Genomic DNA, 68,347 nt, shown 5'->3' with positions numbered 1-68,347 from the left:
GGCCAGCTGCTGCATACAACAAAACAAACCCAGAATGATTTTCACATGTCAGTTCGCGCTGCCTGCAATATGAAAGATTGACGTGGTGTCTTGTACGGTCGACCACGACTCATGTTGAGGAATAGCGGGACAATGTCTCTCCAGGTCACAATAAAAATGCATCCGCCATGATAATAATGTTGCTTTTCATGTTCATTTTCGTCTTCCCCGGGATCGGTAAACAGTCTCGAGTTTCGTTGGAAGTTTAGAGGCTCAACCCCCAACGAGAATGTCTGCTCTCTCAAGAATACGCATCAAACCCACTGCCTCAATGTGAACAGCAGCACGAAGACAATGCCACACGTATCAGAGCATTTGTAGCTCGAGGTGAGCAGCTATATCATGGGACCTTTCTGCCAGTATCAAAGCGTCAAAAATAAGATTAGGTTTTACCCTTTCTCGCAATATAACAGGTGTTAAGATAGTATTGGTTCTTTCGGTAAAGTCACGTAGAAGGGAAACAATAAAATAATCAAAATAATAAACAATATTTTTTATTATTTTATAAACAATATTTTTATTATTTTATTGTTTCCATTCTACGTCACTTTACCGAAAGAACCAAGAAGATGAATCCCTGCAGTCACGAAAGCTTTAAATAGAAATTTGGCTCCGCAAACTTAATGAAATCAACAAAGCCACTGCTCCAGCGGAACTCGTTTTAACCACGCCTCGATTATTTCTATATCAACCAAAGTTTTTTTTATCGGAAAAAAAGGTTATTCATATTATCCGACATGTCTTCATGCATAACTTTATACGAAAAATGTTCACGTAATCAACTTTATGAGAGTTACCATGCCCCAATTCAATTACAGCCGGACAGGACATAGCTGATGCACACCTACCACGTGCATCTCAATCGGCTCTTATCTGGTCATATAAATAATATAATACGCATGTTTTCATATTTTTTAGGGAAACATCTTGGTTAAAGATCATGAGAACGATCAGACTGGCTGACGTTGGAGGGGGTTTTAATGATGATTATGATGTGCCAGGTAAGATATACTTTATATACCTTTACACAAACTGTAGTACTGTTTCCCATATATATCTAAATCCTTAGCATTCAGAGACTCAAGTTGAATATAAATGTTCATTATTTCACAACCGCCCTTCATGACCCAGCAGCGATGCCCTTCTTTGGTCGGTTCCCAAAACTTGGCGCTACCCAAACGAAGGCTTTGTAGAATCACACACGGAGCCGTGCAGTGTCTGCTGCCATCTCGTGGCTACATATGGAATATAGACACATCGCACATCAGGACGAGGCTCATATCCCGATGCATTCCTAATATTGTTACCAATTGACCAAGTTTACAGAATTTTTTTTTAAGTGGCTGGCTGCAGGGTGATGTGCAGTAAACCGAAACTGAATTGTTTATTTTTTTTATCAGGTAAGGCCCACTGAACTACACAACTTGATTTCAGAAGCGACCTGACCACAAATGATAGCTCAACGAAGTGGCTTATCATCATGTGGAAATGTATAGCAGCCAAATACTCTAAACGCGTGCTGATTCTAAATGTGGAGGGAAAACCCTGAGGACCCGGAGAAAAATCCACGCAACCACGGGGAGAGAGAGACACGCAAACTCCAAATATACACCAGACGTCAGGGTCGGGATCAAGTCCACGACCTCCTGTTTTCCAGGCGAGGTGAAGGAAAATTGTCTTCTTATTTTTGCACACTTGATCACTGCTTTGGTACTCGTGGATGGATACACACGGGACCCAAGGCGTTTCTGGATCTCCCGTTTGGGATGGAGATGGGCACGGGGGTCTCTTGGCTGAGTCCTGGTAGAGTTTCCTACTGACAAGCGACTGCTCTCATGTCCCAGGGACATTCAGGTGATCGATAGCATCTGTGGCAAGATGTTAAGTACCTCTCCCGGTATGCAGGAGGTCGTGGATTTGTTCCCGACCATGACGTCTGTATATTTGGAGTTTGCATGTTCTCCCCAGGGTCGCTTGCATTTTTCTCTGGGTCCTCGGGTTTTCCCTACACATTTAGAAACATGCGACCAGAGTATTTGGCTGATATAAGCCACTTTGTTTAGATATAATTTGTGGCCAGGTCGCTTCTGAAAAAGAGTTATATAGCGCAGTGGGCCTTACCTGGTAACAAAAAAGATGGAGTAATAGTTTAGTTTAGTATCACGAAGGTCACGTTACGTTTCTAATAAGTCACTTGATTTAGCTGCTATGTATGTGGACATATCGGGATTTTGTGCTTGATGGTTTTTGCATCTGTAGTTCACCTGGTGACTCCGCTCATTTGTCGGCTGGTCCCGCCTCCCCAGTCCTCTCTCATGGCCCCGGCCCCTCCCCCCCTCTCTCTATTTAAGGCCTCGGCACAGATTCGTTTTCCTTCTGTTTGTCTTGGTGTGTCTCTCGCTCGGTGTGTCTTTGTGTGTGTCTCTCTCTGAATGTGTGTCTGCCTATGCTGTTCCAGTGTCTGTGTTTTCTCATTCATTCTTACCTGATGATGGTTGCTTGTGTTGCAACCGAAACGTCGTATTCTATTATTATTCGATTTTATTTTCTACGTGACTTTACAGAAAGAATCAAGAGTAATTCTTGCAGTCACGAAAGCTTCGAATCTAGTTTAAAAGTAACTTGTTTTCACCACGTGATTGGGCTTCTCCGGGTTTTCTCTCCACATTTAATCAACATGCATAAAGGTTATTTAGATTATTTTGCTGCTATAGATGTCCACATGATAAGCCACTTCAGTGGGCTTTTCCTGATGAAATGGGGATGGTTTCGTTGTATTGTGTGTTCTTGGGTGATTTATTTACCTTTCTTGTACTTTGCCCTGCTATCGTGTTTTTGTATTGTTTGTTGTTGTAACGATCTTACCCGCCCCACCTGGACCTCTGTGAAAAAGAGCTTTGTAGCTCATCGGATTCCTCCAGTAGAAATAAATAACCTGATTCTGATTCACATTTCATTATCCCATCTTGACCTTTCGTTTAAGTCGCGGTGCATAATGCGCGTGTTGTAGGCTGCTGCGGCTCGAATGCAGCATCCACCCTGGTTATTACTGTGGTGATATTAGTCGTAAAACTAAAATATATGCGTCGTCCGCTTCACAGTGGCCGCTCAAGTTCCCGTGACGTCATTCTCAACAGGCCACTGTGTGCTGGCATCCGGGTCCAAATTTGCCAAATTTAGGAAAAACAATACTCCAAAAAAATTACTATATTTATAGATAAAAAAAAACCTAACTTCTTTATAACTGCTTTTTGTGTGTTAGCTTGTTGTCCTTCCCCCGCACCTCCGATTAGCGCGGTTGGCCACGTACGGTGCGAAAGAAATCCAACACACGGTGCATATATGCGGATCAATCATGGGCCTCCGCTGCGAACACCTCGCGTTACTTGGCAGAAGCCCTCCTTGAAGAAACGGTCACGAAGCTGGGCATTGGAGTAGCAATACGGGAGGCGCTGATGTACACGTGGCCTACTGAGTAATCCCTGGCCGCAATAAGCGTGCAGGATTAATCACACGCAGCTATATTCACGAGGGCGCAAAGAGGCTTAGAGTCTGTGCTGCTGCTGTCCCTGCTGTCACTTGAGGCCCCATTAGACAAATTGCCCTCTGTGTACATCCACACGGCTTGCTGCTGCCCTGCCTTACTGGTTACATTCGAATATTCTTTAAAGAAATGTTTCCTTAGATGTATGACAGGTCGAGTTGTGTTTAATGGGTTTTTATTTCTAACAGCTGTTTGCTTTATTTTAAAATTTGTGACAATTTCTGTTTACGTGCATTTTCGATATTCGCAAACCTCGAGTGTTAGTCACGATTTACAAGTACATGGGAATGAGTGAACTTTTGAAGTAGCTTATACGACGAAAACCAGTCTTTGCTCGAATTCTAATGGATTTATCACTATTTTAAATGTTACGAACGTGTACGTGATAGTCACTTCAAGGTAATGAAACGGGAAAACAATCCGAGTTGAGACAAATATGGATAGGGTTTATGTAGGCCTCTCTGAAAGAGGGTGTTCTTGTGCAAGGGATCATGTATTTATCATCGAATCATCCATGTAGGTGAGTACAAAACTCCGTGTACAGCTGTGAGTGCTGAAGTCATCTTTAATCATTAAACAACGCTGCTGCAAATATTATTAATAAGCATCGATTTACTGCAGTAATAAGAGTACAGTCTTTATACCAAAGACTGATATATGAAGAATATTTGACATTTCCTTATCGAAAAGGTAAACAAAAATAGCGAATAAATAAATGTGCTGTACTAGATACTGTCAATAAATAGAATGTAAATAGATTATGGCTGCCGTGTTATGTAAACTACGAAAACGTGAACTTGGCAACACAACCCGCAGGAGCGATTTGGGCGTCTGTCCCTCTTGTAACGGTACATTCAGCCAATTTGTGACTTGGCTCTCTGTCAGTCAGTCAGTGCTCGTTGGTTGTAGTGCGCCGTGTCACTGGCAGGCGGTTCTCAAGTGTGGAGCATGCCAAGTTGTTTGCGTGTTTTTCTAGGTGAACTAACCGTGCCAGGTTTATTTTTCCTCTCTCTCCTCGAGTCGGGATTCGTTTGGGACTCGTTACGCCGCCGTGCCAGCGACAGCTCCTTCAGGTGTGAGTTGTGTCGAGGACTGGCCAAGACAAAGCCTCTCCCTCCCCGACGTTTCTCTTGTTGCTCTTAGTCGTTCCAGCTTTTCGGTGACTTCGAGCATGCTCTGTGAACGACAGCTGCCGCCGGTACAAAGTGCGACTCAATCACAGCTAAGCTAAGCTCGCTAGCTGTAGGTGATAGTCAAGCGTTGAGGCTCCCCCCCACCCCCATGTCACGGCAGAAATTGAGAGCCAGAAAAGCCAAAAGGAACCGGCCACTTGACCGCTGCAACATCATTTCTCTCCTAAGCCATTCGTCGATCCAGTTAGGACCAACACACTGGTCCACCATGGGCTGGAAGTGTTGACAGCCCGTTTACCCCAATCATCGGGTGGAGGTTGAGGGGGGGGGATCTGTGGCCGGGCCGGACCCACCAATTCCACCAATTCCACCCATCCCACCGGCCAAGATCTCGAGATGGCAGTGCTGGGTGTTCGCTTCACCAAGGAGAAGCGTGTGAAGCTGGCTCAGATCCTCTGGATCCTCAACTGGATCTCCGTGGTGTCAGGTCTGCTGCTCTTCAGCCTGGGCACCGTCCTGAAGGTTCGTGTCTCCGTCTGTCAGTACGTCTGTCTGTATGTCTGTATGTATGTCTGTCTGTATGTTTGTATATCTGTATGTATGTCAGTCTGTATGTCTGTATGTCTGTCTGTCTGTATGTCTGTATATATGTATGTCTGTATGTCTGTATGGCTATATGTATGTCTGTATGTCTGTATGTATGTCTGTCTGTATGTCTGTCTGTATGTCTGTCTGTCTGTATGTCTGTATGTATGTCTGTCTGTATGTATGTCTGGACGTTGAACTTCTTTCGCACCTGGACATAGCCAAGCGCGGAGGTGTGGGGAAAGGACAACAAACTAAACACAAAAAACAGTTATAGAGATGAGTTTTCAATTTAGTACAGCGGTGTCGTGTATAGTCGTGTATAGTGCAGTGCATAGTAGTGACATGATAGCGTAGTGTATGGTAGTGCATAAGGTGGTGTATAATAATGCATAGTGTAGTGTGTATGTATGTTGAACTTCTTTCGTACCTTATGTAGCCGTGCTGCTAATCGGCGGTGCGGGGGAAGGACAACAAACTAAACACAAAAAGCAGCTCTTAAGAGAAGAGTGTTTAATTTAGTAAAGTGGTGTAGTGTATAGTGTAGTGTAAGTGCAGTGTATAGTAGTGTATAGGAGTGTAATGTTAAGCGTAATGTGCGTAGTGTATAGTAGTGGATAATGTAGTGTGTATGTAGGTATTTTGAACTTATTTCTTCTTTCGCACGTAGCCAACCGTGCTGCTAATCGGAGGTGCGGAGGAAGAACAACAAACTAGACACGGCTGCCACTGCCGAATGCTGTGGATGAGGCACCCGGCTGGAAATACAGTGGAACGTCGCATATCCGCCTTGGCCAGTTAACCGGCCAGACCCAGTCCATTGTCTGTGCAAAGTGGTAACTTGTCATTGTGGATAGATGTTCGCATATCCGACCTTGTCACATATTCGAGTCCGATATGCGACGTTGTACCGCACTGATAACCTGATTTCAAAGTCAAACTTTAGTCGCCTGACATCAAATGAAACTCAACACATTGGGCATAACGTCTATTATTATAATTTGTATATATTTGTGTTTACAGTATCAAATTTGTGTTTCCTTTTAAGTCGGTGTTAATGAACGTGCTGAGTGTGTTTCTATTACTTGTGTTTGTGTGACCCCACTCCACTATATCATGGTGGCAGCCAGTGGCGGCTCCTGCAAAATCTCTCAGGGGGGGCAAATGTCTGGATGATTGATAAGGATAAGGTCCACCCATGCAATGGATAAATTAACAGCTTAAGCATGTAAAGGCAACTTCACTACTTTAATATGAATGAAAAATAAAGTGACTCTTACAATACATCTCCTTGTTTGTTTCTATACTCACTATTATTACAATCCACTCAGTTTCTTTTATTAAAGATTCCACTAGGTGGCGTCAAATAATATTGTTGACTGAAACGTGCTTACGTATGATGACGTAAGCACGTTAGTGCGAGCCCTCCCGGAAGCCATAGAGAATGCATTGGAGCGCCCGCCGATCGAAAAAAAACATCTTTGAATGTAAGTCTATGGGGCCACTCGGGGCGATTCTCAGCCGGAGTGAAATCGCCCAAAAAGAGGCGGTACTCCACAGACGTGGCATGACGCTGATTGGACTATATCCAGAGGCACAGTAACGGCTAGCATAACTCTGGTTGAATGAGATTTTGAATGTGATTGAAAAAGTCCCTTTCACACTTTGGTGGTGCGTCGCCCAATCGCCCTAATGAAGAAACCGCCCCTAGTGGCAGCAATTATGTCCCGGGAGCTAAATGACCAGCCAATGTCGGAAGTCCTGCTGGACACAACGAGAGGGCTTCGTGTCGTTTTGAATGTTCCTCAACAGTTGCAGGAGTGCAGATAGCAGCGGGTTTACCGTATGGTCAATAGATTGGGTTTGCGGCCGTCCATAAATGACGTCACACACCTAGGCGGGGGGGGGGGGGTCAGACATTTGTAACGATGTGTGACGAGGAGGGGGGGGGGGTGAGAAATGTGACGTCACATCAAAATGCGCAACTTTAAATAAATATAGACAACACGTTCTACTTAATTAAATATACTTTTGAATAAATGTTTTCAACATCAGAGTGCAGCGCCACATTAAATACGCACTACAATGACAATAGTTTAAAGCGATTTGAAGCATGTTTTATTTTTTGGGAGGGGATAGAGCTTTATGACGTCATATTTGAGGGGAGGTCTGACTTTTGTGACGCCGTGTGACTAGGGGGGAAGGGGGGTCAAAAATCGTCCGAAATCGCGTGACGTCATTTATGGACGGTCCCTTACATGCTAACAACACTCTGCCATACGTGAGAGCAGAACAGGAACGTCATACTTGCCCAACCCTACTGATTTACGTGGTATGCTGCCAATATTTACACCCTTTTTTAACCGCATATTAACTTTCAGAGATAATCATGGCGCTTAAAATGTCATTTTGTTGTTTCCCCTCCACTCCCTTACTTCCAATTAGCACGGTTGGCTGCATACTGTGCGAAAGAAGTTCAACATACATACGGACAAAAACAATTGTTGTACGTACGTATGGAAAATCGGTACGCGGGCACAAAGGGTCTAAACATTGGCAGCCCCTACCGTTTAACTCTCTGAGGCCTAGCCAAGTAGACGACAAAATACTGTAATCACCAGGGATGACATGCAGAATATAAGTAAGAACATGCTGTAGGTATATGTTGCGTGGACAGACAGATATATATGAAGGAGACACATCTGCTAATCTGTTTTGTTGCTTATCCTCTCCACGTCGACACGAATGTTCATTCTGTGTTGTGCGCTATACAACTTTGCGTAGAACTACATAGGACCAATATCATAATGAGAAGCGAACTTTCCTATAAACATCCTGGCATATTCATCAGCAAGCTTGACGTTGCTGGTAAAGACACTGTACATCAAAACCGGTCCAAAGTTTTGAATCAGTGACACTGATATGTACTCCCAGAGGGCCGTGGGGCTAATGAGCTAATGAGTTGTGCAAAATGTTTCACTTTAAATGTTTACGTGGAGAGACAGGTATATGAAGTGGACATTGTCTGCTTGTCTATTTTTTTATTGATGTTTAGGGTACCTAAATTAGTTTTCATGACTGACACGTGACGAAATCTCTCCGTAGAGGTGATTAAGACGTGCCATCATCCTGTATTGAATAATTATCGATTGTAATTGACATGGCCCAAGCGGTGAGCTTGGTGTCATGCTCCAGGGCCCCCATTTCCTGAGGTAGCCAAGGGAAGCTCTTCTGGTTACGTCTTGAGGACGATGTCCATCCGGGAGGACGCCGGGAGAGGATGAATGCACGCGTGGGTAGCTGAATCAAAGCGGCCGTGTAGCACCTAGATGCACTTCTGCAGTCGTCTGGAACGCTCTTCCTTCCGATATTAGGAAGTAACTTGAGCTATGCACTTTTAAATCTAGATTGACAAACTCATTTCTTTAGAACTGCTTTTTGTGTTGAGTGTGTCGTCCTTCTCCCGCACCTCTGATTAGCACGGTTGGTGACGTGCGGTGCTAAAGAAGTTCAACATACACACATACAACAGCAGTGGTAAATAGAGGCCGACCGAAACTGAATTTCTGGTTTCGGCCGAAACCGAAACCAGATCGAAAGTAAACAATTTACTTTCGGCCGAAACCGAACGTTTAACTACACTTTCGACCGAGACCGAAACAGAAAGGTATATAACCCAAGTTACCGAACACAAGATTTATGAAATATGTAATGATGCAATGCTACTTTAATTAAAAAGAAATCTAGAACTAATCATTCAAAGCCTGCAGTAAGAGTCGCTAAATATAAAATCTTTAGGTGTTACTTACTTAGTAATTATATCCAAACAAACGATTGTTGTAGTTAAGAAACAGTTTTTCCGCATTCAGCCAGACAGGCTGCCGTCTGTTGACCAGTCATATATGCATTAGCAGACCGTGGTTGCGGCTGTAACCTCACTCCCAAGCTGCTACTGCTACTGATGTGTGTGTGTTTGCAGCCTATCGCATAGGATTGCCTAGCGCCGACTGACCGGCCTATAGGCAGAGTGATAGACGTAGCACTAGCGTTATATTCTAAAAATAGATCTTCGGTTGACGAATGACGACCGAAAGTCAATATCAGTTTTGGCCGAAACCGAAACCAGACCGAAAGTTAAAAATGGACTTTCGGCCGAAACGGAAAGTAAACCGAAAGTAAAAAAATAACTTTCGGCCGAAACCGAAAGTATGCCGAAAGAGGCCATTTGCCAACTTTCGGCGCCAAAACCGAATTTCGGTTGGCCTCTATGCCTCGGGCCCCCTTAACGTCACTACACGTGGAAGGACAGATATGTGAAGGCAGTGTCATTGTCGCATATTGTATCACGGTAAAACGATTTGGTCACAATAAGTATTAAAATGTAACTAACTAACCTGTCTGTCAAGAATCTGTTGGTTGGGGAGTGAGACAGGGATGCTTGCTAACCCACATATAGTTTAACTTTGATTGGGGAAGCAGAGGTGAGGGAAGCGTGGATAGAACTGGATACATTTGTGAAGGTTTGCTGATGATAAAGCCCTGTGGGCCACTTCTGAAGTGGGGCTGCAGAAGCTGGTAGAAGGCCCGAACAAGCCTGCAAGGGACTTCGGAATGAGAACGAATACAGAAAACAAGAGTCATGTAATCACAGGCAGAGGTGGAAGTAGGAGCAGTGCCGGATTATCCTAGTAGCAAAAGTAGCATATGCTATGAGCCCTGCACTTTCAAGGGCCCCGTGCTAAATGCTTTCAAGCTATCAATTCCGGTACGGTAATTCTGCACTTGCTCTATTACTATAGTATTATACCGCCTTCAACTTTTATGAACGACTGGGTGTTTAAGGTTAGCAATTTGTCGTATTATCTAGCTGTATAGAAAATTAAAAAAATACAATTACTTTACTATGCAAGTTAAAAATGTGTTTTAATATTTGTGTTTTTTTTTATTTAGGTCCCCTTTATAACATATGCTACAAGCCCCGCACTAGCTTAATCCGGCACTGAGTTTGGAAGAATATCACAGTGGATGGACAGCGGCGAGAGCCAATGAGACAAATTTAAGCTTCTGAGTCGTTTTCTGACAGAAGATGGCAGATGCTTAAAGGGGATTTAAGGCCAGGATTGCCATGGGAAACGCAGCATTTGGCGAGAGAAATTCTGCTGACAAGACGAATGAGGAGAGAGTTGAAGGAAAGAGCCTCATGGAGGCCCTAGTAAAATTAGAAATTTTCCTTGCTTGTCTGTTTCACACTTAACTTCTAATTTAGCAATTTTTGGAAGAACGCAATCAACCAGGCTATGCGTTAACTGCTGTGTTAACCGACTCTCTGTGTTGCATTGCATTACACTTCCTAATTTTACTAAATTTTCTTTCTCAAACTTCCGATTTTCTTGCTCTAATTATTGCCGTGCTGGTTTGTTTATAGTCCATTGTCTCTCCTTCGGCCACTCTGGTCCGGAATTCCACACAACTCTCTCATTGTTCTCTACCCCAATCCTCCCCCTCTCTCTCTGCCCCAACCCCTCCCGGTCTCTCTATTAAGGCCTCGACACAGAGGCGTTGTTTTTCTGTTTGTCTTGGTGTGTGTCTCGCTCTGTGTGTCTTTGTGTGTGTGTCTCTATGCATGTGTGTTGGTCTATGTTGTCTCCGTGTCTATGTATTGTCTCTCTCTCAAATTTAGCATTATTTGGAAGAATGTAATCAACCAGGTGGGGTGTTGACTGTTGTGTTAGCCGACTCTCTGTGTTGTACAGTGGCGGCTCCTGCAAAATCTCTCAAGGGGGGGGCAAATATCTGGATGATTGATAAGGATAAAGTCCACCCATGCAATGGATAAATTAACAGCTTAAGCATGTAAAGGCAACTTCACTTCTTTAATATTAATGAAAAATAAAGTGACTCTTACAATACATCTTGTTTGTTTCTATACTCACTATTAATACAATCTACTCAAGTTTATTTTATTAAAGATTCCACTAGGTGGCGACAAATTATATTGTTGGATGAAACGTGCTTACGTATGATGACGTAAGCACGTTAGGGCGAGCCCTCCCGGAAGCCATAGAGAATGCATTGCAGCGCCCCCCGGTCGAAAAAAAACATCTTTGAATGTAAGTCTATGGGGCCACTCGGGGCGATTCTCAGCCGGAGTGAAATCGCCCAAAAAGAGGCGGTACTCCACAGAACGTGACATGACGCTGATTGGACTATATCCAGAGGCACAGTGACGGCTAGCGTGACTCTGTGGTTGAATGACATTGGTGGTGCGTCGCCCAATCGCCCTAATGAAGAAACCGCCCCTGGTGTTGTATTGCATTATATTTCTAAGATTACTAGGTTTGTTTTCTCATTCATTCTTACCTGATGATGGTTGCTTGTGTTGCAATCGAAACGTCGTATTCTATTATTATTTTATTTTATTTTCTACGTGACTTTACCGAAAGAACCAAAGAGTAACTTAAAGGAAGGTGGCCCTACAGTAACATGAAGAAGAAATGCCAACATCTGACATGATAGAGGGCGTTAAGCCAAGATCCTGCCATTGGGCACACGACTAAAGTCAGAACAGAGACGTGCCTATGTGATTATGGCATCTATGGTATATTGTGGCACAGCTGGCACAGTCGGGGGCACAGCTGGTGCATCTGCCAGTCACCTCAATCAGTCAACCCCATGGCACTCGCTGGGTCTATCCCGTGACCTCCTATCGGCGATCCTCCGACAACTTCACGTGGCCTCAAAGCGCACCGGGCCTGGCACAGGCGCCGTGGTGTTGTCACCGCCACTTAGTGGCGAATGGCGGTTGTTGGCATTGGTGTATTTTGCCTCAGGTGGAATTGCGCCGGCGTGCGGATTTAATGGTGGAGGGCGGCGCGGGACTTCACGGCCTCCCCAACCTCCTGCTGGGCGTGGGCCTCCTGGCCTGCGCCATCAATCTGCTCGGAGGCAAGATCTGCCACGACTTTGCGACGGCCGACTCGGCCAAGGTGTCCCGCTGGCGCCTCGTGCTGCTGCCCTACACGGTACGGCCACCAAAGTCGTCCTGCTGTGGCCGCGCGACGTTTTGTCCCATCGTGTGACAGTGGAGTTCATCAGCATGATAATTGTTGTCGGAGGGCGTCTCGCTTCACACGCGACAAAGCAACTTACTTCATAGCTCATCGAAAATAGTTCGAAGAGCACCTGCCTTCCCTCTCCATCGACAGCTGTCCCCTGTGCCGAGGCACTAGGTGAAAGCAACACCTGGTCGGTGTTAGTCGGCCGGTAGGGAAGGGTGGGGGTGGCGTTGATTTCTACTGCGAGTAATCCCAATTGAGTCATTTGCAAGCAGTTTTCGAATTTGGCTAATTTTGGCCGTGACGCCGGCACGCGGTGGCCTACCCGTCACGGGATTTCCAACGTCCACCTTGAAGCAGATGGTGCCTAGTAGTTAATCGTTTATACACAACCACAGTAATAACCAGGGTGGCCTGCCGGATTTGAACCGCTAACCTCCGCACAACGAGCGGCGAACCGTGCGTACAGTTGACAGACCTCTCAAGTAAACGGAGAAAAAAACGAGTGTTAATGTATCATAGGTCGTGTGAGATTTACTTATGGCAGCATGAGACCAGTGGGGGTGGGGGGAAATTTGGAAAGAGGAGGGGTTATCACTGTGATATTAAAAATGACAGATGATCAACGCGTGAGAAGCCACGCTGCTGCCTTGTGTGAGGTGAAGTCTGACGCTGAGTGCGGTGTGTGAAAGTCGAAAAGCTGAACATGAACTGATCTCATTGTTGCCATTCTGTCACTTGCCTTGTCCATCAGCCATCATCACCTCCTTGCGGTGCGTCCTACCCGATGTCACTTTTCTTCACAGTAAATGCGATGCCTCTGATTTGTATTTGTTTCTTGATACATGTGCTCCTCTTCCTTCCCGTCTTCTATATATATAAAATCGCAAATCTGTCTGTCTGTGTGTGTGTCTGTGGCGCCGGACCATACGCAGTTTCATTGGACGAAATGTGAAGGATTTGCGAGACACGATTGGTCCGGCGGTTGCCCCTGGCAACGGGTAGCGACGCATTCGCTGCAGGGTAATTCCCGTAAAAAATATGCGCACGCATTAACACGCGACTCTGAGGTAAATTCATCAAAGTTTCACGTCCTCTTCACTCCCCCCCCCCCCCCCACCACAATGTGTGCAATTACTATTATAGGGTCGGTAGATTATTAAATTATACCGATTAGACAGTATTATTGTAGCGCGGGGGGGGGGGGGGGGAACGGCACCCGTACCCAGCCTCAGCCGGGTGGGCAATTTAGGCGAGGCCGGAGGCTCTGCACGGTACTAGGCCTCGACACCCACCACGCGACTCTGAGGTAAATTCATCAAAGTTTCACGTCCTCTTCACTCCCCCCACACCCCAATGTGTGCTATTACTATTATAGGGTCGGTAGATAATAAAATTATAGCGATTAGACAGTATTATTGTAGCGCGGGGGGGGGGGGGGGTAACGACCCCGGTACCCAGCCTCAGCCGGGTGGCCAATTTAGGCGAGGCCGGAGGCTCTGCACGGTACTAGGCCTCGACACCCCACCACACTATAGGCCGTACATATTACTGCACAGCGGCCGAGGAGATCGTGGCTGGGGGGGGGGGGGGGGGCAGGGGTAGCAGCCCATCTGTGTATATATGTAAGGTTATTAAGAAATATATTTTTCACCCGGGCAACGCCGGGTACTTATGCTAGTGTAGTTTTACAAGAATGCCTTTTTCCACACCACTCCGTGCACGTTTTCAGCATTGCTTCCAGTTTCTTTGTCAATGTGCACGTGTCACTCGGAGGCAGTGTACACTGGTTGCAGAAGAACATTATTCGACATCACCGCGAGAGTGTAGGTCATCTATTCATACTCAAACCTGTGGCCAATTTGTGAATATTAGGAACAGGTTGAATTGTCCGTTCGTTTCTCAGGCCGCTCGTCCTGGTGAGGGTCGCGGCGGCAGCATGTTGAGGAGGTCGGCCCAGACCTCCCTTTCCCTGGCGACAGACTCCAGTACTACATTACTATACACAACTGCACTATACACTCCACTGCTATACACTACGTTACTATATACTGCTATACACTACGTTACTATACACTGCTATACACTACGTTACTATACACTGCTATACACTACGCTACTATACACTGCTATACACAGACTCTAGCTATTCCTGGGAAATTCCCAGGCGTTCCCATGCCAGCAGAGCGACATAGGTTGAATTCAAATTTTGCTGATTGAATTTGCATACATGTCAACACAATGGCATGTGTTTACAAAAACATGTTTTATGGACAATGGCATGCACGGCGAGGCTGTAACTGAAGACAAATTAAGACAACGCTAACAAGGAGTGTGTGTTCTCTTATCAGCAAACATACCGACCGCATGCCGTTTACAGATACAAGAGCAGGGGCGGTTTCTTCATTAGGGCGATTGGGCGACGCACCACCAATGTCATTGAACCACAGAGTCACGCTAGCCATCACTGCAGCCTCTGGATATAGTCCAATCAGCGTCATGTCACGTTCTGTGGAGTACCGCCTCTTTTTGGGCGATTTCACTCCGGCTGAGAATCGCCCCGAGTGGCCCCATAGACTTACATTCAAAGATGTTTTTTTTCGAACGGGGGGCGCTCCAATGCATTCTCTATGGCTTCCGGGAGGGCTCGCCCTAACGTGCTTACGTCATCATACGTAAGCACGTTTCATCCAACAATATCATTTATCGCCACCTAGTGGAATCTTCTTCTTGGTTCTTTCGGTAAAGTCACGTAGAAGGGAAGTAATAAAATAATAAAAATAAAACATAATAAAATTATTCTCACGACGTTTCGGCCACAACGCAAGTTATTCTCACGACGTTTCGGCCACAACGTTCCACTCACTGGCATGGTGCAGTGTGCAGAGTAATGTATGGTGTCGTAATTGTATAGTAAATATATAGCAGTGTGATACACATTAGGGTGGGTAGAATAATACATAGTGTTATATTAAAATGGATAAGGCAGCAACTGCAGCAACAGCAGCAACTGCAGCAGCAGCAGCAGCAACGGCAGCAGCAGCAGCAACTGCAGCTCCCTTTGATGCTGTTAATCCTGCATAATGCACATGCATATGCAGTACTAATCACATTCCTGCATTTCCCATAAATATGCTAAATTCCTCTTGATATGCAAATTCCTTTGTCAAGGCGCCCAGCTTATATATATGCTCCAAGCTCGTGTGCTGTTTCATTCAGACGCTGTCGCCTCGACGGACCTGGTTTTCACCTGAGGACGGCTGCTTGCGTTGTGGCCGAAACGTCGTGAGAATAATTTTATTATGTTTTATTTTTATTATTTTATTACTTCCCTTCTACGTTACTTTACCGAAAGAACCAAGAAGATGAATCCCTGCAGTCACGAAAGTTTTAAATCAAAATCTAGTGGAATCTTTAATAAAATAAACTTGAGTGGTTTGTTTTAATAGTGAGTATAGAAACAAACAAGATGTATTGTAAGAGTCACTTTATTTTTCATTAATATTAAAGAAGTGAAGTTGTCTTTACATGCTTAAGCTGTTAATTTATCCATTGCATGGGTGGACCTTATCCTTATCAATCATCCAGACATTTGCCCCCCCTGAGAGATTTTGCAGGAGCCGCCACTGTACAAGAGAACACCTGAATTGGTGTTTTGAGTTTTTTTATGGCACGTTTCATATATTTACACTTGTATACAAATATTTAAAAAATGTTGTACCATATGACCAAAAAGAGAACAATTCACTGTTTGAAAATAGCAATCGTAATGTAATTTATTCATCTGGGAAAGTTTCACCGAGTCTCGCGACTGGTGTTCTAGGAGGATCTTGCATTGGAATGTTTTGTTCAATTCCTTAACAAGTATTATTTCACGTTGGAAACAAAGGGATAACAGTGAAAGGTTCACATGCAATAATCAGTCATCACGAGCGGAGAATATAAGCACAGTGTAACATTTGCTTGTATTGAATTAATGCCCCTGAAATGACGCACTCCCAGAAGGCCGTGGGGCTGATGGGTTCCGTGACAATTACTCTAAATGTTTTTTTTTATGTGAAGAGACCGATCTGTGAAGATAATATATTGTCAGCTAAGGATTCACACAGATGTGTTTACAAACCCGCTGAATTGTACTACAATCTTTTTACCAGCTTGCAGCCCACTGGGTTTGGTAGTTTCACACATTTTGATAAAAAAAGTACAGTAGACTGGGTGTAATAATATAATTCTTCATTCTAGGTACAGTATTGGAATCTGCGAATGCTCACCATGCATGCAAAGAACCGTGGGCACGTAATAATCTTTTACCGTATTTCCAATTATGAATTATGTCTGTATCATTTATGTTGAACTTCTTTCGCACCATACGTAGCCCACCACGCTAATCGGAGGTGCAAGCAAATGACAACAAACTAAACATAAAAATCAGTTCTAAAGAAATGCGTTTCAAACTAGATGATTTAGCTCCAGTGGCTTCCTAATATCGGAAGGAAGGGCGTTTCAGCGCGCGATGCAGTGCCCGTCTTTGTTGCACGTGTTATAGGTTCCTTAAACCCTGCAAAACAAGAGGAAAAACAGAGGCAATTCACAACCCTGAATCATGCCAATTCATGACAATTCACCCAGCAGTGTAACTGCTTCCACCACGTGATTCCATCACCAGGTCGCACCGCGCTGGTGAGATGGTATCTCCCTCGCTGGGTACGCAAGAGGTGGTGGAGTTCTAAAATGTCCATTTTTTTTCTTTTACCACGTAAGACCCACTGAGCTATACAGCTCTTTTTCAGAAGCGACCTGGCCACACATGATAGCTCAATGAAGTGGCTAATCACGTGCACATTTATAACAGCCAAATACTCTTAAGTGCATGTTTCTAAATTTAGAGGGACAAACCGGAGGACCCAGAGAAAAATCCACGCGAACACGGGGAGAATATGCAAACTTCAAATATACAGGCGTCAGGGTCGGGATCGAATCCATGGCCTCCTGTATACCAGGCTAGGTAGTTAACATCTCGCCACAGTGGTCATATGGATTTATCTCCGGGTCTTCCAGTTTTGCCCCACTCTGCATTTATAAATGTGCGTTTAGATTATTTGGCTACCATAAATTCCCACATATGATAAGCTACCATCAGGTGTGGCCAGGTCACCTCTGAAAAATTGCTCATATCTCAATGGGTTTTCGCTGGTATATATTTCCCTCGCTTTATACGATTTCAAGTTTATACGATGTAGTTTGAATTCACTCAGATGCAGCTATGCGGCCGGACGTGGGACAACATTGTGTGTGCGTACTGTGTGTGCTCCTCGGCAGGCAGCTGTCTCCTCGTGCCGTTTTGCTTTGTGTGCCCTCCGTTTTGTGGAACGCATCTGCTACTACCGCATAAAGCGAGTGAAACCTGTAAAATAAAAGTTGTTTAATTAGCGTGCCGTGGGGTAAAGCGTGAATACTCCCACCTCTTCCAATTAGTCAGCGTTAAAAAGAGAAGACCAGTTAGCAGCTACACAATTGGTACCTCATTTGCCAGTAAAAAATATGATAATTGTTATTTTATCCTTTTATCTAGGCAACAAAACTGACACCTTTTTTACGAGGAGTCATGTTTGCATAGACCACAATACCTGCAGGCATAATGAAAACCAAAAACATAACTCTGATAATGTATGCACTGTTTGAATAATGAACATCAATATTTTAACCAATTATCCATTTTGTGAGGTATCCTAACTAGCTGCTAACTGATAATTGGTTTTTTACCCTTCTATCTGGCAACTAAACTGACATCTTTTTTACGAGGAGTCATGTTTGCATAGACCACAATACCTGCAGTAATAATGCAAACAAAAAACATAACTCTGATAATGTATGCACTGTCCTGATAATGTATGCACTGGACAGTGCATACATTAATTGGTTAAAATATTGATGTTCATTATTCAAACATTTATTTCTCAGAACAATATTGTGGTTAGGCAAGGGGGGTTACACGGATGAAACAAAATTCAACAAGGCGTTTCAGTCGCCAAAGTTTGAGAACCACTGCATACATACAAGATACGTGGTTCTAGGATTGGCCTCATGAGTCACCCACATCCTCACAAACTGTGACCACCGTCGCTGTCCACGGACGATCATCATACTCGACCTTGAGGGATCCCAGACGATGACGTACGTACGTTGAGCGAGCAGCATATCTGGCAACACCTTACCTGTGCCCGACCTTATTACAGACCAATTCAGATCTTATTGCTCACCCCGTGCCCTTATAAGTCTCAACGTTCACCCTACAAAGTCCCATCACAAGGGAGAAACACAAACAAATAGACAAAAAAATATAATACGGAGCTAACCGTGTGGGTTGACAGCTATACCTGCGCGGGGGGGGGGGGGGTCCGCTCTCGTTGTGCCACGGCCGCAGGTGTGCGCGCTCGTCTTCACCGCGTGCCTGCTCGCCGGGGGGCTCATGTGCTACGGGGCCCGCGGGGCCCTGGACGACGCCCTGCGGGCCGGCCTGCGCAACGCCATGCACTACTACCGCGACACGGACGTGCCGGGCCGCTGCTTCATCAAGCGCAGCATCGACCTCCTGCAGATGGAGTTCCACTGCTGCGGGAACAGCGGCTTCCGCGACTGGTTCGAGCTGCAGTGGATCAGCGTGCGCTACCTGGACATGGCCTCCAAGGACGTGCGCGAGTGAGCGGCACATCTCGCCTCGGTTTTGTTCAATCGCGTAGGAATACCGCAACGTGCTTTTTTTTCATGTGGAGCCTTATTCCAAGGCGCTTTGCGACAGTTATAAAATGGCACGTAAAGGCGACAGTGGTACGCAATAAGGAGTGTGGTTGTTGTTAAAAGTGGGTGTTGTAGTAATGGCGACAGGAGAACAGGTGGGAGACGTTAAGGAGGGCTTGGGGTAGGGATAGTGATAGTAATAGGGATAGTGATAGTTATAGGGGTTGGGGTAGTGGTAGCGGTAAGGGTAGTGGTAGCGGTAGGGGTATTGATAGCGGTAGGGGTAATGATAGCAGTGGGAGTAGTGCTAGGGGTCGTGATAGTGGTAAAATCAGTACCACTTTGTGGTACTGATCTTATATCGGCCCTGTATAGATAATGGGCTGAGTCAACCCTCAGCCAGATCTTGAACTTGCAACTTTCCGATCGCGAGCCGCTCCTCAGTCTAACGCTGAGTCACCCTGGCCAGACGTGGTATTTTATAGAAAGATAAAATGGAATTTTATATAAATGTCAAATTTTTGGATGATACAACAGACCCTCGTCTCTTTACTGTTTCCAACTCAAATTCCACCCCCTTCTGCCGGTCACCCACCAACCACTCTGCTTGCCTTCACCTCCCTTGCCTGTCATCCCTTTGCCCCTCGGCCCACGGTGCCCAAGCCGTCTCAAGAGCAACGTGGACGGCAAGTTCCTTGTGGACGGGGTCCCCTTCAGCTGCTGCAACCCCAACTCCCCACGCGCCTGCATCCAGCAGGGCATCACCAACAGCTCCGCGCACTACAACTATGACTACCTGAGCGAGGAGCTCAACCTGTGGATGCGAGGCTGCCGCGAGGCATTGCTCGAGCACTACACGGGCATCTTGGCGTACGTCGGGCTCACCGTGCTGCTCGTATGGCTCTTCGAGGTACGCGGCGGCGGCGGCTTTGTGGGTAAAAGCCGAGTCAAGCGCGTCTCGCGATATGTTGGGGACACTGGCTCCTTTTCCACTGCCGCATCTGAGATGAGTCAGAGCAGGGTCCCTCGCAATACTGGTGGGGTTTTTTTTTTAAATATCCACTGGCTGTTTGGCGTACCGAGCTGGAGCCAAGTCATTATATGCTGGTAATACCTCGCACCTCCAATTGGCACGGTTGGCTACGTACGGTGTGAACGAAGTTCAACATACAAAGCATTTGAATCTGGCTCGGGAACGAACGCCAGCGCGTCCCCCCCCCCCCCCATTCCCGTGCCCCATGCTGGCCTTCATAAGTGCTCATCAAGAGCGCTCGCTCCAAAAGTCTGTACGGCCACACGACCGACCGACCACTCTCCCTCCATGCGCATGTGACCCTACGCGCAGCTCTCCGTGCTCGTGGGCGTGCGCTACATGCAGACGGCCATGGAGAACGCGCTGCTGGCTGGAGATCCGGACTGCGAGTGCGAGGGCTGGCTCCTCGAGAGCGGTCTCGCTGAGACCGCACGCTCCAACTTCAACGTCATCAAGAGCCTGGGCAAGTCCAACCAGATCGACTCCGTCATGGGGAAGGAGGACCCCAACTTGGACGTTCCCGTGCCCCCCGTGCCCGCGCACTATGGGCCCAGGGATGGTGTGGCCGCCACTGGAAGACACATTCCCCTCGACAGCTGAATCACTTGTCTATGTCCCCCGGCTTCTCCCGCCTGTATACATGGTGCAGCCCTGATCTCTCCCGCTCTGCTCCTCCCAACCTCTTGGCTGACATTATCTTTGCAAATTACTCGAGGATGGAAGCATCACAGCCAGTTATGAGTTTACCTGGTTAATAACATCCTTCCAATTATTGCTTAGTTTGTACCAATCTTTTCGGATAAAATTGTGTCTGTGTCTATATATCTGGATGGCTTCATGAACAAATCTTTGTTGATAGCCAGTGGGTTTGCATAGTACCTTCATCTTGGAGATATCAATCTCATGTGTGCCCACAGCGTTAAAACAATTATCAGCCATGGCAAAGGTATTAGTCCTAGCCGTGTTTCAGATCCGCCTTGTGTTCACGAACTCGGTCTGAGACATGTCGCTTGGTTTCTCCAATGCAACTACTGCTGTGATGCCGATGTTAACAGTTAGTTCCGACTTTACATTAACAGGCTAAATGACTCACTAACATAGCCGCTGTTTCCCTTTTCCTCGATGTGGCGGTGGCTCTCGTTGTTTAATAGGCTGATTGTGTCTCATTAACACAGCCGCTGCTGCGGGAGCCATCTCACATTGACATGCTAATCTCTAATCTCTAGCAATACAATGGCTTCTTCAGCACCGTAGTCATGGAGTTACCTTAACAGATTGACATGGTAATCTCTAGCAATACAATGGCCGAGGTATATTACTGTAAATTCCATCTGTAGCCCCGCCCACTTACCCTTGGGTTGTACTCATCTCAAACCTATATAACCTCTTGCTGCAGTAGTTCTCTCGCTATATTTCTCCTGCCTCAGCAGTTTGCCTGCTGTATTTTTTTCACCTGAAGACGATTGCTTGTGTTGTGATCGAAACTTAGTGATTTATTTATATTTTTCTATCTACGTGACTTTACCGAAAGACCCAAAGAGTATGAATTTCTGCAGTAACGAAAGCTTTAAGTCAAGATTTATATATGATTTATTATAACGCGATTTTTCCATAACGCGGTGTTCTTCAGGAACGCAACTACCACCGCGATATAGGAGAACAAGACTGTACTCTGGATTCAGCCACGGATGCTCATGCCTTGGGGGCTTTGGTGAATGCGTAGGATAGTACTAATTCAGCATGCTATTCTATTCTGGATTTATAAAGCGCCTTCCACCAAGGCCCTTGACAATGCTTACCGACTCCGGGACAAAATGAGCAAAGCGCAGCTTGGCATTCGAGGCGGCGACGACTACTGGAAGATCCATTGTCCACTTTTATCGACACAATGATAAATATTTTTAATGAGTCGTGTGAAAAATGTTCAACGTGTTTGCAAGGCTTCGTTTGACATAAATAAGACGAAGCTATAAAAAATACGAAAATAGCATTTGCTCACATTAATGAATGTATGATAGGGTTAAGTAAAATAGTTTGATTTAAAAATTCATGTTTTCTCTTATTTGTAGGGAACACCTGTATGTTTTGAAAAGGTTAGATTATTTGAAAAATGTCATTCAGCTTAAACTGCAGAAAATAACTAATTCCTGTTTTTCCTTAACCTCCATGTAAATAGTGTTTATGTTTACATGTGTAAGGACAGTACGGGGCGATGTCGGGACAGTACGGCTCCCCGTGGCCATGGTTACTAATTAACGTAACGGTAACAGACAGGGTCACGTGAGGGTAATGTGGGACCTAAGTGGTGGCTAATAATGATTGATGCGACAAGCTTTGACAGGGTCTAGTGAGGAGAAACACGTGACCTAACGGTCGTAAATTGTAATAAGGGCAGAGACAGACAGGGCCAGGTGCAGTGAGAGAGGGTTCGGGAATAGGGGCGTGGCCGGGTCATGAGGGGGATAAGAGCCAGGCATGAACTGGGGCTCTGGGCTGCTGTTATGGGGGAACTGCCGTCGCCATCGTCACCTTGGAGCGGGTCGTCTTCGTCATCCTGGAGTGGGCACCTTGTAGTCCTGGAAGGCTAGAGTTATGGTGTCTCAGAATAGAGTTGCCTAAGTTACCCAAGTGTATATAGTCACTCGTGGTTACTCGTTAAGTTATCAGTGAGTCGGATTTGATTCATGATAAATATACATATAACTGAACAAGAAGGTGTCTCTGAAAGCTACATATTACACATTTTTATGCAAGTATGTCAATAAGTACTGACCATGTATGGCCAAGGTGCAACACAATTGGAAGAGCAGCAGAGCTCCCAGTTATGAGCTTAAATCCTGGCCAGGGTCAATCCATCCCCATCATCACCGTCATCACCCTCATCACCATTATCATCGCCGCCATCGACATCCCAATCGTCATTTTAACCACAACTTCTTGGATTTTTCTTAAACCAAGACTCCACCAGACGTGTCTGTAAACTAAACAGTTTGCGAGAGTAGTTGTCTTATGTGAAGATTGGTCTCAACCATAGGTATGTGAAATTTCCATGAATGACATGATCGCCTTTGCCGATAAGCATTTCCCAATACTCACTCGAGCAAACAAAGGGCCATTTAATTAGTTTTTAGCATACACACCACGTGTACGTGCATATCAGGAATCGGATTTTAAATCAAAGTTTCAGTTTTTTCAAGTGTTTTGTCTTTGCTTGTTTATGTTGGGAGACAATTTATTTCTTATTGTAATTGTTACCAGTAGTGTTCATAATGCGGACTGCATACAGCAGAGCAATGCTTAAGGCATGCTTGTTTAAATGCTTGTATCACACGTTTAACAATGCATCTATATTATTACATTATTAAAAATATAAATCTATAAACACTCTTGTTTATGCGTTCATTGTTGTTATTTTTCAATATCGCATATACATGTATGGTCCAAGTCCGTAGCCATGGAGTCAACATTGGTGGAGACCAAATCTTCCAGGGGGTCTGGGGGTCCCCCCCCAGAAAAAAAATCTTAATTTGAAAATAATTTCCTGCCATTTCCTGCCTAAAATATAAAAAAAATTCACTAACACATAGGATTGACTTTTTTTTTTACAATGTCTAACAGTGTATTGTATTACATTGCTCTGTATCTTCTTTTTTAAATCTTTTTTTGTTTCATTGTATGTAATGGCATGATTAGGGATTAATAAAGTACAACCATAACTACAATCATATAAACAGAAATCTATTTTATAGCGATATATTGGGGGGGGGGGGGACCTTTTGAGCATATTTGAATATTGGGGGGGGGGGGGGGGGTGATTCGGCCTAAAATAAGTTTTTTTAAATTGTGTTAGCCGAGGACAGCAATTTTTTTAAGAGGGGGGGGGGGGGGGTGATGTAAAGACAGTACGGAGTGATAGAGGGACAGTATGGTTCCCCGGGACCATGGTTACTAATGGACGTGCTAATGATGATTTATGGGACAAGTGTTGACAGGGTAACATGAGGGGGAGCACGGGATCCAATGGCGGGAAAGTGTAATAAGGGCGGATATTTACAGAGACAGGTGCGGTGAGGAGAATTCGAGAATAGAGGCGTGGCCGGATCAGGCGAGGCATAAGAGCCGGCGCGAAACGGACCTGGGGGCTGTTGGTGTGGGGAATCGCCATCGTCATCGTCACCTTGGAACGGGTCGTCTCCATCGTCTGCAATATGTCTTGAGACCAGAAGCTATGTTGTCTCAGAATAGAGTCGTCTAACTACCCAAGTGTATATAGTCACCCGTGGTTACTCGTTGTCAGTGGATTTTATTCATAATAAATATACAGAACGACAAGAGGGTGTCTCTACACATTCACGCACGCAGATTCCGTGGTGGTAGAGACAGGTGAGTGGGGAGGGGAGCGCCACTGCGCCATGAACCCGGTGACCTCTGAGCTTAATTCCCAGCCCACGGCCAACATCAGTGACGAGAGACATCTGGTAATTATTATTTGAAGGGTCAGCGGCCTGCCCCCCCCCCCCTTCCGTAAATCTATCACCCCAACCATTGGGAAAGAACCAAGTACGCAAGCTGAACATTAGGAGAGAGGCGTACTTTACTACCACGCGTCGCCGTACTCATTGACATTTTTTTCTCTAACCCCTCCCTCTCTCTGCCCCCGCCCCCCTCTGTCTATTTAAGGCCTCGAAACAGAGACGATCTCCCTCTCTGTGCCTGTGTTACTCTCTCTCTATGTATCTTGGTGATATCTGTCTGCTTATATGTCTGTCTATAGTTTTCTGGTTAGATTTTTTGTTGCTATTTCATTTATACCTGATGATGATTGGTTGTGTTGCAATCGAAACGTCATATGCTATTATTTAATTTATTATTTTATCATTATACGTGACTTTACCGAAAAAACCAAAGAGTAATTCCTGCAGTCACGAAAGCTCTCAAATTAAGATTGAACCACTTCTACGGTGAAGTTCCAAGTTTATCTTTTTCTCTCTCTCTGGGTTTTTTGTTTTCTCTCTCTGCCTGTGTATTTAGTGTACTTTTTCTGTCTCCACTCGTTTGTTGTCGTTCTTATGTTCTGCTGTCTGTGCGTCTCCGTTCCTCTTGTTTTATGTTTTGTCTTTCTTTGGAATTTTCACACTTAAATTCTAACTTAGCAATCTTTGAAATACGTAATCGACCAGGCTATGCGTTAATTGTGTGTTGACCGACTCTCTGTGTTGTATTACATAACATTTCGATATTTTGCTAGGTTATTTAATTTAGTGTGTTCTTTCTTCCTCTCTCCTAATGTTCAGCTTGTGTACTTTACTACCACGCGTCGCCGTACTCATTGACATGTGAATTTTTTTTTCTCTAACCCCTCCCTCTCTCTGCCCCCGCCCCCCTCTGTCTATTTAAAGCCTCGCCACAGAGACGATCTCCCTCTCTGTGCCTGTGTTACTCTCTCTCTATGTATCTTGGTGATATCTGTCTGCTTATACTGGTAGGAACGAAGTGAACCAGCCTACAATAGATTATATCGTCCATCCGTCCGATGTCCGATTAGGTGTAGCAACATCGCCCCCTACTGCAAATACTTGGCAGGACCCTACAAAAACCTTTAGACTCAGTGACGCTTTCCTGGCTAAACAAGTGTAACATTCCCTTATAATTCCCTGAGATAGCTTTTAATTACAACATTTTTCCTGGCTAAACAAGTGTAACATTCCCTTATAATTCCCTGAGATAGCTTTTAATTAAAACTTTTACATTAAAAATTAGCTCACAGCGGCCTAAAGCCTACAGCTAGGCCTAAAGCCTAGAACTAGGCCTCAAACTCTCCCTTCGTATCGTCCGATTAGGTGTAGCAACATCGCCCCCTACTGCAAACACTTGGCAGGACCCTACAAAAACCTTTAGACTCAGTGGGGCTTTCCTGGCTAAACAAGTGTAATAATACATTATGTTTATATTCTTTGGTTATTCGTTCCTACCAGCCCACCCCGCAGGGTCCTGTTATGTCTGTCTATAGTTTTCTGGTAAGATTTTTTGTTGCTATTTCATTTATACCTGATGATGGTTGCTTGTGTTGCAATTGAAACGTCGTATGCTATTATTTAATTTATTATATTATCTTTATACGTGACTTTACCGAAAGAACCAAAGAGTAATTCCTGCAGTCACGAAAGCTCTCAAATTAAGAATGTATATATTTTTTGCACGGCAAGTGAGCTGTGACGTTAAACCTGTCACGTGACCCGCGCATGTGAAAGCGTAACGCATTGTAGTGTCGTGGTCAGCACGCTGCGCTACGAACCCGGCGACCCGAGTTCGATTCCCGCTCCGGTCCTGGGCCTCCCCTAAGTCGACTCAGTCTCAAACGAGTAACTGGTGTGTGAACATAGCCACTGGGGAGACAAAGGCGGTCGGGCGTGGTGAATCCAAGTCCCGGGCGAAGCCGGGTAGTAAAGCTAGTTATTAATAATCATGAGCGGAACATTATTTTCGATTAAATATTTCAGATTTACTGCAATACACCCACGTCCAAATTCCTCTATGGGCCTAAAATATGAACATCATTAATTAATTCTGTTGGAGATTATTGTTTATGCTGCATATTCCGGAAGAGGTTTTGGGGCTTTTACCAAAAAACCCACCATCAAAGACAAATATCCCCCGTGTAGTCTTGACAGACTGTTGGGGCAAGTGCAGTTCGTGAGCAACTATGAAGGCCAGCACGACACACAAGGGGAGTGGGTGACCACCACCACGCCCGGCCGCCTTTGTCTCCCCAGTGGCAATGTTTTTACCACCGCAAGTCAAGTTCAAGTTCAAGTTCATTTATTAGGTATAGCCCTGTGAGCCATTCAGCTCTTGAATCGGGTGCAACCGCAACAAACAAAAAACAAAACATGAACAAAAAAACATCTTAAAGTGAATATGTGACTAAGTGCAAACAGAAAATCCAAGAAAAGACAGCAAAAATATTGCAGAAAAAACACCGTACACCAACGCTGTGTGCAAAAATCCCAGTGGGATGCAAGTCAAACAACAACAACAACCACAAGACAACTTAGATTAAGGCCATCAGTCTAACTCTGTACTACAACAACACAAACATGGCTAAACCAATACACTTTTCGAAATCACCAAAATAAAGCCATGAAGGCAATGAAAAAGCAATCATAGGAACTGACGGAATTTTCACAATAAATGGCATAAACAACATGTACTACCAAAACCCTGCAGCCATAGCTGGCTGCATGAGTCACTCCACAACAGCAGGAGCATCAATCGGAGTATTGTAATTTTTCAATGCACCTTTAAGATCAGCACACTAAATCAAAACACAGGTCATACTTTGTAGCGATCATCCGGAGCGAAACATTTTATTTTAGGTCACTGAATAGCACTGGCAGCTAGGGGTGTACAACTCCTCTAAAGCAGTTTTGAGTGAAGATCTCATAGGTAGTGACTCAAGTTTCAATTTATTTGCAACAGCATTCCAGACCCTGGGGGCATCAATAGCAAAGGCCCTTCCTCCAGTATATGTACGGCAATAGGGAATATTAAGCTGGTAAATGAGTGTAGACCTTAGGTCAAATTTGTTCTTTGAAACAGAGACGAGTCGACCTAGGGAAGGCGCAGGGAAGGTGCAGGGCAGGTTCAGATAATCGTCACTGGTGGTGTTGTTGGCTGGCCGTGAGCGGGAATCGAACTCGGGTCACCGGGTTCGTAGCGCAGCGCGCTAACCGCTGCACCACCGCTCCCCACCGCTTCCACGTGCGGTCCACGTGCGCGCCGCCGTGCTGAGTATCGCGCGCTCCGATTGGCTGAGGCGTCGCTCGAATCACGCGCTCCGATTGGCTGAGGCGTCGCTCGAATCACGCGCGGCCTTCTTGGACAGGGGGGGGGGCCTCGTTAAACTCCCGTGGTGTTTTTTTTGCGCGTGAACTTCCGACGCGGTTTAAGCTTTAAGAGTATCTCTTGATTTATTGTTGTCGTTGTATATCCGTGTGAAGAATTAGAAAGAAAAACAATCGCCATGGCTTGCGTTTGAAAGGTTCCTGCCGACCGGACGCTCTGTGTAAGTTGCGTGCGAGTGTGAACTCGTGGAGCTTGTTGAGTGTTGTGTGGGCTAGGCCTCGCCATGCGACGGAGCGTATCGCGACAACAGCGCGGCGTTCGCGATAAGGGGACATTCATTAGTCCGTGCACGCAGAAATCTGTCAACTTGATCCCTTTCCTCCCCTCCTCCCTGTACGCACGCGGACTTTGTACACCCCCCCCGAATCCTATAGAACGGCCGATATTTAATCCACGCAGAAACGATCAAGGATATTGATAATATTAACGCGTTTCAGCAAACAGATATTCCACTGCCGCCTGCATTAAATAAATCAGTCGCCTACCTTGTCCACTGATGTTACTGAGCTGCGTGATAGCTGCAGTCAGAGGGGCACGGTGGCACACGAAGTGACGCCTCTTCCACAGTCCCACCGCTCCCTGTGGGACTTGTCTGACAGCTGGAGACGCTGAACTGTGGCTCATTTGAAGGCCAATGTAGACAAATTATTATCAGTAGACCCCCCATACGCACGTGTATGCATTTGGGTTACCCCCTCCATGCGTACGCACTAAATGGATGGCCCCTAACTCTAACTCCCTATAGCACCGCGGCGTTGGCTGTGGTGGATATACTCAGTGGGGCCTTACCTGGTGAAATAAAGCAAATAGTTTAAGAGCTTTCAGGTTTGAACATCTCGTGGTTGAAGTAGATTGTTGCCATACATCTGTCTCTCTGCTGCATACACAAGTAAAGTATTTCTTACACAACCCATCAGCCGGCATGCGAGTCCACAGTGTCTGGAGCGTTGTTTTAGGACGAGCAAATTCTGGACCGGTTTCGACATGCGGCGTCTCATCAGCAGTCGGGCTTGCTTCAGTCGGTGCTGGTGAACTGCCGAGCTCACGATGTGGGTCCAAGTTGTACGCAAAGTTATATAGTGACTCAATAATGATTTGAGTCGTGAATATATAAATAACTAAATGGTTTGCACAGCAGGCGTTGAACAAACTTATTGGTAACCAGGAGCAGCAGGAATACTCGCCAAGTGACAGGAAGCAGATGAGTAAAATAGTTATTGACAGCTGCACATTGCCGTCCGCAGTGAAGAGAGACCTCGAGTTATTGGAAATGGATATTGGTGTGGATCTGAAGTTTTTGAGATAATTTTCCTTGATTTTTTATTATGTTATTCCAGATTGCTTTTGACTTGGAGGATTTCAAGTTTCCCTGAACGCCCCACAACTGCCATGGCCACGCAAGTCGTGGCACCGAAGAAGGCGCTTGCGCCAACGGTGGCGCAGATCAATGCGGAGTACATCACCCAGGTATGTCAGGCCGATTCATTGTACAGTTTGCATGGATTTCCTTTAGGTGCATGTAGTTGTCATAACGCGAATTGGATGAACGTATGAGGGACAATTTTTTTTCATAACGTGGATGCGAATTGGGTATATAACGCAATCGAGTGAACGGAACTACGTCGCGCGAGTAGGAATAAGCAGTCGTACAGCGGCCTCGGCGTAGCATCACACAAGACGGGATGCTGCTGGATGCTTTTAGATGATGCCTACGCGCCTCAGTCTTTGGTCAGCCTGCGTACGCACCTTATGTGTTATCGCGGACTGTGCCTTACCTCTGCATTATTTATTATAATACGATTGGTCCACAACGCCGTGTTCTTAAGGAACGCAACTACTACCGCGTTACAGGAGAATAGACTGGAATGTGAAATAACCCCACTGCAACTCTTGCCTGATAGGAGGGCACTAGAGCTGGTCAACCCAATTATTTTAGTAATTGATTACTGCAACGATTATTGGTTTGGTTTCTCGACTAATCGGATAATACGAAAATAGTTGGTGGAGAAAAATCACACCTGGGAACCTCTGTTCCCACGCATGCTGCTGGACGGAAGGTAATGGGCAAGGCACGGTGAGGTCATCCGTGATCATCGGCCATGAGACGCTGGGCCGTAGCTTGTAGGGGTTTCCTGCCTTCGTGAAGCAGGACGTCGGGCTGCTCTCATTTTTAAAGGGGTCTTAGCAATCGACCACAAACAATACTGCATACCTGTCAACCCCTTATCAGTGCCTACCTTATTACAGGCCAATTCAGACCTTATTGGTCACTCCGTGCCCTTATAAATCTCAACGTTCATCCTACACAGTCCCATCACAAGGGAGAACAAACAAATGAACCTTATAGTGGTACCCCGCGGTACCAAAGTACCCCGGCTCTCGCATAATGTCCGTGATGCAGTCATTTTTAGTCTGTTGATGGTCGGGGATGCGGCAATCGACTCGTCTTGACGAGCTGTACACGATGCACTATGGTGCATACGAACGTTCAGGGTTTTAGCGCAATCGTCTTCGCTGCGTTTTGTATTATTTTGTACCCCGGCGTACCGCCATAAGGATGAAATAGACAAGCAAAGAAATGCCCGTATTGAAACGGCTGTACGCCATGTGGACCTGGAAACGAAATTTCTCTATACAAGAATACGGGTAACCTTATGGGTTGACAGGTATGCAATAGTCATTTGCATTATTTGGCCTATTAATTCATCCATCTTCCCAGCTCTAAAAAGCTTCCTCTTCTGCTATAATCTAACGGCTCCTTTTGTATCATGTCCAGGCTTAAGACTCCTCTTCTCCACCTACATCTAAAAGAAGATGTAAACACTGAAAGATGAGTGGTTGAAATGATTTAACTGTGTCCCCTCTGTTGTATGCCTGTAGCTCTCAAACCAGTACTGGGCACCACACATCAAGAAGAAATTACCCTTCAACCCAAAGGTAAACAGGATTGGAACATTAAATGAGACTCGCACTACTGCATAGGATGGGAAATGCCTTTTGACAGAAGAATATCCTCATCCCATTGTTAACGTGCATTTTGTAGGAGAAAATGATTGCCGTCAACCCGAATCCTAACCAGCCATGATGTAATGGTTTGTTACATCCACTGAAATAGATTTTTATGCTCTGTGACAATTAATCATTTTTATATCAGAGGCGAATATTTAGATCCTTAACCAGCCAGAATGACTCCTACCTAATTGACATTGGAAGATGTATTTAGAAAAAATATTTATGCACATGGTTGATGTTATAAATATAGTAGAGGCATATTGTACTTAAAAATTTTTTTTAACTTGATGAACTTTAATGCAAGGCCTTATTTTGAGTGGCCACTGAGTTCCATATTCAGATAGCCACTACGCTGTTGTGAGCCACTGAACATAGTTTCCATACTTAAACTTGCCGTGTAATACTGTACACATTTTATGAGTTTTCTTTTCATTGTTATCTTTTTGACAGGTGATCGAAGACATTTATGAGAGAGAAATGTTGAAGACAAAGTAAGTGTACACTTTGCACTGTTTGGTTTTGCTCACGTTGGTTCAGCAACTAAATTGTGAAATGTTTGGGCTTTTAACCAGGTAAATAATTGAAAATTGGAGTTAAAGGGAAGGTGAATGATGTTGTACGTAGCCAATCATGCTAATCGGAGGTTCCGGAAATGTTGGTTGAGGTACTGATACCATTCATATGCTAAACATGTGTAGTGGAATACAATTTACATAAAATGAATAAAGGAATACTTTTCATTTGCCTCCGTTAAAATTAATATCACACCTATATTCTCTCCCAGTTGAATTAATTTTGTGCTCTGTCGTGTTACTTAATATGACGAGGTATCGCTGTGGTTTGAATGCCCAACTCGCAATCACTTTGTGAGTTCATTCGGACAATCAGCTCATTCAGTTAATTCAGCCTACCATGCGCTTGAGGTCGATATATGAAGAAAAAATACAAAGACCCCCCATATAGCCTTAACAGACTGTTGGGACAAGACCTGTTCGCGAGCACCTATGAAGGCCGGCACGGCACACGACGGGGTGGGTGGCCAGCACCACACCCGCACCAGGTACTCATATGAGGCTGAGTCGACCTAGGGAAGGCCCAGGACTGGTTCAAATAATCGTCACTGGTGTTGGCTGTGAGTGGGATTCAAACTCGAGTCACCAGGATCGTAACGCAGCGTGCTGACCGCTGCGCTACCGCTCCCCACTACGAGCAGTCCCCAAATTACAAACGGGTTCCGTTCCTGAGACCTGTTCGTAAGTAGGAACTGTTCGTAAATTGAGGACTGCCTGTACCACTTCACAGAAAGTCAACAGTAGTCATCGTTTGGAAATACTGGCTCCTGCCACGGGAACTTGGAATGTATGCCATTGCCACGGCCACTGACAGATGTGAGTGCAGACAGATCCTTTGTTCCCCAGAGAAGAAATCCTGCTGTGAATTTGCAAGTGCAGGCACCGTGTAAATCCTTGCGTGTAGATGGTGCAGCCATCTGAGTTGTTTGGCTCAACGCTGAGCAGTAATGGTTGCTGTAGATGGGTCGCTGTATTATTTATGTTCTCTTTCAGGTTTGCCATCAGAAAAATCATGCTCTTGGAGTTCAGGTAAGAATATCTGAAGTATTTATTTGTATATGAATGTCAGCCAGTTTTTTATGTTGACGAAAAATGTTGCATTTGTGATGTTGAATGTGGAATCTCTTGTTTTTGCGCCTGCCATGAAAGAAGCCATCAATTAAATCATTGACGTTATTTTATGACATCCAACTTCAAATTCTGTCCTGCAAACAAAAGCACACATTCATGAACACAAGCCCTTCTTTCTCATTGTGCGTTGGTGAACAAATCGAGAGGCTGATGATAATCTTGACCCCTATTTGCCCAATCCCTTTAAGACTGATCCACCCGACCACATCACAGTACCTCGTTTGTAACGGGTGGGCTCAGCTCCTGCATGCACGCAGTGGCCCGGAAGCCGTGAGAGGCCGCTTTACCCGTGCTCACCTTTCGTCTCGCCCCCGTGTCGGATTGGCAGCCAGTACCTGGAGAACTATCTGTGGCCAAACTACACGGCGCAGACGAGCAGCAAGGCGCACCTGCTGTCCATCTGCTGCATGCTCAACGAGAAGTTTCGCGAGAACGTGTCGGCGTGGGAGGCAAGTCTCGAGGCTCTCTGATGCAGGTGTTAAGATGTTAAAACACCAAACTGAAACCTTTTACAAGGAATCATGTCAGAATATGCTTTTTGTTTGCATGTTTACTACAAGTATGTGTGGTTAATGCAGACATGATTCCTTGTAAACGGTTTCAGTTTGGTGTTTTAACATCTTAACTCCTGTTTTGTTGCCAGAAAAAAGGGGAAACCTATTTTCATATTTCGGTACTGTCAAAGGAGGTCCCATGATGTAGCTGCTCAAACCCGAGCTCTCATTACTCTGGTGTTTGTCTTTGTGCTGTACGCCGTTTGGCATCCTCTGGTCTAAAACCTTTTGAGACTAGGTTCCAAAGAAAGCTGTCTCTGTTGTGGACCAATCCGTTTCAAAGACAATGCATATACTATAAGAGTATGTTTTTTTGATTGCATTCTGACCACAAGTATTGGGGTTAATGCAGACATGATTTCTTGTCAAAGGTTTCAGTTTGGTGTTTTAACATCTTAACACCTGTTTTGTTGCCAGAAAAAAGGGGAAAACCTTTTCTCAATGAATTAACTATTTGTACAGCAGACTAGTTTCCAGATGAGTTGATGAGAAGTAGTACGTGAATTTGATGATGCATGATGATGATGATGCATTCCTCCATCATTCATCGACGATTGTCGCAGCTCAACAGCAGTCGCGTTGGCTCACAAATATCAGATACCGAGCGAGCGCAGGTGGGGAGGTGGGACCGGAAAGGAAGAAACATTGAAGCAACCCAGAACACGTTCTGCTCTCCCATGCCACACGCGCATGCACACCACGCACAGGCCTTCAAGTTGCGCCCGCAGCACGTGCCAGCGTTCTTCCAGCGCGTGCTGGCCACCTCGCTGTCAGAGGAGGGCTCGGCGGTGACACTGCGGGAGCAGACGCTGCTGCTCGTCTTCCTCGACCACTGCTTCAACAGCCTGGTGAGCCATGCGGCATCGGAGCAGCACTGCACAGTGGTTGATTTAATAATAATTTAGTACATTTGGTATTAAAACTAAACTATACTAAACTGTTTTTTTATTTTACCAGATGAGGCCCACTGAGCTGTGTAGCTCTTTTGCAGAAGCGTCCTGGCCATCGCAAATGATAGCCCAACGAGAAGTGGCTTAGCATGTGGATATTGATAGCAGCCAAATACTCTTAAATGTATGAAGCTAAAAAAGAGGAGGACCCGGAGAAAAATCCACGCGACCACGGGGAGAACATGCAAACTCCAAATATGCAGCAGGCATCGGGGTCAGGATCGAACCCACGACCTCCTGTATACCAGGCGAGGTCGTTAACATCTCGCCACCGCGGTGCCCACATATTTGTGCCATTGTTATGGAGTGTAGTTGTCAAGACGGCGCTTTATTTCACAGTCCTATATAGTCTGACAGTCGGGAGCAGCATTGGCACGTAGGAATCCCGATTGAATGGTTTGCCGGTATTTAAAAAAAATTGGCAAATCTGGACCATTACACGTGTCACGCGATAACCCACTCGTTTCAAGTGACGTCGAGGGGGTCTTTAACGTCCACTTTGAATTAGGCGATGTGTATTTGTGATTGGTTAATACACACCCGCAAGTAATAGCGAGGGGGGCCTGCTGGATTAGAACCATGAACCTCCCCAAATATATCAAGTTTATGCTCACAATGTGCCGTCGAATCATGTGAAAGAAGGTCATTGCTGATACACATCTGACAGATCACCGCCTGGTTTAGACAAGGAATTTCAAACCGGTCCAGAGTTTGCTGTTATTAAAATAATGCTGCTGTAACAAAATCAGTCCCAGCGGGTCATGTGGCCGTTGGGACGCGTAGCAAATACTTTTATTTATGTTTGAGGTACAGATATCGGAAGGTTACGTATTATCTGCTTATTTAATTTGTTACTTATATTCTCCACAATGCTGCTCATGATTGTTTTTTTTATATATAAATTATATGTTAGGTTTACCTTTAGGTTAACAAGACGGCACCCTCCCGCTGGGTTTTATCTCGCACCAACACGTTTACGCGCCGGTTGCCAATTTGGGTTCTTGTTTACGATCCACTGAGTGTCAGACGACAGTTTGGTTGTGCATTATAGCAAGGGGAGCCACCGTGGTGAGATGTTAACTACTTCACCTGGTATACAAGAGGTTGTGGGTTCCATCCCAACCGTGACCTCCGCTGTATATTTGGAGTTTGCGTGTTTGTCTCCCCGTGGACGTGTGGATTTTTCTCTGCGTCCTCCGGTTTTTCCCTCCACGTTTAGAATTAATGCTTTTGATTATTTGGCTGCTATACATTTCCACATGATAAGCCGCTTCGTTGAGCTATCATTTGTGGCCAGGTCGCTTCTGAAAAAGAGCTATATAGCTCAGTGGGCCTTACCTGGTAAAATTAAAATTGTAAAAAAATGTGGATAGTAAGTCCTTTCTTAAAAGATTTTAACACAGGACGTTTTCACTATAAGACAGTTCTGCTGGTAGGAACGCGCCCGTTATAACGCGGGCCGTTATAACACGATTTATGAGCGGTCGACGACGAACAACTTTCTTGAGCTCCGTGGCTGAGCGCTTTGGGAATTCTGGGTATACGCATAGAATGGTACGGTATGCCGCAGACCCTCATCTTAGTTCTTTATCTCGCCATATTCCAGAAATTCCTCACTTAACGCGGTGCTTTTCAGGAACGCGTCTACCGTGTTAGACGAGGAATTCTGTACATGGGAATTTAGCATCCTGCATCGCAAACTGTCACACCGCACATTATTGCTTTCTTTTGAAAGAAAGCTGTCGATCAATTTCAAGGACAATGCATATATTATCAGAGTGTTTTTTGTTTGCATTCTGACCACAAAGATTGTGGTTAATGCAGACATGATTCCTTGTAAAAGGTTTCAGTTTGGTGTTTTAACATCTTAACACCTGCCAGAAAAAAGGGGAAAAACCTATTATCAAGCGTAATCATGAATAACAATAAAACGCTGCTGCTGTCTGCACGTGCTGCTGTTGTCCAAATGATGGGCCACATTGTTGAGCTGTCGTTTGTGGCCGAGTCGCTTCTGAAATTAAGTTAATACCTCAGTGGGCTTTGCTTGGTAGGATGGGGGATGGTTTAGTTGTGTATGTGTTTGGGTGATTTGTTTACCTTTCTTATTCTTTGTACTACTATCGTGCTTTTGTACTGTTTGTTGTAACGTTCTTACCCACCCCTCCTGGACATCTCTGAAAAAGAGCTTCATAGCTCATTGGATTCCTCCTCCAGTATGAATATTCTGATTGTTGTTGTTGCTGCTGCGGCCGTTGTTCGATGTTGCGGCCGGATAGGAAGTGGACGTGATTCGCGAGCAGGTGCAGCGTCTCATCTCCCTGCCTACCTGGGTGTGCCTGCTGCCGGTGAGCTTACACGGACACAGCTCGCGGAAAACATTTAGTAGAAACGTAGGATTGTACTTATTCATTTTTACTGCACAGTGTCGCGTATACGACCGTCGCGTGTCCGCCCTGACCAATTAACCGCCCATATCCAGTGCCCCCTTTGTGCACGGTAGAGCTGCCTTTACATAGAGATGTTCGCTAATCTGATGTTTTCGCGTTCACTAATGCTTTCTTAGTCACGCATTCATCCGCTTACTCCTGAAAGTACAGGTGGGATGGTCCAGAGTGTGTGACTTAACACACGTTGGCACGTGTCCCTTAGTCTCGTCTGGAGCAAGAGCTCAGGAAGACGCCCAAGCTGAAGAAGTTCTGGAATCTGATCAAGAAGAGCGACGAAAAGCTGGAGCCAAAAGCAAAGGAGCAGTAAGACTCGAGAAACACACTCGCACGCACGCAGGCACCCTCGCACGCAGGCAGGCACACTCACACGCACGCAGGCAGGCACACTCGCACGCTGGCAGGCACACTCGCACGCAGAAACACGAGAGCTGCCGTTCGCCACTAGGTAACGATGATGTCACTGCAGCTTGCATGCTAGGCTAGGTACACTTTAAGGCCAAATGAAGTGTCAAAGGCTCGCTTGCAGGAGTTTTCAGGACAGACCCAGAGGTCATGGGTTAACGGACTGAGATGACTGGTAGATGCGCAAATACACGGACATGCATACCGACACACATTTTCACACTCATAAAAGACAAAGATCCCCCGTATAGCCTTAACACTGTTGAGGCAAGTACTGTTAGCGAGCACATTTGAAGGCTTGCACAGCACATAAGGGGGAGGTGTGGCCAGTACTACGCCCGGCTGCCTTTGTCTCCCTAGTGGTGATGCTTACACATAGCACCAAGTACTCATTTGAGGCTGAGTCAACTAGGGAAGGCCCAGGATTGGTTCAGATAACTCTCATAGATGTTGGCCGTGAGTGGGAATCGAACTCTGGTTCATAGCACAGTATGCTAACCACTACACTACTGTTCCCCACATCCACGCATTCACACAAACAGACACTCGCACACAAAGCAGATAGGTGTCAGTATCATAGAGAAAATGCTTTGACGTGGAGTAGCGAACAGAGGATGGATGATAATGATGAAGATTTAATGATGATGCTTGCCTGACTCTTTCAGGGCTGATTATGAGCGCCGGTTCCTTTCAAGGCTCATCCAGAAGTTTGTGTCCGTCCTCAACTCTATTCCCGCAAAAGGTGGGTGCAACAAGGGCACTTTGTGGCAGGAACAGAATCCTGGTAATCATGGTTTTGTGTTATAACAGCAATCGTGTCATTCATGTACACAGGGAACTTTTGTCGGAGAGGACCTTGAATTGCAATGTTGTGCCAATACCATTAATGGGTGATTTGGTTATGGTTATCGCCTCCTCCACATGGTGGTGCTACTGGGTTTACAGTTATATATTTGCCGCTCAAACAGAAAGAGGAGTTGAAAGGAGAGAGTTCGTCTTTTCCTCAAATTAGTTTATTTGAATGTGGGTGGAAATGTAGAGTTCATGTAAACAATCCAGTCATGCGAGAGTGCCGGGGATTTTCGTATGCGCCGTTGTGCCTGTGGAATGTAAAAAAAGAAAATGTATAACATTAATTAATTAATGTTCATGAACTAATTACATAGATATGCGATGCGTGTGCGATGCGGTGGAGAGTGAGATTAATCGGCGTTCTTGCCGTGGCTGTTTACTGCGGGCGTGCAGGGGATGTGAGTGCTGACAAGGTGCATTACTGCGAGCGTTTCATTGAGCTGATGATCGACTTGGAGGTGAGTGACCCGGAAAATGTCAATTCGATCGTGTATATTGCTCCGTTCGGCTCCATAACGGTTGCACAATTATTGTGTGCGCTGCGGCGTTGCGTTGTGATTTTACCGCACCCGTCGCATTATATTCGGTTGCATTTGCAGTGAGTTCAAATGAGTCGTAGACGTGCTCTTTGGAGGCAACACATTTATTGATACCAACACAAAGGGGTAACTGCCCTATGGTGGTGGACCACCAGGCTAACTACACTAGTTACACTCGGAGTAGCTACAATGGATAGGACCCCAGCTTGGGTCCAGTCCACGTGTTGGTGACTCTACTCAGACATAGAACGTAGATTCTTCAGGATAACCACAGCAGCCGGTCCCTCTCGGGGACCCGGCTTATATCCACTGTGACGTGGCTGGCTCCGCCCTTAGCCACGACCACCTTCGAGAACCCTCGAGCACGATCTCGGCCCGGACACGTGACCACCCCGAGCCCCCACTCGGGGGCCCTGTTTAGACTTTACCGGTCACGTGTCCTTCGGGGTCAACCAGAGTGCCATGGCCCTTAGTAACCCCAATCCCATGGCCGGCACTCTCACACCCTACCCTGTAGGGGTCGGCACTGCACGTAGAGCGTGGTGCCATCCAGCACTCCCAGTCAGTGCTCACCGAGCCCCTCTAGGGCCGGTACTGCACCCACATACACGTGGTGCCCGTGATGTCAATACATCGCACGCCGTGCCTCTCTAGGACCGGCATTACACAGTGACATTTGTAACATTTGCTTTAAAAAAAAAATGACAAAACATCTCACGGTTGTTCTACACTTAAACTTCACCCGGTGGCCACTCGTGGGTTTTCTCAGGCCCTGCTGCCCACACGCCGCTGGTTCAACACGCTGCTGGACGACTCGCACCTGGTGGTGCTGAGCCACCTGTCCGAGCTGGCGCAGCGCCCCAAGGAAGGGAAGCTGTTCATACAGGTGAGCAGCGGCCGTCCGCTTGTGAACAAGTTTTTACCCCCCACCAGCCCCTGTGCCACCAAAACCGCATGGCGTACGTATATACAGTAGAACCCCTCTTAACGACCACCGCTGTTAACGACTAATCGCTTAACGATGTGCCTCCATAGAGCCTAGTGTGTAGTGTATAGTGTAGTGCCTCAGTGTAGTGTAGAGTGTATAGTAGTCTAGTGTATAATCGGGTAGAGGAGAACCCCTCTTAACGACCAACGCTGTTAACGACTAATCGCTTAACGATGTGCCTCCATAGAGCCCAGTGTCTTCGCTTGCCGACTATTCCCCTGTTAACGATGAGCTGTTGTAAGTACAATAAATATTTATTAATGCATTTGCAGTGACATCGCGGACGTCACTGTGTAATGCCGGCCCTCGAGAGGCACGGCGTGCGATGTACTCACATCGCGGACACCCCGTATATGTGGGTGTAGTGCCGGCCTTGAAGGGGCTCAGTGAGCGCTGATGGGTAGCGCTGAGTGGCACCACGTTCGGCGTGTAGTGCCGACCCCTACAGGATGGGGTGTGGGAGTGTCAGCCATGGAATGGGGTTACTATAGGTCGTGGCACTCTGGTTGACCCCGGAGGACACGTGACTGACTAGTAAAGTCTACACAGGGCCGCCAAGTGGGGGGCTAGGGGTGGTCACGTGTCGGGGGGAGATCCTGCTGGAGGATTCGAGAAGGTGGTCGTGGCCAAGGGCGGAGCCAGCCACGGCCAGTGAGGATATAGGCCGGGTCCCCAGAGGGACCGGGGTTCAGCGTTGCTGTTGTCATCCTGAAGAATCTACATTCGACGTCCGAGAAGATGATTCATTACGAATTAAGCTGTAGTGTAAAAGTTTTGTTGCCATTCGGGACTTATCCTGTAGAAAACTGGCCTAATTGATCGGCGCGGAAGAGTAGGTCCATTACCGCTAGATGAGCCTAATGGATCACATTAAATAATGTTTCTCATTCTGTATTTTTCTTTCCGTGATTATAATTTGCGGGCAGTTTTCACAACTCTGAAAAAATGAATTCTTACGCAAATAATGTTTGTCCATCTGATTGTATTGCACGTGGGGTTGCCTGGTCCATTTGCTTACAGCTGTTGGAGATGCTGCAGTTTTACTCTGGCTTTGAGATCAATGACCAGTCCGGAAACGCCCTGACCGACCATGACATGACCAACATGCACTACGACCGCCTCACCTCTCTACAGGTATGCACATGCCTCCCATATGCAGATACTCGCCTCCCTAAAGTTCAAAATTAGAATATATAGACTGCAGGAGGAATCCAGTGAGCTCTGAAGCTTTTTTTTTACAGATGTCCAGTAGGGGCACGGGGTCAGCAAGTTACAGCGGTGTGGAGACGCCTTCATCTAGCAGTGGGTAGACGGTGGTTCGTGACGGTGACGACAGTGAGTAATGTTATAGACCAGAGACCCGCACAAGTTTTGACCCTGACTGAAGTCCCGTCGGCAAAGTGCGACATGTTAATCCGCCGTCGCTTGGTGCCTCGATATTGCACAACAGCAGCCTTGCCTAGGATTCAACTTGCTCGGTCATTGTCGGCAAGATCCAACCCCCATTATACCGTGGCCATTGGTCGCACTTGTATTATGACCGGGAGTCTTGTACAAGGTACTTATCTTTATCAGCAAAGATTCTGCCTCTTTAAACCAATGTGGAAATATGTTGCCCTGTACGCAAGTTAGTCAACCAGCAGGTCGCGCGTGGGGGTCGAGTGCAGGTCGTTGGATCTCTTTCACCGTGAACGAGTCGGCCAGTGCTCCCTATGCTGGAGGCGATTTCTGGCAGCGGTGGCCTGAGTGAGCAAGTGCAGGGCTGCAGCTTTACGCCGATGCAGTCGGCGACATCAGCCTTCGATGGTGCCTTTGGATCGCTACAGAGTGTCACGCGTGTGTCGTATGTGCAGCGCGTCGCGTTCGCCAACTTCCCGGAGCTGCGCGACTTTGCGCTGTCCAACGTTGCCTCCATCGACACGAGGGACTCCCTGCTGAAGCACTTCGGAGAGCTCTCGTGAGATGCACATCCCCACCCGCACCATGCCAGCGAGCAAACCTACCTATGCTCACACTTTTTAAATGTGTATGTGTATGTCTGCGTAGGGAGTGGTAGTGTAGCGGTTAGCGCGCTCGCTAGCGACCCGGCGGCCCGAGTTCGATTCCCACTCACGGCCAACACCAGTGACGATTATCTAAACCGGTCCTGGGCCTCCACTAGGTCGACTCAGCCTCAAATGAGTACCCGGTGCGGTATGTAAACATCGCCACTAGGGAGAGAAAGGCGGCCGGGCGTGGTGCTGGCCACTCACCCCCTCGTGTGCCGTCCCGCCCTTCATTGGTGCTCGCTAACAGCACTTGCCCCAACAGTCTGTTCAGGCTATACTGGGAAGCTTTGTCTTTTTAGGGAGTGGTAGTGTAGCGGTTAGCGCGCTGCGCGACGAACCCGGTGACCCGAGTTCGACGACCAACACCAGTAACAGTGATCTGAACTGGTCCTGGGCCTCCCCGAGGTGTTGTGTGTAATGGTTGCCACTTCGTGAGACAAAGGTGTGGTGCTGGCCAATCCCCTGTATTGGTGCTCGCTCACAGCACTTGCCCCAAAAGTCTGTTGAGGCAATATGGGGGATCTTTGTCATTGTATTTAAAAGATATTTAAATTTACAATTGTGCCCTTGGGCGTCATGTCACGGGAGGCACCGCAGTTTTTAAATGACAGAGGGAGTTGGTGTCTGTTGTTTACAATCAATTTATTTATTTAATTAGCAGTTTTCTATTTTAATTAAAGATATCTATTTTAGAAAAAAAAAATGTCAGTCATCACAATATACTGGTAGGAACCTCCTGGTTACACCAGCCCACAGGGGATTATTGTGTCCATCCGTCGTGCAGGGAGGGGCTGGGTGGGGAGGTAGGAGGGGCTGGGTGGGGAGGTGCTGGGTGGAGGGTGGGAGGGGTGGGGCTGGGTGGGGAGGGGCTGGTCACCCCGTGGTGCCCTTATAAAACTCAACGTTTAACCTACTCACGCCGGCTTGTGCCCGCCCTCACAGTCGGGCATATTTGCAGAATACACCACGCCGCCGTTGACCCTGGCCATTGACCGAGCAACCCAATGTTCCTACCACCTCCCTCCGCAGGAATGTGTTACCGCACACATGTCTGTCATCTGTTGGTGTGAGCAGGCTGTAGTGTCGTGCTCAAATGATGTGGTGCGTTAACTTTTTTTAAACGAAACAACATGTGACACTGTAAACTAGGTACGTATCATAGGCTGACTTAATGTGCTGTGGCCCCCGTCGGTTTCTCCTCCTCGGTGTGTTCCCAACGTCACTAGCACGGAGCTTCTGCACCGGATGGCGGCACGGCTCAACTTACTGCCGCCTCTGTCGGATGGAGAGAGCAGCTCCTACAGCAAGGAATTCCTCGTTGAGATGATGGTGCGTGCGTGCGTCCGCCTGCGTGCGTACCCTGTAGTGGAGAGCGGTGGTGCAGTGGTTGGCGCACTGCGCTACGAACCCGGCTTCCCGAGTTCGATTCCCGCTCACGGCCTACACCGGTGACGATTATCTGAACCTGTCATGGGCCTCCGCTAGGTCGACTTGGCCTCAAATGAGGAGCTGGTGCAGTGTTTAGCGAACATTGCTGCTGGGGAGACAAAGGCGGTCTGGTGTTGTGCTGGCCACCCACCCCCTCGTGTGTCATGCCGCCCTCAATTTAGATGCTCGTTAACAGCACTAGCCTCAAACAAAGTCTGTAAGGCTGTACGGGGGAATCGTTGTCCTTGTAGGATGTTAGAGGGGTTTCTCTATAGCTCCCTCTTGTGGAGGCACTGCCACCAGCAGCGGTGTGAGCAAGCAGTTGCAGGGCTGCAACCTTAACTCATGGTGAACACAGTTCTAATGTAAACTACACATCCTTACGTTGCACCCATGGGAAGAAAACAAGCATACTTCACATGGTAGCTAAAACTAAACTACTAAACTATTTGTTTTTTACCAGGCAAGGCCAACTAACCTCTGTAGCTCTTTTTCAGAAGCCACCTAACAATCGCAAATGATAGCTCAACGAAGTGGCTTTATCACCGTGTGGAAATTTATAGCAGCCAAAGACTCTGAACACATGATGATGATTCTAAAGTAGCATCCGAGCGTTGTCCCGAGTGGTGTGCTCCGGTCCAGTCTCGGCCGTGTTGGGAGTCCACGCCAAGTCTCTCCCATTTGTTGCTCGTGTGCCCAGGTCTCGCGTCACGAACGCCGCATCTCACAGATCCAGGCGCTCAACGAGATGCCCCTCTACCCCACGGAGAAGATCATCTGGAACGAGAACATCGTGCCCACCGAGTACTTCTCGGGCGACGGTAGTGGCCGCTTTATCCTTCTCCTCCTCTTCCTCCTCCCATTGTCCACGTTCACGGAAGCGCTTGTCCAGAGCCAGCTTTGTGTGGTTGTTCGCTCATGAACTTCTCCCATTGGCCAGAAAACGTGTTTGAATCGTGTGAGGGCGGGCGTGTCGATGGCTGGCTGCTGGCTGGGCTCCTCTCTCTACCACAACAATAACTAAATTGTTAGTGGCCGTTGGGCAGTTGCCACCGAAAACTAGCTGGGTAACTGGCTACATGGGATTGTAACAAATAAACGTTGGGTTGAATTAAAATGGCAGAACAAGATTAGAAGCCGTTTAACAATAGCGGCACCAAAGAGGTGGGAGTAACCAATACAGAAGAATGACACGAATCATTTAAAATCGTGTTAACTTTTCAATTTGTGCTCCCAGTAATGACATACTTTTAGGAGAATTTTCTTTAAATCCTAGCGTTTATAAAAAAAAAACCTACATATTAGCTTGGCATTTTTGTTACAAAAAAAGCAGATTACTCTTCGTGCTCAGAGCACAGGAGCGATGTGAAACGAATGTGAACATGACAGCTGTCTCTTATTTTTCGTTGAGAACGACTGGTTCTCTACTCGTTCGTATAAACAAAACCTTATATTTGTATATTGAACTTTAAACGCGCCATACGTTGCCATACGTGCTCATCGGAATGCATGAGCAGCAGTAGTTTACACGGACAAATAAAAGTAAACTCCGATTTAAAGCTTTCGTGACTGCAGGGATCCATCTTCTTGGTTCTTTCGGTAAAGTCACGTAGGGAAGTAATAAAATAATAAAAATAAAACATAATAAAATAAAATAATTCTCACGACGTTTCGGCTACAACGCACCTGAAGACGGCTGCTTGCGTTGTAGCCGAAACGTCGTGAGAATTATTTTATTTTATTATGTTTTATTTTTATTATTTTATTACTTCCCTACATGACTTTACCGAAAGAACCAAGAAGAAAAGTAAACTCATTCCATCATCCGTAACACTATTCAGAGCAGAGAGAGACAGCATGACGATTGGCTGATCCTGCCATTAGAGGTTGTACTTTGCACATGTGGTGCCTTGGAAACGCCGTGAAATTTGAGAAAAGTCTACATTAAACTTATTAACATTGTTTCAACATTGCAAGTTCTTCTGATTTCCTCGTGTGTGTTTAAGGCACTGCACTAGACAACCTTGTCAAAGTATAAGTCCCGTCTACTGTGACGAAGGGCTTTTGCCCCCACCCCCGCATAAAAGCCTACTTTATATTTCCCTTTCATAACACGGGGTTAATGTTGATGACGGTGGCGAGTATTTTATTTGTTTGTATGTTGAACTTCTTTCGCACCGTAAGTAACCAGCCGTGGCTAATTGGAGATGCAGGGGGAAGGACAAGTAAATGCGTGGACAGACCTTGCCCCTGGCCTGTGCTCTTGACAGCAATTGGTGCCCGTATTGTTTTGCAGGCTGCCTGGCGCTGCCCAAGCTGAACCTGCAGTTCCTGACGCTGCACGACTACCTCCTGCGGAACTTCAACCTCTTCCGGCTCGAGTCGACGTACGAGATCCGGCAGGACGTGGAGGATGCCGTCAGCCGCATGAAGCCCTGGTGAGCGTCAGCGCCGATATCTCTATCGATGGCCCGCGGTGCCATCCCGGACTGCGATTGGGACACCGGACTGTGGAATAAAAATGAGGGCCATTATGGTTAAATAAGAGGATGTGAAATAATGAATCGCAATCGGTTCTCAATCGTCAACAGCCACGCGTTCTCGCATGCCCCCCCATGTACAATCGGTCTGTATGTTCGCGTTTATCGACGTGTACGTACTTGTCCGTCCGTGTGGGTGGGCTGGTGCGTGCAGGCGTGTGGAGGATGGCACCACGATGTTTGGCGGCTGGGCGCGCATGGCTCAGACCATCGGGGCCTTCTCCGTGGTGGAGGTGGCCAAGCCGCACATCGGCGAGAACCACCCGTCGCGCGTGCGAGCCGACATCACGCTGCACCTTAACATGCGGCAGCACATCAAGGCCGAGTGGGAGGGTACGATCGCACGCGCACACGCACACACGCTCGCGCACGCACTCGCGCACCCACCCACACATGCTTGTACATACTCGCATGCACGCACACCAATACCAATATCCGCCATTCGCCACTAAGTGGTGGTGACGTCACCATGGCGCCTGTGCCAGGCCACGTGTACTTGGAGGCCACGTGCAGTGTCGAAGGCTCGCTGACAGGAGGTCACGGGATAGACCCAGGTGCCATGGGTTGGCTGACGCACACACACATGCTCGCACACAAAGACAAAAATGCCCCCCCCCTCAATAGCCTTAACAGACTTTAGGGCAAGTGCTGTTAATGAGCACCTATGATGGCCGGCACGGCACACGAGGGGATTGATCGGCCATAGTATAGTGGGAATCGAACTCGGGTCGCCGGGTTTTGTAGCGCACCACGCGAGCCACTACACTGCCGCTCCCCACGTATGCAGCCACCGCCATTCGCAGCTATTTTGCGGAGCTCGTACCAGGTTTGGGGTGCTTCAAAGCCACGTGATGTACCGAAGGCTCACTGGCAGGAGGTCACAGGACAAGAGCCCAGGTGTTATCGGTTAAATGACCGAGTTGACTGCCAAGATGACTGCCAGTTGTTATAGAGACAGTAGTTTTGAGTTGATTTAATAAAGGTAAAATACTCTCTACACATCACGATTATCATTCGTCAATGATCTATTTAGTGCCGGGTGAAGGCCTCCCGAAACCATTGCCATCAATCACGTTCTCGCCCTTACGCACGAGTCGATCATTCATCGCTCCACATTCTATCCAAATCTCAAAGTTGCTCATCCTGCTCTGCCTTACACGCCGCGGTCACTGCTGCTAAGTCATTTGGCTTTAGCCCTTTCCCCCCTGCGCTGCACGATCTCACAACACGAACGACAACTTGGACCGTGCGAGAGGCACTGTTGTGACGGCGACGCGAGGGGGCGAAGTTTAACGCGGCGTGCGCCAATGTTCCCCCCTCACCTCCCGCTGCCCGCAGGCCTGCGCAAGCACGACGTGTGCTTCCTGGTGACGGTGCGCGGCACGCAGCCCTGGGGCACGCGCTACACCCCGGCGCGGCCCTTCCTGGAGCAGCTGGACCTGGCGTGCGTGCGCGGCTGCGAGGTGCAGGGCCTGCTGGATGACAAGGGTCGCGTCATAGAGGACGGTGCGTTGCCGGCACCCACCGCTTGCTCCCTCCTCCAACACCTCCTCCCCGCTGCACCCTCCCGGTCCACCCTTCCCCACCAACCCCCTCCTGGATCCTTACCAGGCTTGTTTGGCAAGATGGGCACCGTGGTGACGATTCTGATAATCGATTCTGATAATCGTCACTGGTGTTTACCATGAGCGGCACGCTTATCGCGAGACTGCTGCTCCCTCACGCACAACCACACACAGGTCCCGAGCCTCGGCCACAGCTCAAGGGAGACACGCGCACGATCCGCGTGTGGCTCGACCCCAACCAGTACCAGCAGGACATGGCGGCCGTGATCCAGCACCACGCCGACGACGTCTACGAGAACTTCAACCTCCTGCTGCGCCGCAAGCCCAAGGAGAACAACTTCAAGGTGACGTGAACAATGACCCCCCCACCACCTCACTGGTGGCGCCAAGTTGGCACCACTGAGCGCTCATCGGTTGATTCTTGGTGCCCGCGATCCAAAACGTCAGGGTTGTTCGATCGTGAAGGACATTGGGGGGACGCTGTTATGCGGTCTGGCGGGAGCGGGGTTTTTGCCGCTTGTGCGGCGGTTTGCAGTTCGAATCCGGCAGGCCGCCCTGGTTATCACTGCGAGTGTATTCGCCGTAAAATGCTACGCGGCCCACAATGGACCTGCTCCCCTTGCCATCCGAACACCGCTCACTTATATACTCGCCATCTCTTATGTTTACACCGATGACACAATTTGTTTTAATGTATGTTTTTGTGTACGTATCTTTCTCCGGTTGCGTGCCCTTGTAGTGTGCTTTGCATTTTAATGTTAAATAAAATATTGCTTTGGCTAAAAAATATAGATATATTTCAAACTGCACGCCGTCTGCTTCACAGCTGACGTTTAAGATTCGCTGACGTCATCTGAAACGAGAAGGCCATTGTGTGCTGGTGTCACGGTCCAAATTTGACCAAATTCTAATAATTACCTGAAAATTACTCAATTGGGATAGCAACGTCGCCCCTACTGTGAAACTACCGCACGCCAAAACGTAGCTCCTTCGCGATAGTCTTGCGCTATAACAGTGCCGCACTTATAACACAAAGTGCTTGTCACTAATGAGCCACAGTGCCTTGCTGATCTCGTCAAGGAGCATAAACCATCACGCAAACTCCAGTCATCCTCGCAGCGGCTTTTAGCTAGCCATCAAACAAATACGATCACTGCATCGGGCGCTTTCACATGCGCTTCTGCGGCCATCTGAAACGTTCTTCCGATGTGCGGAAGCCACTAGAGCTAAGCACTTTTAAATCATTTATTTTAAACTGCTTTTTGTGTTTAGTTTCTTGTCCTTCCCCCGCACCTCTGATTAACACGCTTGGCTACGTACGGTGCGAAAGAAGTTCAACATACATACACAAACGGTAATTGTACTGTTACTTGGTTATTATCGGTTATCATTCATTGACGTGTACGTGGTTGGCACTTCCCAGGCCGTGCTGGAGACGATCCGTGACCTCATGAACACGGAGTGCGTGGTGCCCGACTGGCTGCACGACATCATCCTGGGCTATGGCGACCCGGGCAGCGCCCACTACTCGAAGATGCCCAACCAGATCCGCACGCTCAACTTCAACGACACCTTCCTCAGCATGGAACACCTGAAGGCCGGCTTCCCCGGCCACACCGTGCGTGTCGTGGGCGACCACCCGCCACCACACAAACCGCCCTTCAGGTGGGTGGGGGGTGCGTCGTGCCGCTCAAAAGAGACGCAACGCCGTTGGGCGACTCGGTCGTGTTCAAGTTTAATTTATTAGGTATAGCCCTGTGAGCCATGCGGCTCTTGAATCGGGTACAACCGCAACAAACAAAATATGAACAGAGAACATCTTAAAGCGACGACGCCCAACAGAAACATCCTGGAATAAACCAGCAAATATTCCAAAATAAAGTATTAAAACGCTGTGCAAAAATTACTGGTGCAAGCCAACAATAACAACCATAAGACAATTTAGTGTTGGGGGGAGGGGGAGAGATCATTATGGCCGTGTTTGGTAACTGAGCAGGCGCCGCTAAGTGTTACTGTGTTTATTATTGGCCACTCATTTATACCAAATTGTATAATGGAGTCAACTGTAAGTACGTATAAACAAACAAAAATGCTCAATAGCGAGTTCAGAGCAGGATTGCTGTGAGACTGAGGACAAAGCAGGCAGCTAAGTCTTCGCAGACCGTTTGAAATGTAGCAACATTCTGCGCGTACCTCTCTAGTGTCGGTGGTCTGGCACTACGTAGCGCGCTCGTAAACGCTCTAGTCCGGCGGGTAGCAAATAGGGAATTAGTAGACATTTAGTAACTTGCGAAACTCGCGAATCCAGAACTCGCGTGTAGTGAGGCTTTACTGTAATAATAAACATAAATTCTAACGCGCGTATATATCTCACGAATTGGACACGTGGTTCGATCGAAAACTTGAAGGTGCGGACCTAGAGCTCAAAGTCCCTCGTACTTCGGCCTGAACTGGTGAGAGCCTGAACTGGTGAGAGCCTGGACAGGTTGAGAATATCCTTTGGTATCCTTGGTCAAACAAGCATTGAACCACGATTATCTCTTGGATGGGCCCTGAACTGGTAGTGAACAATTCCGCATTCTCACGCCATGGGCCAGCACAACCTAGCATTTTGCACCCGCTGACGTCTGCTGCACCTTCATCTCTGCGTTAACACCTCCGTCGATGGCGCTGTCCGCACACAGGATCACCTTCCCGCAGAAGAAGGATGGCAAGAAGAGGAGGGCGGGCAACGCGGGAGAAACCGCCTCCGATGGAGAGGACAGCCTCACGCTGCTCGTGGAGCCGTACGTGCCGCCAAACCCAGGGCCGTACCCCTACAACCAGCCCAAGCGGTCAGTCTCCTGCACGCTTCTTTGTGGCACTTTCCCCTTGTGCGAAGCAGGTTCGTGGCCGTACGTGATTCTGATGTTGTCGAGGTCGCTGGAATGTGTGGCGATGTGTGCCTGTGTTTATGTTGAACTTCTTTTGCACTGCATGTAACCAACCGTGCTAATCGGAGGTGTGGTGTGTGGTGGAAGGACAACAAACTAAATCCAAAAATCAGTTCTAAAGAAATTCGTTTTCAACATAGATTTATAAGTGCATAGCTTCAGTGATTTCCTAATATGGGAAGGAAGAGCGTTCCAGACGGCCACAAAAGTGCATCTGAAAGTACGCGATGCAGTCTTTGTTCGATGGCTTTCCAAAATACCACTGCGAGGATGACTGGAGTTCGCGTGATGGATGACATTTGTGCTGTTGCCTTTTCGTGTTGCCTGTAGGAACACGATTCAGTTCACCCCGACGCAAATTGAGGCCATCCGTGCAGGCATGCAGCCTGGGCTCACCATGGTAAGGCCCCTTATCTGGCTCCACTACTTTCATCGCCATTCATTGTCATTGTTGTGTGTTAATGGCAGGCGGTGCGGTAGCGTAGTTGTTAGCGCACTTCCCTAAGAACCCAGCAACCTGAGTTTCAGGTGGTGATTTATTTGAACTGGTTTTGAGCCATCCCCTAGCTAGTTGCAGCCTCAGATGAGTTCAGGGGGTCTTCGATGTACGTCACCCCGATATACGTTGTTTCGCACTCATGTCGCTGACTTTTTGAGGAACACGACGTAAATTTTCCCTCACACTCAATGTCGTCACAGCGTTTTCGACTGTTCAGCTGAAAAGAGTCTAAAACATTGTGCGTGGGCGCGTAGCGGCTCGCGGCGCTGCGCTACGAGCCTGGCAACCCGACTTTGATTGCCGCTCACAGCCAACACCAGTGGCGATTATCGTTTTCAATTATCGGTTTGGACTCGGTGCAGCTGAATTTTGGGTGGGGGGGGTGTAGAGGTACTGTACAACTCGTGCATCTACCGCCATCTCTTCTCAGTCCCATCATGTCCTTTCACGTGCATACCGAGTGCTCATTGTAATTGGCGTGGACTTTATTGCAAATAATTGTCGCAACCCTTCAACAGAACTCATCCACTCAAGGTAAGATCGTAAAAATTATAGCTGTCAGGTTAAATCTTTTTAAAATGCTGTTGGAGATTCCGTGCTTTTTTACACTCAAAATGGCTTTCTGTTTGAGTCATTGAATAAAAAAAGTCACAAATATTTTCTACTACAAAAGTAGAACTTTTAAAGTGCACAGGACTGGTTCTAAATACTCATAAAAATATATTCTTGGGTCTTTCGGTAAAGTCACTTAGATAGGTTCGTTCAAAGAAAATAACTAAAAATTTGAAATTAGACTGTTACTCTAAATGCAAAGATAACCTGATTTCCAAGTTCAACCTCCTTTCCAAGAAGAAGCCAGATCCACATATCAAAAAGTTAGACGTTGACAAGATTGTTATCAATCAGAGTAACAGTCCAATTTCAGATGTTTTGTTATTTTCTTTGAAGGGAGACAAAGGAGGCCTGGCATAGTGCTGGCCACCCACCCCCTTGTTTGTCGTTCCAGCCTTCATAGGTGCTCGCCTAACAGCACTTGCTCGTACACGCTGTTAAGGCTATACGGGGGGATCTTTGTTATGGCAACAACAGTGCTCAGTGAATGGCGCGATGCCCCTTCTGTGCAGGTGGTGGGGCCCCCGGGTACAGGCAAGACGGATGTGGCTGTGCAAATCATCTCAAACCTCTACCACAACTTTCCCGAGCAGCGAACGCTCATCGTTACGCACTCCAATCAGGTGAGGAACGTCGGAACGTCAGCGCTGCTGGGGACTGCCCCGCACGCCTGCCCCCTCTGTGTTTAGTTTGTTGTCCTTCCCCCGCACCTCCGATTAGCACTGTTGGCTATGTATGATGCGAAAGAAGTTCAAATGTACACACCTGCCCTATGTGTCTCCGCTAATGTGTTCTGTAGTTGTCACTTGTGAACTTGGTTGCGTCTGTAACTGTCAAATAGTAACGGTTAGTCGTGATGAGACTGTTTGGCAGTCTTGGGGACAGCCTTCGACTACAACGGCCGCGGGATCTGGCAGAAGGAAATGGCGGCGATGTGCGGTTTGCGTCGGCAGCGTTGGTTGGCTGTCATGTGACCTTGACCGTCACTTGACTTCGACTCGACCTTCCTCTCTTGTTAACCCGTAGGCCCTGAACCAACTCTTCGAGAAGATCATGCAGCTTGACATTGACGAGAGGCACCTCCTGCGTATGGGTCACGGCGAGGAGGAGCTGGAGACTGAGAAGGACTTCAGCAGGTGATGCCACTGTCCGTCACCTGCCTCCTGGCGCCACCTGCCATGGCAAAACCACAGGCTGTCTTCCGGGACCGCACTAGGGAAACAAAGGCAGCCGGGCATGGTGCTGACCACCCACCCCCTCTTGTGCCATGCCGGCCTTCATAGGTGTTTGCTAGCGGCACTTGCTCCAACAGTCTGCTGAGGCTATATGGGGAATCTTTGTCTTTGTAAATCATAACACCTGGCCTGTCACATGACTTCCTGCAAGCGATCCTTCGACACTTCACGTGGCTTCAGTGCGCATCTATCCTGGCACAAGCACTGTGGTGACGTCACACTGCTGTTACCTTGTTACCGTTATGTATATTTACATGTGTACATGCATGTTTGTGTGCGCACGTGTTTTCTGCATGCAGGTATGGCCGCGTGAACTACATACTGGCGCGGAGGCTGGAGCTGCTGCACGAGGTCGGACGCCTGCAGGAGAGTCTGGGCGTCCCAGGAGACGTCTCCTACACGTGCGAGACTGCCGGACACTTCTTCCTCTACCAGGTACGCACTTCGTCCTCGCTAGTGCTCATCGGCAAGCCGCGTCCGGCTACGGGCCGCTTGGCACACCCGTAATGTGCGTGCGTGTGCGTGTGTGCAGTCTCGCGGTTAGTGTGCTATGTTACGAACCCGGCGACCCGAGTTCGATTCCCGCTTGTGGACAACACCAGTGACGATGATCTAAACCTGTCCTAAGCCTCCCCTAGGTCGACTCGGCCTCAATTGAGTACCCATTGCGATGTGTAAAAACATCGCCACTAGGGAGACACACGCGGCTGGGCATGGTGTTGGCCACCCACCCCCTCGTGTTCCGTGTCAGCCTTTGTAGGTGTTCTTTCTAACAGCACCTGCCCCAACAATCCATTCAAGCTATATGGGGGACTTTTGTGTTTGGGTTTGCCTGCGTGTGCATGCATTTAGATCTCACTTGCTTTCTTACGTGCACGCATGCATGCCTGCCGGCTGGCCTGCATACGTGCGTGTGTGTGTATGTGTGTGCATGTACGTGTGTGTGTATGTGTGTGCATGTACGTGTGTGTGTATGTGTGTGCATGTACGTGTGTGTGTGTGCATGTACGTGTGTGTGAATGTGCGTGTCCAGGTGATGTCGCGCTGGGAGGAGTTTCAGAGCAAGGTGCGCCCGGCCAGCGGTGGTGACAAAGGTGGCACGGCCGAAGCGGCCGCCGCCATCGCCGCCCACTTCCCGTTCGATTGCTACTTCGCCAACGCCCCCCAGCCGCTCTTCCACGGCCGCTCGTACAAGGAGGACCTGGAAATCGCCGAGGGATGCTTCCGCCACCTGCGCAAGATTTTCACGCAGCTGGAGGTGAGAGCTTCCCCCCCGTCAAGCGCTGTTGTTCGTCAGTCTGCTCTGGCTTCCGTCTATTTTTTTGATCTCTTTCCGATTTAAGAACGCGGCAACAGATTCTTTAGTGCCGCTTCAGTTACCTGAAATTCCCGTCTGTCGTGCGTCATATGCGTGCTGATTAGTTTGTAGCGCGGTGGGATATTCCCACCGTTGATTGTGGATATTCAATTACAGTGATACCTCGGTTCACAGACGCTTCTGTTCACGAACAACTTGGTTCACGAACAGAAAAGTTCATAAAAATATGCTCCGGTTCACGAACTCCGCTTCGGTTCACGAACAGGAGCCGCGGCCATTTTAATGCTATTTCCAGGCTGTCACGTGGTCGTGACTTCCTGTAGGAAGATCGTGGAGAGAAGAAGAGACACAGAAAGAAGTACTGTGAGTACTGTGAAGACAATTTCAGTGACTTTTTGCTTTTTGGTGTGCTTTTTAGCACATACAGTACTGTACTGTACTACTGTACTGTACTGTACAATACTGTACTTACTGTATTGTACAGTTCACCCGTTTGAGTGCTTACTGAAGTCATCTCAAGCAAGGTTAGTGTTCTTTCTTTATACATTACTATACTGTACAGTACTAATGTGTATTGTAATTTGTTTCATATTTTTGTGCTTCAAAAACCAAAAAAAAAGGTCAGAACGGGTTAACCGGATTTACATTGAACCCTATGGGAAAATGTGCCTCGGTTCACAACCAATTCGGTTCGCGACCAGAGTCGGTTCACGAATTAAGTTCGTGAACCGAGGTATCACTGTAGTTTCCGCAGGGCGAACTCGCGCCCCAGGTCCTATTAGTTGTGGGTCGCTTGGTCAACCGTAGCAGGTACTAGAATTCACAGCGGGTAGTAACCACAGCCCTCTCGCAATTAGCCTCAACCGTAGTGAGAGCTCGACTGGACGTGGTGTACTGGGTTGGAGGAAACGTTTTCCGGAATCAGCAAACGCGATCTGCACCTGACCTCAGAGCGGCGTCGGTAACGATGCCGTGCTTTTGTACGCAGGAGTTCCGGGCGTTTGAGCTGCTGCGCAGCGGCCTCGACCGCTCCAAGTACCTCCTGGTGAAGGAGGCGAAGGTCATTGCCATGACCTGCACGCACGCCGCCCTCAAGCGCCACGACCTCGTGCAACTCGGCTTCAAGGTGCCAACGACGCCGCCTTGACCATGCCGCTTGTTCACCCTTTGCCCCCCCCCCCCCCCGCCATGCGCAGCCTGTTTTTAAACGACGACATGAATTTCGTTTCTACGAAAGATGAACAAATATCAGCAGTCACATCAGAAGGCATCCTCATTCCCGGGTAACATCAGCATGTCAGAGGGATGTGTGGGACGTGCCCTCTGGGTAGGCTTTTCTCCTTGGAACATTGAGGAGGCGATACACCATCTTCACGCACACATTGTATGGTTGCACTCATTGCACACAAAGTGCTTGGCACAAATGAATCACGATACCTTGCTGATCTCGTCAAGGAACAATAAACTATCACACAAACTCCGGTCATCGTCGCAGAGGCTTTTGGCTAGCCATCAAACAAAGACGGTCAGATGCATTTCTGCAGCTGTCTGGAACGCTCTTCCTTCCGATATTAGGAAACCACTGGAGCTATGCACTTTTCATTCATCCATATTTAAGAACTAATTTCTTTGCAACTGCTGTGTACGGCGCGAAAGAAGTTGGACATACATAGTTCAGGTGTACCAGGTTATTTTTCTAACCCAGGCGTGGGATGGGAACTTGGGGCGAGAGGGGTGGAGGGAAGGAGAAAGAGGGGAGTAGAGGGGGGGGCATTATGAAGATAACAAGCCATAAAGTAAAAAAAGAGGGACATAAGGCCCGCATTCGCTCATCTTCCCTCTAGGATCGACCATCTTGCAAGGTACGCTGAGGAAAGAGTAAGTTCTAGAGAGCCTATCCATCACCTTTTGTTTTGGTGTTTCAGGTGATTTCTACAACTTATTAATGTGACCCGTATCCTGAGGGTGGTGTGCAGAATGGTGAGAATATTTACTTTTAGAGAGGCAGTCAGTCAAGGACTTGAGCCTAGATTTAATGGCTCGTGGGAAGGGAACTTATGAGGGCAACAAGAGGAGAAAAACCGACTTCCCACTGAGTGATGGTTGACTGGCAGGTTTGACAAAAAGCCTTAGCCGCGAAAGCCCAGAGTGTGTGGAAGGGGGGAGGGGCGTGAGATGAGAGAAGCAGGGGTGTGGTGTCCGTGAAGGATCTTAAAGACGGGGAGCTATGGTCTCGAAGTTGATCAAGTGATAAGCGCACTGCTGTATTTATGTACAATGAACTTCTTTCGCACCCTACGTAGCCAACTGTGCTAATCGGAGGCGCATTGCTCTCATCAACCCGGCGGCCTGAGTTTGATTCCTGGTCACGGCTAATATCAGTGGCGAGCGGTATCAGAATCGGTCCTCCGCCTTCCATTCACCAACCCTTCATGAACCAATGTGGTCCAGTATGGTTGTAAAACTCTCATGACTAACACAACTTGGGGGGGGTTGCCTTCATCCAGAAGTGCATTGCCGAAGAGCTTGAACGTTACTTTCATGTCACTTGTGGTGGCACTCGGTCCTGTGGCTGGGAACGACGATTGTGAGGTCAAGCCGATTTCAAATGCCAATTTAGCCGTAGATTTATACACAGCTTTGACAATGAAGCGCAATAGGATGTGGTTGTGTTGAGCCAAAAACTGTGGCATTATTTACCGCGGATTTATCTTGTCCCTGTGTCTGTTTTTTACAGTATGACAACATCCTCATGGAAGAGGCGGCACAGATCTTGGAAATTGAGACATTCATCCCCCTGCTCCTGCAGGTAAGGAGCCGGTGCCCGTAGGAGGCAGTACAGTAAGTAGGGTGCTGGGAGGCTATCTCTGCGAGCGTGGCGGATGTTTTTGAATGTTCGAGCGCATGGGATTTTTACATTTACTCTGGTTTCCTCCTGCAACCCCAGAGGAGAATTGGACAGACACCTCAAAGCAGGTCCATCCTGATAATGATTCTCAAGACTCGGTAAATGGATGTGTGTGTGTATATATATTAATGTAATTTACTCAAGCCCGGATTAGCCCGGATTGATGATGGATGAGTCAATCCCCGGCCAGTGCTCTCACCCCAGCACCGCCTGGCTAGAGTCCAGAGTAGGACTAGGTATTATAACACAGAACGCTTCACGAAGAATGTAAGGCTCTGCTTTAGGAGAATCTTGCTAGGAGTCTTTGGCCAGTGCTGCTACGGTACTCAAAGATTTTTTTGTTTGTTAATTTTTGCATTTGGGAGACAAACCAGAGTTCCCAGAGAGAAAAAAAAACTGGCACAACACTAAACGTGAGCACAAACACTGAATGCGCGGTTCGCCACACGCTTGTCGCACCTTGTAACACAGCCACGTGTGGTATGGCATCACACTCTGCCAGGGCTTTATTTCTCATCGACTGTTTTCTCGGTCGCTGGTAAATTGAAGTAGGCGACTGACCAGTGGCCACAGCCGTAGCCAAGAGGTCCACCAAACGTGGTATCAGCTGCAGTTTTCCCCGAGTCGCCTATCGGGACGTGGCGAGCCGACACGAAGCGATGGGTCGAACCACGGCACAGGGCACTACGCGATGCAGCCAGACAGACGGACGCCGGGTCCCCCATTTGTGCATCGCCCACCCGCACGGGAGAAGGAGACGTGACACGCGACTACTCGTGCCCACAGAACCCTCAGGATGGATTCAGCCGCCTCAAGCGCTGGATCATGATTGGCGACCACCACCAGCTGCCGCCCGTCATCAAAAACATGGCCTTCCAGAAGTACTCGAACATGGAGCAGTCGCTCTTCACGCGCTTCGTACGCCTCGGCGTGCCCACGGTGGACCTAGACGCCCAGGGCAGAGCGCGCTCCAGGTGAGACGCGCCCAGCGGCTGCGCGACGAGAGGCGAAAGAGAGAGTTTGGGCATCTGATGCGTATTTTAAGATTGAGTTGACCTAAGGGGCGGGCGGTCCAGGACGGGTTTTGATGTCACTCGCCGCCCATTTTAAGTTGTGATACAGAAATCGACGAACCCGGGTCGCCGGCTCACTGGCGCAGAGGGGTAACCACTACCCCATCGCTTCCCGCAGACACGGGCATGGTGATGCACAGTGGTGCATGTGTGCACAGAGACAAAGATCCCCCATGTAGCCTGCACAGACTATTGTAGTAAGTGCCGTTAGCTAGCACCAATAAATGGCGACACAGGTGCACAAGAGGGTGGTGTGGCCAGAACGTCACTCAACCGCCTTTGTCTCCCCTGTGTTCATTTTTAAACACCGCACCAAGTACTCATTTCAGGCTGTGATTGACCTCAGGAAGCCCCAGGACCGTTTCAGATATTTGTCACTGATGGCAATCAGCTCGTGCGCACTCCTGTGGCCGGGTTCATAGCGCAGTGCACAAACCACGAGGCCACCGCTCCCCTGTCTTTGTATTTGCGCACATGCACAAAGACAAAGATTCCCCGTATAACCTTAACAGACTGTTGGGGCAAGTGCTGTTAGCGAGCACCTATTAAGGCTGGCACGGCACACGAGGGGGTGGATGGCCAGCACCAAGTACTCATTTGAGGCTGAGTCGACCTAGGGTAGGCCCAGGACTGATTCAGAAAATCATCACTGGTGTTGGCCGTGAGCAGGAATCGAACTCGGGTCGCCAGGTTTGTAGCGCAGAGTGCTAACCGCTGCACTACCGATCCCAAACTCACACACTCGTCCACACACCCACCCACTCACTCATCAGCCCACCTCTTCTTTAGCCCATGTTACTCACTCACACGCAGACACGCGCTGACGCGTAACGTCCTGTGTGCGTGCGTTCACAGCCTGTGCAACCTGTACAACTGGCGCTACAAGCGGCTGGGAAATCTGCCTCACGTGCAGCTGCTGCCCGAGTTCCGCTTCGCCAACGCGGGCCTCTGCTATGACTTCCAGCTCGTCAACGTCGAGGACTTCAACGGCGTGGGCGAGTCCGAGCCCAACCCCTACTTCTACCAGGTGGGTTACATCGCACTGGCCGCTGTCCCCCTCACCGCCGTAGAGCTATGTCGAAGCTGGGTTAACACGTAGTAGTAGTAGCCTTTCGCGAGCAATAGTAATCCATAATAGAACTTTTTTTTTGTTCAATCGCGAAAATATGAAATGTGTCGTTGATTCCGACGCAACCCGACGCGGCCAATTAGTAAGGTTTGTCACTTAAACGAAACGTGCCAATTAGTTACTACTTCAGCACACTGGTGTGTGTTGGAGAGTAAATCCACAACATTTACAATTTGAGTACGACGTTTCGCCGGTAATTATAACAACCAGGCTCATCAGGCGACAGCCAAAATTGATGTGGAGAATACCTCCTGTGGAAGCTATCGCCGTGCACTGTTGAAAGTCAAATCCACCACCATGGAGCGCGATTGAAATTACATTAATTTCCGCCGAGCACTGGTGGTGCCACCTGCCGGTCATGTCAGTCTTTTAACCCATTACGTCTGGGCTCGTGTCGCAACCTCACAGCGAGCTTCTGGTATCATCAAACGCGCCTATCGCTGGCACAAGCGCTGCGTGGACGTCACCGTCGCTTGGTGGCGAACATCAGTTTGCCAGGGCCGCTGTTGTCTTTGTCGTTGTTGTGCTGTGTGTGCGTGTTCACCGCACAGAACCTGGCGGAGGCAGAGTACGCGGTGGCACTCTTCATGTACATGCGCCTGCTCGGGTACCCGGCCGACAGGATCAGCATCCTCACGACCTACAATGGGCAGAAGCACCTGATCCGCGACGTCGTCAACCAGCGCTGCGGAGAGAACCCACTCTTCGGCCGCCCCAGCAAGGTGCCGGAACAGCCTCCCCCGCCCCCCTCCCCGGCACAGCCGCCCCTTCTGGGGTCCCACCAGGGGGGGCCCCCGTCCCTCCGCACCGCCGCCCCTCTCTCCCGCTACCGAGCGCCTGTGCCCTCCTCTGTCGAGATTTCATACCATCGATGGTAATTGGCAGTGCGCTGGTCACACAGCGAGTCTTCGTTTAAAGATAAATTGTTAAGATTTAAAATAGTTGCGTTCATCCCATCGCGTGTCTAAAAATCTATTATTTACCATTTGTACCAACCATAAAGTACATTGTATACCATTGTGGTTGAAGGGAACTAGACAGAAAATACAAACAATGTGTTATAAATAAGACGTAGAAAATATATTTACTTATTTTTAAATGCACCAGTACATCTCAAGACTCTCTCTCATCATGGACTGTGTGTTACTTATAGGATTGCTTGTTGAGATGCTGTCTGTAACCAATGTCCCTGTTGCTACATTTGCGCGCTACAGGTGACGACCGTGGACAGATTCCAGGGTCAGCAGAACGACTACATTATTCTTTCCTTGGTCAGGACTAAAGCAGTGGGTCACCTGAGGTGAGATTCTCATGACTGCATCCTTGCACCTTATCGTTAAACCCAGCACTTTGCCAGCCCAGGCATCTCATGTGTTTCAAAACTAAACTGAACTGTTTTTTATTTTACCGGGTTAGGCCCACTGAGCTATGAAGCCACATGGCCACAAATGATAGCCCAATGAAGTGGCTTATCGTGTGGAAATGTATAACAGCCAAACACTCTAAACGCATGTATTCTAAATGTGGAGGGAAAAACCGGAGGACCTGCAGAAAAATCCACGCGACCACGGGGAGACATGCAAACTCCAAAGACACAGGCGTCAGGTCGGGATTGAACCCACGACCTATTTACCGGGCAAGGTAGTTAATATCTTGCCAATGTGCATGTGAGAATGCCGTCTCTCTATTGAACGTGTAACTTGAAGCGATGAACGCAGGCGGCTTTGTGTTGTCTTGCGTGTAAGGATGTAAGCAGAGCGCTCTCGACGCTCAAGCAGCGCCCTGTGCAGATGGGGGGAAAAGAGGATCCTGCACTGAGCCGAAGTGACACGGGAGATGTGGGGTGCAGTGGTCATCGTGAGAGACAGACACAGAAAGAGACTTAGAGAAGGGCACATAGCCATGGAGAGAGACAGACAGAGAGATGCAGAAATAGAAAGATAGATGTGCAGATGACGAGGTGCAGGGACAGACAGGGGAGAAACACGCAGAGAAACATTGTGCACGTGCCACTTATCCACAAAGACTGCCTTCACATGCGCCGACTTCATTCGCGTTCACGCAACACTGGCAACTCGTCTCGATTTTCCGGCATCTCCCACCACACAGAGCAGTGCCGAGTAATCAAATCGGTCGTCCGCCACCCTGTTATAAGCAGCGGGCATTTACTGAGCGTTCACGTGAACGGTGTGCGCCGTGCCACCTCACGGCTGCAGGGACGTGCGCCGTCTGGTGGTGGCGATGTCGCGTGCCCGCCTCGGCCTCTATGTCTTCGCCCGGGCGTCGCTCTTCCGCAACTGCTTCGAGCTGACGCCGGCCTTCAACCAGCTCACGGCACGGCCGCTCCAGCTGCACCTGTACCCGGACGAGAGCTGCCCGACTCAGCGGCCGGTATGCACGCGCCCCGCCGTTGGATGTCACTGTTGTTATTGTGAGCGAGCTTTTGGCCGTGTGTGCTCAATTTGCTTCTCCGAGATACATATTTTTGCAAGCATTTTTTTTTCATTGTCGTTAAAGAACCCAAAATGACGAATGGGAATTTCAAAAGGAGGGAAAAACAGAAGATCACGCCCAACATGCCAGGGCGTAACGCACCCTCGAAATTAGTAAATGAACGAGGGTGTCCGGGGTCACTGCCCTAGCGCAGTAGAGGTAACGATCGGGAACAGTGAATATAAGGGGGCGGGGGGGGGGAATGGGAGAAAGGGGAGAGGGGGGGAAGAATTACCCAAAATAAAATAACAAAGTTTGTCTTGTTATCTCCCAGTAACAACGGTTACCATGTGATTTTAACCACGCACTGATGTCAATGGAGCGTTCGTCGTGCGCGCTCACCGCCGCGCCGTGCGCATTGCAGAACGGCGAGGCGGCACGCTGTCCGCCGCTCATAGTCAAGGACATGCCGGAGATGGCCACCTTCGTGTACAACATGTACTTCCGGGTCCTGCAGCACTACCAGCAATACTACCAGGTGATGCCTCCTGTAGCAGCGGGGTCCCGCTTCTTTGTCACCATCCTCCGCCTTCATGGCGCTCCTTCATCCTGCTCCATGTTTTCACCATTCAATCATTTCTGGAGTTGGACAAACTGGTGTAGGTTCCAGAGCTTGGGCAACTGTTGGCGCTGGGTCGGGGCTGCATTTCGGCTCCTCCTCTGGTTTCCCCCATGTGTCTGAATCTAAAGCGAAAAGCGGTGCGCGTTATACGTTTCTGTATTGGTATTTATCGTGCATCGCACGCGCGCTCGTTGTGATCTAGCATCGTAATTCTCGTTTATTGTCAATCGCGGCCCGTCACGCCGCTTCCAGCCGACTTGCGTGACTCGGATGCCCACGTGACCGCAAACACGCCGAGCATCGGCAACTCACGTGATTAATTAAAAAAATTATAAAAATAGACGACACATTGTACGACTACACCCCCCCCCCCACCCATTATCCTGGCTGCCCCCTCACCTTTGTATTTAGTTTGTTGTCCTTCCCCCGCACTTCCAATTCGCACGGTTGGCTACGTACGGTGCAAAAGAAGTCCAACATATACGTACATACATACCCCATGTCGAGGTTTTACTCCACTTGCGCTATGCTTACCTACTTCCTGAATCCTCTCATCACACCTCATTATGTCTTCGTCTTGGTTCTTGGTTTTCATTCCTTGTCTTCGTGCTTCTCCGTCACGCTGCATAAGACTTCCCCGTCACGTTTTATCGGGAGCTGTACGGTTTTTCTCGCAGGCTTTTGCACGTTTTCCCAGCACGCACGTGCCTTCTCCACGCTTTACCGCCCTTCCGAATGCTTCTGCATTACGATTCATCACAGTGTCTTTGTGCCTCCTCACCACGCAACATCAATAATAATAATAATCTAGGTTTATGTAGCGTTAACTGGTGCTCACCGCTCTAGCGCTTGAACGCTTCAGCGCTTCTTTGCATGTTATCCCTTAATCGGTATTCAACGTGCATCTTCATCAGTCTTTTCCCAGTTCGTCACACTACACCACCATGTTTCAACATGGCGCTTCATTCATCACAGTACTTTAGCGCCACGTTACTTCATCCAGCATTTACCCCGCGCTTCTTCATCACACTTCGTCGCACGGTTAACACGTCCGTCACATTCCTTCATCGTGCTTCTTCACTCGAGGAATTCACATAAAATTAATGAATGAATGAACGATGTTCTGTTGTTCCAGCCTCTCGCTCAGCCACCCAGGTCCAGGGTCCCAGCCCAGCCTCCTGTACAGCAAGCGAAGGAAGACGCCGCCAAGGATGGATCAGACGGGGAAGCCACGGGAACCACCGATGCCATGGAAACTGACTCCCCAGCAGCTTTAACCATGGAAACGCCAAGCACCGTCTCCGGGGATGTAGAACCCATGGATACGAGTGAGGCGGCTGCCACGGATAGTAAAGAGGATGGTGGCGGTGATGGTGGCGGTGATGGTGGCGGTGATGGTGGCGGTGATGGTGGCGGTGATGGTGATCAGGAGGAGAAGCATAAGAAGATGCCGGAACATCCGGGGCGGGACAGCGACAGCGACGACAGCGAGGGTGAGGCGGATGAAACCGCAGTTGCCAAAGAAGCGGTTGTGAAGGCAAAAGGTGCTGATGGAGCCGTTACTAAAGAAGCGGTTGCCGAGGTAACAGATGGCAAGGAAATGGTGAAAAAAGCAGAGGTTTCGAAGGCAGTTTCTACTGAGACAACTGCTTCCAAGGAAGCGGTTGCTGAATCAGCAGCCGCCAAGGAAGCCGTTGCCGAGACAACTGCTTCCAAGGAATCTGTTACCGAGGAAGCGGTTGCCAAGGAAGCTGTAGCTGAGAGAACTGCTTCCAAGGAATCTGTTACCGAGGCAACAGTTGCCAAGGAATTTATCGCCGAGACGGCTGCCAAGGAAGCTGTAGCCGAGACAACAGTTGCCAAGGAAGATGTCGCCCCGACAAAGGTTGCCAAGCAAGATGTCACTGAGGCAACAGTTGTCAAGGAATCCGTTGCTGAGGATGCAATTGCCATGGCAGTCGTTGCTAAAGAAGATGTTGCCAGGGAAGCCATCGTCACGGATACAGAGACCATGGATACGGCGGAGGGGCTGGTGGAGAGGCGGGGGGACCAAGAGGGTGAATCTGTGGAGGCACAAGAGGGGACAGGGCAGCAGAAGAGCTAAGTGTGGGTGAGAGAGGGATGAGAAAGGAAACGAGCAGGAGGGGTTGAACTTCTTTCGCACCGTACGTAGCCAACCACGCGAATCAGAGGTGCGGGGGAAGGACAACAAACTAAACACAAAAATAAGTTCTAAAGAAATTAGTTTTCAAACTAGATTTAAAAGTGCACAGCTCCCATTACCTTCCTAATATCAGAAGGAAGAGCACTCCAGACGGCTGCGGAACGCTTCTGAAAGCATGCGATGCAGTGACCGTCTTTGTCCGATGGCCAACCAAAAGCCGTTGCAAGTGACCGGAGTTTGCGTGATGGTTGTTTATGCTCCTTGACGAGATCAGCAAGGTAGTGAGTGCATCCGTCGCCTTCCAAGAGTCACTTGACATTTCAGACACTTGCTCATTTGTGCTGCGCTCCATGCTCAAATGGGCAATGTTCATCTGCTTTGGTGGCCCTGGGCTCGAAATTCCACGTTCCCATGGTATGGAAGGATAGTCTCCTCCTAAGTGAAATACTGGTTACTTCCCTCAAAGTTGTACTCATTTATTAAACTTAGAGAGATGATGGGCTGGATCGATTGGAGACCTCCTGCAGATGTTACCACAGCTCTTAATCATGGTGCCAACTGGTCAAAAGGTAATCCAGAGAGTATGAGGCAGGGTCGGTGGCTTGAAGATTGATGAATGTGTACCGTGTGTGAAACGCTGGCCAGCTGGGGACTGAGGTTTTTGCTCTAAGATATCCATCGATAAGAAAGAAAACAAAATATAAGCTTTACAAAGGCAATGTTTTGGGCAAATGGACATTTTTCGTAGCACGCCTTCATTGTGTCACGAAGAAGCCCCATTTGCCCAGAACATCACCTGGTTATATATTTTTTTCTTTTCATGACTCTTGGTGTTATTGGCGGATGCGGTGAATTTTTTTTTGTAATCGTTTTTGTGCAGCACTGCCAACGCAGCATCACCAAATCATCTGCAAGAAGTTGCGGCAAGATTTCTGATGGGTCGAGGCATACGGCGGGATTCTGACCACTGTCGCCTCGTGTGCGCGTGTGGGTTTTCTCTGCGCACGAACATAACCGAACGATCATTTTAAAATCTCCAAAGTGAGGATTCTCTGGATAAATGGACCCTGCTGTGTTATAAACTAAAACCGGTAAAATATAATATCTTTGTTCAGTTATTTGTAATTCCGTTTAGCGTGAACAGATCAGGCCTCATAACAACTGAATTGAGACGTTCATGTAACGTATTTGTGGTACAGGATTGCACAACTTGCTTCATTGTAAAGTACAACAAAAATGGCAGTGCACGAACAGCTGCACTTGAGTAGACGTTTTGTTAAGCAGGCATATAGGGTGCACATTTACCACGAGCCCACTCATTTTGATGTTGCTCAATGTTGTACCCTGTTGTCATACATTCGGCTTGTCATGAAAGTCAAATGAGTTGTTATTGTCACCTGCTTAACTTTTGTAGTAAATGATTTTTACATTGTAAGAACAAATGGTGTGGTGTCTTTTATTACTCGTATAGTTTCTGTTTCCTTAAGAAACCTTGACGTGTAGAGGGGGGACCATTTTACCGAGCCCAGACGAGATAGAGATTCCACCAATCGGGGACTCCTGAAGTGGGACTTGGTAGCATGGACAGACTCGTCTGGTTTTGAGTAGGTCACATATTCACTTAGTCACATATTCACTTTAAGATGTTTTTTGTTCATGTTTTTTTTGTTTGTTGCGGTTGCACCTGATTCAAGAGCTGAATGGCTCACAGGGCTCTGTACCTAATACATGAACTTGAACTTGAAGGTCATTCGGTGTATTGTGGGCTCTTAGTAGATGTAAAGCAAAGGCACGACCCTGCAATTGCTTGCACGTACCGCTGCTGTCCGGAAGGGCCTCTGCTCGAACGAGCTCTAGTGAACTCAAATCAGCTATCTTCTTGGTTCTTTCGGTAAAGTCACGTAGAATGGAAATAATAAAATAATAAAAATAAAACAATGAAATAATTTTCACGACGTTTCGGCCACAACGCAAGCAGCCGTCCTCAGGTGCAGAACAGGTCTGTCGAGAAGACAGCGTCTGACAGACCTGTTCTTCACCTGAGGACGGCTGCTTGCATTGTGGCCGAAACGTCGTGAGAATTATTTTATTGTTACATTTTTATTATTTTATTATTTCCATTCTACGTGACTTTACCGAAAGAACCAAGAAGATGAATCCCTGCAGTCACGAAAGCTCTAAATCGAAATAAAATCAGCTATTTTGGTCTACTTTTGCACGCTGGTCAGACGCCTTGGAAGAGTTGGGAGAGAGTACCTACACTTTACCCCGCCATACGCCACCTGCCTGCTGATTGAACAACTGCCGTGTACACGGCTGAGTGGACTGAAGCACGGGGGGGGGGGGGGTAAGAGCTCTGCGCCATCGTTTCAACTGCCGCGCCGAGAGGTTGAACCGACGACCTCTGTACTGGAAGTCCAGTGGGCTAATAATAATTACCCTGGAAATTTAACAGACTTGTCGCTGTGTAGGTATCCTGTGCTCAGCATGTAAGGGGCCGTCCATAAATGACGTCACGCACCTGGGGGGGGGGGGTTTAGAAATGTGACGTCACATCAAAATGCGCAACTTTAAATATACACAACACGTTCTACTTAATTAAACAGACTTTTAATAAATGTTTTCGCCTACAACATCAGAGTGCAGCGCCACATTAAATACGCACTACAATGACAATAGTTTAAAGCGATTTGAAGCATGTTTTATTTTGGGGGGGGGGGGGGCAGAGCTTTGTGACGTCATATTTGAGGGGGGGGGTCTGACTTGTCAAAAATCGTCCAAAATCGCGTGACGTCATTTATGGACGGCCCCTAAATATGTATTCGTCCAACAATTGAAATCTATTCATATGCTCACGACACATGCATAGAATGATCCGTGTTAAGCATTGAATGATGTATACAAGCTGAATGAAAATAGATAAGCTGTTACATTTCAGTTGAGAGAAAATTAGAACTGCTAAGATTGATCGATGCAGCCGCTTAATTGACCAAAACAAACAATCGTTGCGTTTTGTAGTCGATTACTCGGGCCCTTCCAAAAATATAAAATTATCCTGCTTCCTGAAGGCAGGAAACCCCCTACAAGTTACGCCCAGCGTGACGATGTCAATGATACGGCACCGTGGTGGCGAACTGTTAACTGTCTCGCCTGTCATGCAGGAGCTCGTGGGTTCAATCCCGACCCTAACTCTTGTATATTTTGAGTTAGCGTGTCTCTCGTCGTGTGGATTTTTCCCTCCGAGTTTTTAGAATCAACATGCCTTTAGAGTATTTGGCTGTTATAACTTTCCACGTGATAAGCCACTTCGTTGAGCTATCATTTGTGGCTTCTGAAAAAGAGCTATATAGGTTAGTGGGGCTTATCTGGTAAAAAAAAAAAGTAATATTTTTTTTTAAACACGCTTTAATTAAATGTACCCTACTAGTAATGGAAAAACTCCACGACTCCAGGAAGTGGCCCCGAAGCTTGCCATAACGTAAGAGACTGGTGATTTACAGCCAACGTGAGTTGAGCGTGGACAATTATATTTTCTTATGATAGAATTTAGTATTGCCATCAGTATGACATAAGTATACCAAGTTTGCAGTCGATACCACATTGGGAAGTGGGTTAAAATTGAGTTACAAGATTTGAGGATACAACGACAACAACAGACAGTGAATTTTGATTTAAAGCTTTCGTGACTGCAGGGATTCATATTCTTGGTTCTTACGGTAAAGTCACGTAGAAGGGAAACAATAAAATAATAAAAATATAAAACAACAAAATCCTCACGACGTTTCGACTGCAACACAAGCAATCATCATCAGATGATGATTTTGTTGTTTTATATTTTTCTTATTTTATAAATTCCCTTCTACGTGACTTTACCGAAAGAACCAAGAATATAACAGACAGTGAGTTAATAGAAAGCGTGTAATAAAAAAAAAGTGTAGATTTATGTACCCAAGCCCCACCCATCATCTCCCGTCCAGTACCACACATGGACGCAGCTTGAGACTTTTCTTTGTTCCAAACTTCAGGGGTGACTCGCTTAACGAGCGTTCTTTTGTTACGAGAATTCGCTACAACGGGCAAATTTTATCTAGATTTGAAGTTTTCGTGATTGCAGGGATCCATACTCTTTGGTTCTTTATAAAATAAATTAAATCACTGCAAATTTTATTTAGCCACAATTTGCTCGCAAAATGAGCAAAAATGTTCGCTTAGCGAGCAAAGACTGATCGATAGAAGAGCCGCAAGTTGCAGACCCCTGTCAACATTATCTTCTATGGGGGTGAGGGGGAATCTTGCACTGGTTTCTTCATGTGTAGTAAGTGTTAACTTTGATGGTTTTTTTTACTTTACTTTAAAACTAC

The 68,347-nt window shown here is 47.6% G+C and overlaps 2 protein-coding genes across 4 annotated transcripts; both read left to right on the top strand.

Moving 5' to 3' along the window:
- The first annotated feature begins 3,642 nt into the window (after nt 1–3,642).
- LOC133352683 (photoreceptor outer segment membrane glycoprotein 2-like) lies at nt 3,643–22,102 on the top strand. Of its 3 annotated transcripts, none has more exons than XM_061568490.1 (6): nt 3,643–4,103; nt 4,727–5,238; nt 12,132–12,323; nt 18,781–19,055; nt 19,758–20,004; nt 20,440–22,102. In XM_061568490.1, exons 2-6 carry the CDS (start codon nt 5,113–5,115, stop codon nt 20,725–20,727), a joined length of 1,128 nt encoding a protein of 375 aa, XP_061424474.1. In that variant the 5' UTR covers nt 3,643–4,103; nt 4,727–5,112; the 3' UTR covers nt 20,728–22,102. The 3 variants fall into 3 exon arrangements, with proteins under 3 accessions (XP_061424474.1, XP_061424473.1, XP_061424475.1); XM_061568489.1 differs by having other exon boundaries at nt 4,578–5,238; XM_061568491.1 differs by having other exon boundaries at nt 3,643–5,238; nt 20,473–22,102.
- Nucleotides 22,103–28,017: 5,915 nt separating this feature from the next.
- On the top strand, nt 28,018–65,421 carry AQR (aquarius intron-binding spliceosomal factor). The gene is made up of 36 exons (XM_061568447.1): nt 28,018–28,192; nt 29,370–29,499; nt 30,913–30,969; nt 31,495–31,535; nt 32,610–32,645; nt 33,076–33,196; nt 34,009–34,149; nt 36,528–36,596; nt 36,901–37,001; nt 37,766–37,842; nt 38,346–38,410; nt 39,261–39,377; nt 40,500–40,613; nt 41,333–41,436; nt 42,754–42,856; nt 43,656–43,776; nt 45,252–45,393; nt 45,650–45,828; nt 46,834–47,001; nt 47,235–47,404; nt 48,484–48,725; nt 49,745–49,894; nt 50,324–50,393; nt 51,617–51,727; nt 52,131–52,240; nt 52,639–52,774; nt 53,373–53,597; nt 54,646–54,783; nt 56,395–56,466; nt 57,352–57,539; nt 58,494–58,665; nt 59,319–59,489; nt 59,982–60,067; nt 60,984–61,158; nt 61,625–61,738; nt 62,958–65,421. The coding sequence occupies exons 2-36, from the start codon at nt 29,422–29,424 to the stop codon at nt 63,924–63,926; spliced, it is 5,133 nt and encodes a 1,710-aa protein (XP_061424431.1). The 5' UTR covers nt 28,018–28,192; nt 29,370–29,421; the 3' UTR covers nt 63,927–65,421.
- Nucleotides 65,422–68,347: the final 2,926 nt, after the last annotated feature.

The sequence above is a fragment of the Lethenteron reissneri genome, chromosome 41 (assembly GCF_015708825.2).
Source record: "Lethenteron reissneri isolate LAM-NWPU_2019-01 chromosome 41, ASM1570882v1, whole genome shotgun sequence".
Lineage (NCBI taxonomy): Eukaryota > Metazoa > Chordata > Hyperoartia > Petromyzontiformes > Petromyzontidae > Lethenteron > Lethenteron reissneri.
This window is presented reverse-complemented; position numbering and strand designations above follow the sequence as displayed.

Bases quoted from the DNA above. Each gene is read 5' to 3' on its own strand.
- LOC133352683 (XM_061568490.1), top strand. From the start codon at position 5,113: ATGGCAGTGCTGGGTGTTCGCTTCACCAAGGAGAAGCGTGTGAAGCTG. The intron at 5,239-12,131 runs GTTCGTGTCTCC...ATTTTGCCTCAG, and splicing joins GCCTGGGCACCGTCCTGAAG to GTGGAATTGCGCCGGCGTGC. The intron at 19,056-19,757 runs GTGAGCGGCACA...ACGGTGCCCAAG, and splicing joins GCCTCCAAGGACGTGCGCGA to CCGTCTCAAGAGCAACGTGG.
- AQR (XM_061568447.1), top strand. From the start codon at position 29,422: ATGGCCACGCAAGTCGTGGCACCGAAGAAGGCGCTTGCGCCAACGGTG. The intron at 29,500-30,912 runs GTATGTCAGGCC...GTATGCCTGTAG, and splicing joins ATGCGGAGTACATCACCCAG to CTCTCAAACCAGTACTGGGC. The intron at 30,970-31,494 runs GTAAACAGGATT...TCTTTTTGACAG, and splicing joins AATTACCCTTCAACCCAAAG to GTGATCGAAGACATTTATGA.